Source organism: Dama dama, chromosome 25 (assembly GCF_033118175.1).
Source record: "Dama dama isolate Ldn47 chromosome 25, ASM3311817v1, whole genome shotgun sequence".
In the NCBI taxonomy this organism is placed as follows: Eukaryota; Metazoa; Chordata; class Mammalia; order Artiodactyla; family Cervidae; genus Dama; species Dama dama.
The window spans coordinates 8,872,281-8,944,369 of record NC_083705.1 but is presented as its reverse complement, the minus strand read 5'-3'; the positions used below and the strand labels follow the sequence as shown (position 1 = coordinate 8,944,369).

General features: G+C 42.9%; 1 long non-coding RNA gene and 1 pseudogene across 1 annotated transcript; both read left to right on the top strand.

The window, feature by feature from the left end:
• Positions 1-23,080: 23,080 nt before the first annotated feature.
• On the top strand, positions 23,081-39,690 carry LOC133046550 (uncharacterized). Its single transcript, XR_009690530.1, has 4 exons — positions 23,081-23,243; positions 27,502-27,712; positions 28,420-28,600; positions 39,657-39,690. It is a non-coding gene; the product is annotated as an uncharacterized LOC133046550 (long non-coding RNA).
• Positions 39,691-44,901: 5,211 nt separating this feature from the next.
• On the top strand, positions 44,902-61,117 carry LOC133046462 (neuroendocrine convertase 2-like; annotated as a pseudogene).
• The last annotated feature ends 10,972 nt before the right edge of the window (positions 61,118-72,089 follow it).

Here is a 72,089-nt window from a genome sequence, read left to right as displayed (position 1 = left end):
TCCCAGGTGCACATTTTAGCTGAGCCAGGTTATCACTGACATTTAGCTCTGGGCTTTTGGGATGTCACTGTAAGATAAATGAATTGAACTCAATGATCATGAGGGCTGCTTTTACATTTGCCTGTCTATGGCTATCCTGTGATCATGGGTTAGTGACCAGAGTGAAGTAACAGTTAGAAACTTGAAAAAAGTTTCATTGCTCTTCTGGGATGACATGACTTGAGAGAGACTGCTTCCTTGGGATGAATGAATCTTATCATACTCCCAAGACCCAGATAAGGAGCCTAACATGTTGCTGGTTTCACATCAAAGTCAGAGCTGCTTCTGGCTTGTAAGGATACAGATGTTGACTGCAATATGCATGAGCACTGAAGGTCTTAGGATGAGTCCATTTTTCCATTAAGGAAATTTCCTTTTATTTCTAGTCTGTCATGAATGAGAACTGACCTTTATCAAATGAGTTTTCTGCATCCACAGAAAGATCATGTGGCTTTCTTCTTAAATCTGATAATTTGGTGAACTACATTGATAGATCTTCTAATATTTAACCATCCTTGTACTATTTTGGAATCGTTCTTTTTAAATACACTATTGGACTGGATTTGCTTATATTTAATTTAGAATATTTCCATCTATGTTTATAAATAATGTTTTAAGCACAAAAGAGAAATTTTAGTCCATTTAACTGGAAATTACAATGGTCATTCCACCTATGTTTATAAGCAAGAGTGATTTTTGAATTTCTCTTTTTGTGCTGACCTTGTCTGGTTTTGGTGTCACGATTAAACAAGTCTTGTAAAATAATTGTGTAACTTTGCTTCTTTTCTGTTCTCTGAAATGGTTTATATAAGATGAAGATTAACTGTCCTTTGAAGTTTTATTAAACAAACTTCTGAAAATATCAGAGTGAACTCTCACTTGGGCAAGATGGTGTCTGGATTGCCTGGACAAACTTTCTAGTAAAACAACTATGCATGCTAGAGTACATTTTTAAAAAAATTATGTAACTGCATTGCTGAGGTGGCAGAAAAAGAAAAAAAAATCAAAAGAGTGAGGAAAGCGGGAATTTAGAAAAAGCAAAAACCATATTTTTCCCTCAGGGCATCTCACAAATTTAAATTTCAGTTTTGATACTTGACTGTAATGCAGGAGGATAGGTGACAAACCATCACAGAGTTTAGTAGGAGACCTCTCTGTGAAGCTGAGCCTGCAAAATGCTAAGCCCTTGTGTCAGGGTAAAGCAGTCAGGGTAAAGCAGAAATAAATGCACATCACACAAGTGGCCAGTAAGGAAACTTGCTTCATCTTGACCTTGTTTCTGAATGGAGAGAGGGCGGAAATGACTTCATCGAGAATTTAAAACCAGTTTTTAATGGGGCACAACACTGCCTGGAGTAAAGAATATATTTTCTAGTCTTCTTTGCAACTTGACATGTATGTTCTGTCCAGTGAAAAGTAAGTGAAAGCGATGCATGTGTTTCATTCAGGACTTTTCCATGTTTGCTCACAAATGAGATTAATTTTTGATGTTCCTTTCTTAGGCTGACCTTATCTGGTTTGAGAGTTCTCAGAAAGTAAGAAAGGTATTGGAGTAGACAGCTAGCATTCTCTGCTGCCCTGATACAAGAAGTGATTGAGACATGGGATGTCACAGAAACAGAACTTTCACATGAACAGGAAGGATTATCCTTCTTTAAAGAAGATCCCAGCCCTGGGAGGCTTCCCAGGTGGCTCTAGTGGAAAAGAACCTGCCTGTCAGTGCAGAAGATGTAAGAGATGGGAATTCAATTTTGGGTCGGGAAGATCCCCTGGAGGAGGGCATGGCAACCCACTCCAGTATTCTTGCCTGGAGAATCCCAGGGACAGAGGAATCTAGTGGGCTACAGTCCAGGAGGTCATACAGAGGGTGCCTCACATAACCTGGCATGCCATCACACAACATTGCACACTCTTGCACGTCCTCCCATACACTTGCACACTCTCACATGGACTCATATGCTCTTTATGCCCTCACACTTGCTCACCCACTCTTGCACATCATCGCACACCCTCACATGGGGTTGCACATCCTCACACTTCCTTGCACACCCTTACAAGCCCTCACATGCCCTTGAACGTCCTCACATGCTCTCACATGCCCTCACACCCTTGCACACCCTCACACATCCTCTCAAGCCCTCAGATGCCCTTGAATGCTCTCTCACTCACACATGTATCTCACACAGCCACACACCTCACATGCACTAGCACACCCTAGCATGTCCTCCCATGACCTAACATGTCCTCAAGCACCCTCGCACACCCCTTCATGCCCTTGCATTCTCTCACATATTGTTGAACACTCTCTCACATCCTCGCACACCCTCACATGCCCTCACATACTCTCGCAGGCCCTCGCATGACCTACATGCCCTTGCATACCCTTGCAGGCACTCCCACACCCTCATACGTCCTCATACGCCATCGAATGCTTTCACATGCACATGCATACTCTTGCACAGCCACACACTTCCTTGCATGCCCTTGCACACACTTGCACACCTTAGCAACTTTCCCCATGCCCTATAACATCCTCAAACATACACACACACCCCTGCGCACCCTTGCACTCTCTTGCACATTGTCAAATGCTCTCGCACATCCTCACACACCGTTGCACGACCTCGCATGCTATTGCATGGCATTGCATGCCCTCGCATGTCCTTGCACCCTCTTGTAAGTCCTTGCATCCTTGCATGTTCTCACACACTATCGCAAGCTCTCTCATGCCCTCGTCCGCTGTCACACATCCTCACATGCCCTTGCATACTTTCACACGTCCTCGCACACACTCGCACTCCTTCATATTCTCTTGCACGTATTCGCACACACTCACACACCCTCGCACTCTCTTGGATGACCTGACTCACTCTCACATGCCCGTGTATACCCTAGCAAGAGGGTAACAGGCAGGAAGGCCAGGGGTCTCCAAACGGAGGAAATAGGCTGCAAGTGCCAGACATTTTTATCTCTCTTAAGCGGCAGGAGGAAACAAACCAGCGATATGTTTTTCCTTCTCTATATACATTTAAAAGGAGGTTTCTCTTAAAATGCTGTGTTGCCATGACACCTGGTTTCACTTGAAGCTAACTGCTCTCAAACCTTGAGTTAACCAATACATTTCTTTTTCTTATGGAAATGTTGTCTTACGCTATGTTAATGTACCCCAGACTCTATCTTCAAGTTGGTTCCGCCAAATGGCCCAACCTACTGACTCAGGTATTGTTCCCCTAATCTATGTAAATGAAACTATTTGTTGGTAATCTGCCCTTCTACAAGATTCAAGTCAATTGTTTTATGGCCAGGGATGAATTATCTGGTGCCATTCTAAATTCTAAGGCATTCCTTTCTTTTTAACAGACTGTGAGTGACTATATAACTTACCTCTAAAGACTAGGAGGGGGGTACTCTTTTGTTCACATTAGTCTATGTGCACTTCAATGTTTTATAAAGCCATTGAAAACGTAATGTTACTTTAGAAATCTTAACTGCATGTTTTGGTGAACCTGTATTTCTATTTTTTTCTTCACTATCTTTAGTGGATTCATATGTCTGTCTTACCAGTGTGCTAAGATCCCCCTAAAAACAAGACACTAAAGCTGAATGCACTCAGTGCCAAGGGAGAGCGCGAGGACTCTGCTTGGGACTGACTCTGCATGAATGTGCAGCTGGCTTTCATGTTTACATGTGATTAACTCCAGGTCCCTTTTTCATTTTAGGTTCTCCTGGGAAATACCCTAACGTGAAGGTAAAAACATTTATGATTTTATCTTGAATTATCAACTGTAGATTGTCTCATATGTACATTATTTAGTAATCAACTTGTTTCCAAACCCCATTCAGCCAGCAGTCAGAATGAAAGATTCTGTTCCTAATAAAACAGTCAGAATGAAGGATTTACAAACATCCAGTTCAGGTAAATTTTGCAGTACGCAGTTAACTCTGGAAAGAGGGACACTGAAATATTTGAAATGCTTAGTCTTCACACTTCTAACATTTTCTTTGTAAATCTAATTGAAGAATTGGACATGCACTCAATATGCCAGCAAATTTGGAAAACTCAGCAGTGGTCACAGGACTGGAAGAGGTCAGTTTTCATTCCAATCCCTAAGAAAGGGAATCCCAAAGAATGCTCAAGCTACCGCACAATTGCACTCATCTCACACACTAGTAAAGTAATGCTCAAAATTCTCTAAGCCAGGCTTCATCAATATGTGAACCGTGAACTTCCCGATGTCCAAGCTGGTTTTAGAAAAGGCAGAGGAACCATAGATCAAATTGCCAATATCCGCTGGATCATCAAAAAAGCAAGAGGGTTCCAGAAAAAAAAAAAATCTATTTCTGCTTTAATGACTACGCCAAAGCCTTTGACTATGTGGATCACAATAAACTGTGGAAAATTCCAAAAGAGATGGGAATACCAGACCACCTGACCTGTCTCTTGAGAAACCAGTATGCAGGTCAAGAAGCAACAGTCAGAACTGGACATGGACCAACAGACTGGTTCCAAATAGGAAAAGGAGTACGTCAAGGCTGTATATTGTCACCCTGCTTATTTAACTTATATGCAGAGTACATCATGAGAAACGCTGGGCTGGAAGAAGCACAAGCTGGAATCAAGATTGCCAGGAGAAATATCAGTCATCAGATATGCAGATGACACCACCCTTACGGCAGAAAATGAAGAGGAACTAAAAAGCCTCTTGATGAAAGTGAAAGAGGAGAGTGAAAAAGTTGGCTTAAAGCTCAACATTCAGAAAACTAAGATCATGGCATCTGGTCCCATCACTTCATGGGAAATAGATGCGGAGACAGTGGAAACAGTGTCAAACTTTATTTTTGGGGGCTCCAAAATCACTGCAGATGGTGACTGCAGCCATGAAATTAAAAGATGCTTGCTCCTTGGAAGGAAAGTTATGGCCAACCTAGATAGCATATTAAAAAGCAGAGACATTACTTTGCCAACAAAGGTCCGTCTAGTCAAGGCTATGGTTTTTCCAGTTGTCATGTATGGATGTCAGAGTTGGACTGTGAGGAAAGCTGAGTGCCAAAAAAATTGATGCTTTTGAATTATGGTGTTGGAGAAGACTCTTGAGAGTCCCTTGGACTGCAAGGAGATCCAACCAGTCCATCCTAAAGGAGATCAGTCCTGGGTGTTCATTGGAAGGACAGATGCTGAAGCTGAAATTCCAATACTTTGGCCACCTCATGTGAAGAGCTGACTCATTGGAAAAGACCCTGATGCTGGGAGGGATTGAGGGCAGGAGGAGAAGGGGATGACAGAGGATGAGATGGCTGGATGGCATCACCGACTCGAAGGGCATGAGTTTGAGTAAACTTTGGGTGTTGGTGATGGACAGGGAGGCCTGGCGTGCTGCGATTCATGGGGTCGCAAAGAGTTGGACATGACTGAGCGACTGAACTGAACTGAATTGAAGGCAAATATTATTGTTGATACCTGTGTTTTGAAACAAAACATATTTACAAGCATAAGAACAAGAAAATTTTAAATTGTTAGCTTCAACTCAAGATGTTTCTATATATGTTTCAGTACCGTGAATTTCTTAGTTTGGAATCTCTTTACTTCTCAGGAACTCTCAGAGATTAAATTTTAGACTCTAAATTTTTTCCAGTGTCCAAAAATGCTTGTTTGAACTTTAACCTTTCCCTCAAGTAAAACTTCACGTGGTAATATGTCAGTTGTATTTCAGCTTATAATTATTTCATTATAGTGTTGTTACACAGATGAATGTAGGCCAATCAGATGTTTTGATTAGCAGACTGTGTGTGTGTGTTTGTGCGTGTGTTTGTGTGTGTGTGTGAGTTTGTGGTGTCTTTGATTATTATAAGTAGGGGAAGTAATCATACTTTAATGACTATTTGATAGACATAATCTTTTGAAACAGTGATTCTGAAGGTTGTTGGCTTTAGGATCCTATTATACTTCTAAAAATTATTGAGAATTACTAGAAACTTTTGTTTATGTCTATTGATATTTACTATGTGGGAGTTCAGTTGAGTTCAGTCACTCAACCGTGTCCAACTCTTTGCGACCCCATGGACTGCAGCACACCAGGCTTTGCTGCCCATCAGAACTCCTGGAGTTTACTCAGACTCACGTCCATCGAGTTGGTGATGCCATCCAACCATCTCATCCTCTGTCTTCCCCTTCCCCTCCTGTCTTCAGTTTTTGCCAGCATCAGGGTTTTTTCCCAGTGAGTCAGTTCTTCACATCAGGTGCCCAAAGTATTGGAGTTTCAGCTTCAGCATCAGTCCTTTCAATGAATATTCAAGACTGAATTCCCTTCGGATGGACTGGTTGGATCTCCTTGCAGTCTAAGGGACTCTCAACAGTCTCCTCCAACACTGCAGTTCAAAAGCATCACTTCCTCGGTGTGCAGCTTTCTGTACAGTCCAACTCTCACATCCATACATGACCACTGGAAAAACCATAGCTTTGACGAAATAGACTGATGTTGGCAAAGTAATGTCTCTGCTTTTTAATATGCTGTCAAGGTTGGTCATAGCTTTTCTTCCAAGGAGCAAGCGTCTTTTAATTTCATGGATGCAGTCACCGTCTGCAGTGATTTTGGAGCCCCCGCAAAATAAAGTCTGTTACTATTTCCATTCTTTCCCCACCTATTTGCATGAAGAGATGGGACCGGATGCCATGATCTTAGTTTTTTTTTGAATGTTGAGTTTTTAAAGAAATGTTTTCACTCTCCTCTTTCACTTTCATCCAAGGGCTCTTTAGTTCTTCTTCGATTTCCACTATAAGGGTGGTGTCATCTGCACATCTGTGGTTATTGATATTTCTCCCGGCTATCTTGACTTCAGCTTGTGCTTCATCCAGCCTGGCATTTTGCATGATGTACTCTGCATATAAGTTAAATAAGCAGGGTGACAATATACAGCCTTGATGTACTCCTTTTCCTATTTGGAACCAGTCTGTTGTTCCATGTCCAGTTCTGACTGTTGCTTCTTGACCTGCATACAGATTTCTCAGGAGGCAGGTCAGGTGGTCTGGTATTGCCATCTCTTTAAGAATTTTCCAGTTTGTTGTGATCCACACAGTTAAAAGCTTTGGAGTGGTCAATAGAGCAGAAGTAGATATTTTTCTGGAACTCTGTTGTTGTTTTGATGATCCAGTGGATGTTGGCAATTTGATCCCTGGTTTCTCTGCTTTTTCTAAATCCAGCTTGAATATCTGGAAGTTCTCGTTTCATGTGCTGTTGATGCCTAGCCTGGACAATTTTAAGTATTACTTTGCTAGCGTGTGAAATGAGTGCAATTGTGCGGTAGTTTGAACATTCTTTGGTATTGTCTTTCATTGGGATTGGAATGGAAACTGACCATTTTCAGGCCTGTGACCACTGCTGAAATTTCCAGATTTGCTGGCATATTGAGTGCAGCACTTTCATAGCATCATCTGTTAGGATTTGAAATAGCTCAGCTGCAATTCCATCACCTCCACTAGCTTTGTTCATAGTGATGCTTCCTAAGGCCCACTTCACATTCCAGGATATCTGGCTCTAAGTAAAGGATCACACCATCATGCTTACCTGGATTATGAAGATCTTTTCTGTATAGTTTTTGTGTGTGTATTCTTACCACCTCTTCTTAATATCTTCTGCAACTGTTAGGTCCCTACCATTTCTGTCCTTTATTGTGCCCATTTTTGCATGAAATTGTCCCTTGGTATCTCTTACTTTCTTGAGGAGATCTCTAGTCTTTCTCTTTCTATTGTTTTTCTCTATTTCTTTGTATTGGTCACTGAGAAAGGCTTTCTTATCTCTCCTTGATATTCTTTGGAACTCTGCATTCAAATGGGTATATCTTTCCTATTCTCCCTTGCCTTTAGCTTCTCTTCTTTTCTCAGCTATTTGTAAGGCCTCCTCAGACAACCATTTTGCCTTTTTGCATTTCTTTTTCTCTGAGATGTTCTTGATTAATGCCTCCTGGACAATATCACAAATCTCCATCCATAGTTCTTCAGGCACTCTGTCTATCAAAATTAATCCCTTGAATCTGTTTGTCACATCTACTGTATAATCCTAAGGGATTTGATTTAGGTCATACCTGAATGGTCTAGTGGTTTCCCCTACTTTCTTCAATTTAAGTCTGAATTTGGCAATAAGGAGTTCATGATCTGAGCCATAGCCAGCTCCCAGTCTTGTTTTTGCTGACTGTATAGAGTGTCTCCATCTTTGGCTGCAAAGAATAGAATAAGTCTGATTTCATCATTGACCATCTGGTGATGTCCGTGTGTAGAGTCTTCTCTTGTATTGCTGGGAGAGAGTGTTTGCTATGACCAGTGCATTCTCTTGGCAAAGCTCTGTTTGCCTTTGTCCTGCCTCATTCTGTACTCCAAGGCCAAATTTACCTGTTACTCCAGGTATCTTGTGAATTTCTACTTGTACATTCCAGTCCCCTATGATGAAAACAGCATCTTTTTTTGGTGTTAGTTCTAGAAGGTCTTGTAGGTCATCATAGAACCGTTCAACATCAGCTTGTTCAGTGTTACTGGTCAGAGCATAGACTTGCATTACTGTGATATTGAATGGTTTGCCTTGGAGACAAACAGAGATCATTCTTTCATTTTTGAGATGGCATTCAAGTACTGCATTTGGGACTCTTGTTGACTGTAATGGCTATGCCATTTCCTCTAAGGGATTCTTGCTCACAGTAGTAGACATAATGGTCATCTGAATTAAATCCACCCATTCCAGTCCATTTGGGGACTTCCCTGGTAGCTCAGTTGGTAAAGAATCTGCCTGCAGTGCAGGAGACCAGAGTTTGATGCCCAGGAAGATCTCCTGGGAAACGAAATTGCAACCCATTCCAACATTCTTGTTTGGAAAATCCTACTGCCAGAGGAGTCGGACGAGCTAGTCCGTGGGGTCATAATCATCGGACCCAACTTACAGACTAAACCACAAACCAGTCCGTTTTAGTTCACTGATTCCTAAAATGTTGATGTTCACTCTTGCCATCTCTTGTTTGACCACTTCCAATTTGCTTGATTCATGGACCTAACATTCCAGGTTCCTATACAGTATTGCTCTTTACAGCCTTGGACTTGACTCCCATCACCAGTCACATCCCCAGCTAGGTGTTGTTTTTTACTTTGGCTCTGTCTCTTCATTCTTTCTGGAGTTACTTCTCCACCAATCTCTAGTTGCATATTGGACACCTACTGACCTGGGGGATTAATCTTTCAGTGTCCTATGTTTTTGTCTTTTCATACTGTTAATGGGGTTCTCAAGGCAAGAATATGGAAGTGGTTTGCCATTCCCTTCTCCAGTGGACCATGTTTTGTCAGAATGTTCCAGCATGACCCGTCTGTCTTGGGTGGCCCTTCATGGCATGGCTCACTCATAATTTCATTGAGTTAGGCAAGGCTGTGGTCCATGTGATCAGTTTGGTTTGTCTTCTGTGATTGTGGTTTTCAGTCTGTCTGCCCTCTGATGGAGAAGGATAAGAGGCTTATGGAAACTTCCTGATGGAAGAGACTGATTGAGGGGGAAACTGGGTCTTGTTCTGATGGGCGTGGCCATGCTCAGTAAATCTTTCATCCAATTTTCTGTTGATGGGTGAGGCTGTGTTCCCTCCTTGTTGTTTGACCTGAGGCCAAACTATGGTGGAGGTAATGAAGATAATGGCATCTCCTTCAACAGGTCGCATGCATGCACTGCTGCAGTCAGTGCCCCTGACCCTGCAGCAGGCCACCTCCAACCCTCACCTCCACTGGAGACTCCTGGAAAATAAAACTAAAAAATGTAAAAATACAGTCACACACAATCATAATGGATAATTCCATTAGTCATTAGAGTTCTGATATCACATATCCTGTCTCTGGAGAAGTCCTGTGTGCACTCAGAACATAACTGAGCATGGAAGTAACGTTTAGAGTTACTGTGAAAATAGTTTTGACGTCTTGGACCCCCTGGCCCAGTGGGTCTCTGGACTTCAGGAATCCTCAGGACACACTACAGAACCACCATTTTATACCATTGGCATGGTTGGATGTGAAATGATAGAGGGGCCCTTGTGTTGACACAGGGTTTAAAGCTTCACTTTTACATTTCTTGCTTGACAGTTCCTTTTTTTAAAAGCAAGTATTTCTGTGTTGTATTCATTCTTGCCTCATGGTGCTCTGTGCTCTTTGGATTCAGTGTGGTCCTAGACTTATCCTATTTTCACGTGGAAACAGTTAGTCACCCACAAGACTATCATGTCTCATATCAGTTTATGATGTCTATCCAGAGCTTAAAAAATCAGTTCTGAAGATATTGATAATTTGAGGAAAGATCATCTCATTGTAATTAAAGAAGTTTTCATTGGTGATGGTGTTCAGTCACTAAGTTGGGTCCAACTCTTTGTGAACCCGTGGACTGCAGCACACTAGGCCTCCCTGTGCCTCACTGTCTCCCGGAGTTTGCCCGAGTTCATAACCGTTGTATCAGCGATGCTATCCCATCATCTCATCCTCTGCCATCCCCTTCTATCTTTCCCAGCATCAGGGTCTTTTCCAGTGAGTCGGCTCTTCACATCAGGTTCCCAAAGTATTGGAGCTTTAATTTCAGCATCAGTCCTTCCAGTGATTATTCAAGGTTGATTTCTCTTAGGATTGACTGGTTTGATTTCTTTGCTGCCCAAGGGACTCTCAGATGTCTTCTCCAGCACCACTCTTTGAAAGCATCAATTCTTTGGTGTTCAGCCTTCTTTATGGTCCAACTCTCACATCTGTACATGACTACTGAAAAAGACATGGCTTTGGCTGTACATACCTTTGTCAGCAAAGTGATGAATTTGCTTTTTAATGTTGTCTAGATTTGTAACATGAATTAAAGTAGTTGCATTCATTAAAAGTGTTTTCAAAACCATGGTCTCTAGAGCACACAGTATTATAAGGCATCAGTTCAATTCAGTCGCTCAGCCGTGTCCGACTCTTTGTGACCCCACAAATCGCATCACGCCAGGCCTCCCTGTCCATCACCAACTCCCAGAGTTTACTCAAACTCATGCCCATCGAGTCGGTGATGCCATCCAGCCATCTCATCCTCTGTCGTCCCCTTCTCCTCCTGCCCCCAAACTCTCCCAGCATCAGGGTCTTTTCCAATGAGTCAACTCTTCACATGAGGTGGCCAAAGTATTGGAATTTCAGCTTCAGTATCAGTCCTTCCAATGAACACCCAGGACTGATAGCCTTTAGGATGGACTGGTTGGCATAATTAAGTGTAAAATAGATGTAAGAGTTGGACTATAAAGAAAGCTGAACGCAAAATTGACGCTTTGGAACTGTAGCGTTGGAGAAGACTCTTGAGAGTCCCTTGGACTGCAAGGAGATCCAACCAGTCCATCCTAAAGGAGATCAGTTCTCGGTGTTCATTGCAAGGACTGATGTTGAAGCTGAAACTCCAATATTTTGGCCACCTGACGCAAACAGCTGACTCATTTGGAAAGACCCTGATGTTGGGAAAGATTAAAGTCAGGAGGAGAAGGGGACGACAGAGGAGGATAAGATGGTTAGATGGCATAACCGACTCAATGGAGATGAGTTTGGGTAAACTCCAGGAGTTGGTGATGGACAGGGAGGCCTGGCATGCTGCGGTTCATGAGGTCACAAAGAGTCGGACATGACTGAGCGACTGAACTGAACTGAACTGATGTTGAAAAAATAATTATTGGCAAAGTTCTTATGGAATACAGAATATGTAATAGAAATTGAGTGCATCAAAATCAGTAATACTAGGCAATTAAAAAGTAGAAGAAATTAGATACACTAGTTAACATCTCTTCATGAATGATGGTGGAATGTGAGATACAGTAAGCTGTGAAGGACTAGTGAGTTTCAGGGGAGAGGAGGACATGGAACTGATTCTCTGAAGAAAGACTTTATACAGGTTAGTCAGAGTTGTATTCTTACTCACATTCTAGTAAATGGAGATTTTGTTTTCACATTTTTCAGATTGGGCTTCTACTGCTTTGAGCCTCAGTAATGATACTTATCAAAGAGCCAGGCATTTGAAAGTTGATGATCAGTGTGCATTGGTGTCCCATTCAGTGGCCAAAAATCAGTCATCATCCACAGAATTTGGACAGAAGACTGTAATAGATAAAATAAAGATGAAGACTGCAGCGGTGTTCCTGGTAGGGAATTACTTGCTCCATCAGCTATGCAAGTCCGAGCTGCCAGGAAACAGAGGAAGCAAAGAAGGTAATGCAGAAACCCAGAGCACTCAGCTATAGGCCACCTGGGCATGGCCTTGCCGTCCTTCTGATGGTTCCAAATTAGATTTTGTGCCAAAATCTACCTTGTGCTGACTCCTTTTATGCAACCTTCAGACAATCAATACCTCTTAGCAAGGTGTTTGCATTCTCCCCTTGACCATAGTAATACAATAAATAACAAAGAGAGGAAAAAGTAAGTTCCTTTAGGCTAGTATTTAGCATACACCTGAGAGTGGGCAGCAGGCTTATGTTTAGAACTCTGGGACTAGTTGGGAGACTAGGTAGCCATCTAGAGATTGCCTTCTCAAAACGTGACTTCATAGCAATGTTTTCATATAGCTGTCAATTCATAAGTATTAGTTATGATTATATTCAGTATAACTGCAAAAGCAACTCTGATAACAAATACTAAAATTTTTCTTGTGTTTTCTGTGACTTTGTGTTTTTTAGAATTGGCTTTCCCAGTGGGAATGGGAGTCATGGGAAATTTGCTACATAGTACCTCCTACTCAGCTGTGTCCACATAGTATATTGATTTGTTTTGGTATTTGTAATGAATTAAGAGTTCACAAGGGTTGTTGGTGTAAAAGAGTGCTGTATCATTTAAAAACAGTATATAGAAAGTCAATTCTGATTCTACTAGGATGCCCAGTCTTATTGAGTAACAACATCTAATAATGTGTTGTCCATAAATACTAATTAATTTAGCGCCTTTAATCAGTCATACAGTCAGGGCTATGGTAAGAAATCATCCATTGTTTCTTTTTTCACTCCTATACTTTTTTTTTAAATTTTCTATCCTCACCTTCACATTTACAGAAGATTCTCAGTTATCTCCTAGAATAGAGACTACAAGCTCTAAACTCAACATGTTTATCTTTTTTTTCCTTTTAATCCATACAGCTGAGTCGTTTGCTCTTGTTTCTCTGTGAGCTTGGTAGGTCCAGGGAAAACAAATTCAAATAAAATGCCTACACGAGTCCCTTCAACACTAGACAATGTGAGATAGGAAAACTACAAAATAGATAGAAGCCCCTTCAGTCAGTTCATGTTGATCATTTTCTTCTCAGTCAATACATTTTATAAAATAATGAGCAGAACCTACTCCTTCAGGGTCCCTGGACTTGTACATTTATTGGTTTCTTAAAGATTTATTCTATACGTACCCTGAAAGTTTTATATCCTAAATATTTCTGTAAACACTCCCTCAGTTCAGGCCTGCATCACCTTTTTATTCCCAGTATTAACGCCTTCAGATTCATCTTCCTCCGGTTATTCTTACGCCCTTCAGATCCCTCCCTCCCGTGGTGTTTAGAGTCACCAATCTCAAAAGCACGTGTGACCATGAGGCACTCTGAATCACATTAATGTCTAGACCTCGTAAAGCACCATTGATGCTTTGATAATCTGACTTCTGCTTGACCCTCCATCTCTAGCCCTTTCTGCCCTTTGCACTAGAATTCTGATCTGCTGCTGACGCCCTCGTCACTTGTCCTTGTTGTTGTTTTCAGTTGCTCAGTTGTGTCTGATTCTATGCGGCCCCATGGACTGCAGCACACCAGGCTTCCCTGTCCTTCACCATCTCCCAGCGCTTGCTCAACTCACGTTCATGGAGTCGGTGATGCCATCCAACCATCTCACCCTCTGTCATTCCCTTCTCCTCCTGACTTCAATTTCCCAGCATCAGGGTCTTTTCTAATGAGTCAGCTCTTCAAATCCCGTGGCCAAAGTACTGGAGCTTCAGCGCCAGTGCCAGTCCTTCCAATGAATGTTCAGAACTGATTTTGTTTAGGATTGACTGGTTGGATCTCCTTGCAGTCCAAGGGACTCTCAAGAGTCTTTTCCAACACCACAGTTGAAAAGCATCAGTTCTTTGGTGCTCAGTCTTCTTTTTGGTCCAACTCTCACATCCATACATGACTACTGGAAAAGCCTTAGCTTTGACTAGATGGACCTTTGTCGGCAAAGTAGTGTCTCTGCTTTTTAATATGCTAAGTTTGTCATCTCTTTTCTTCCAAGGAGCAGGCGTCCTTTAATTTCATGACTGCAGTCACCATCTGCATTGACTTTGGAGCCCAAGACAATAAAGTCTGTCTCTGTTCCCATTGTTTCCCCATCTCTTTGCCAGGAAGTGATGGGACCAGGGGCCATGGTCTGCGTCAGCCCCTGTCCCTGAACTTTGGACAAATCTCTGCCCTGTGGGGTGTGTGCTTCTCTCCCCGTCCTGCTCCAGCCTTCAGTGCTCTCCCTCTCCTGCCCTCAGTGCCCTTGAGCTGTGTAAGTCTGTGCTCAGGCATTATCTCTAGAAAAGCCATCCCTGACACCTTTTATCTACATTTTCCCTTAAACTCCAGTGTCTAGTACTGAGCAGAAACCCGAGAAATAATTACTGAATAAGAGACACTGGGGCTCTGAATCAACCTAGCAGGGTGGGATGGGGAGGGAGATGAGAAGGAGGTTCAAAAGGGAGGATATATGTATATCTATGGCTGATTCATGTTGAGGTTTGACAGAAAACAACAAAATTCCATAAAGCAGTTATCTTCAATAAAAAAATAAATTTTAAAAAATGTTATTTATACCAAGGTGACTTTTAAGAGCTTGTCCTCTACAGTCTAGGTGCCAAGAGGATAGACATGTAAAGAAATAATTTGCAGTTTAGATTTATATCTATCACTAGGAAAATCTAGAAAGATACACTAGAAAAATCTTTACAGTACTAAGGTAGCTACAAGGAAAGGCATACCTCTTTATCACGGGAAAGATGGCAGTAATCAAAGACAACTTCACAAAGCAGGTTGAGCCTTAAAAGATGAAAAGTATTCTGTCAGAAGAATAGAGGGAAGCATTTCAGATGAAGGAACTGGTAAAAGCTAATAAGTAAGAGGCATTTTGTAAACCACGAATATTGTTGCAATTGATGCTTGGCATGCTGTTAAAAAGGTCCTGTTATGAAGTAGAGAAGAGAATATATGGTGACTTAAATGTCTGTCCTGTATTTTGTTTGGTTTCTGATTGTTTTGTTTACTGATGTTTGGATCAATCTGTGACTGAATCTCTGAGCTGTTTGTGTGCCTGTAACCTGGTGACACCTAGTATTTCCCAAATGGTTTGTTAAAGTTTTTAGGTCACTGAAAGTAGTTCTTAAAGAAGTGAATATTCAGCTGAAGATTAAGATTGATTTAATCTGTCATTTCATACAATGTTTTAGATCTATGTTTTAAATGAGGATTATGTCTTTTATCTAAACATTCTAACTAAACATGCCGATCTGTCAAGAAAACTAGACTTGGAAATGATAACAGAGGAAGAACAAGAAAAACTTGAAGATGAAAATAACCATTCAGGTGTATGTAAAACTGTAAATTTCAATTTCTGGTGTAGTACTGCATGAGAAAATGTGTATCAAACAAGGCAAATTAGAATGGAAAGATAAGTTAAAACCCATCACAAATGAGTTAAAGTGGAAGTTCAGTGAAATTTTATGAGGAATACTAAATTACAGTTTGTCCTGAGGAAGATCCACTACGTGATAACCCTAAAGAAGGAGCAAACCAAAAGGAAATATCTCCTAATCTCACAAATGACATACCTGATTGTGAGGAAAAAGATGCATTTGACGTATCTGTCTCTCTAGTATTCCAAGCATTTCCTGAACAAAAATAACCCAGTCTCAAAAATGTTTTTCTGTGGTCTGTAAACTCTGGGTCCCTTGGATAGACTTGGTCATCTTCAAAGCTTTGTTTCCCTGAAGATAAAGTAGACTTTGAAAATTATCAACTAGATATTGAACATATGTTTATGAAAATTGAGGAGAGTTTTTATAATGATACAGAAAATAAGTAGGGGAGCCGGTAGTTACATTCGAAGTGAAAGACCAAGAGATTGATATGCAAATGTCACAAAATATGAGGCAAGATCCCACTAATTGGAAATTAGACATGGGACAGGCATGTCATTCTAGTCTGTGGCTTGTCTACTCTGGTAAGATGAAATATAATTCAAATAAAAATTCACGTTCCCTTGCTGTTGTTAAAACACTGATCTGAAAAATAAAGCAATACAGGACTGGTTCCAGAAGCCACTGCATGCAGATAATTGTAGTGCTAGTGACAATAAAAGCATGGAATCTGAATTAGAAAATGGGAATTCTTTTCCACCTAATAGTCACAGCACATCTGAAGTGTATGTAAATGAAGAATTAGAGAAGGATATGCAGAGGTTTAAGAATGAAATAGACATGTTACAAGTAGAGCTGCTAGCTCTGGAAAAAGAGAAAATTCAACTTCCAAAAGAGGTGGAGGTTCATTGTCTCTTGCTTTGGTTTATCTCTTTCTTGATGATGTGGTCCATTTTGATTTCCCACTTATGAATAAAACAGGGTCATCCAAAGAGGTAATTGTGTAGAAATCAATTATTATCTCAATAATAGGAATTCAAGAAACTATTTTCATGGCTTTTGTCCTTCAGTCAATTCTAATATCTAATTCTTCTCTGTCAGTCTTTCACATGGACTGGGAAATTCGTTAAGCTATGTACCATGTGGTCTTCTGAGCCAGAATAAGCACCAAGGAAATTGCTTAAGAAGTATAATCACCTAGGGTTTTGTGTGTTTTTTTTTTCTCTTTAAATTTAGGTATAAGTTGTATTTCCATAGAATGGGAAGAAAGCACTGACTGAGAGATGGACATGAACACGTGTTCCCTCCAATCTCGTCATTGTGGTTGAATATGTGTGACCTTCTCTGCTTTCTGCAGTCGCTGGACACTTAGATTTCCAGCATGGCTGCTTCAGGATCTTTTTAATAACAAATACATGTGCTCCCACATATGCTTTAATCACCACTCTCAGATGTTTCTTTTGAGACAGACCTTTCCATTATGTTGTTTACTAAAACGTAGAAAGTTTTGACATGTGTGATTTTCTTACATAGATAGTGTGTGTGTGTGTGTGTGTGTGTGTGTGCAAGTTGCTCAGTCATGTCCAACTCTTTGTGAACCCTTGGATGTAGCCTGCCAGGCTCTTCTGTTCATGGAATTCCCCAGGCCAGAAAGAATACCAGAGTGGGTAGCTGTTCCCTTCCCGGGGATCTTCCTAACCCAGGGATGGAACCCAGGTCTCCCGCATGGAAGGTGGATTCTTTAACATTTGAGCCACCAGGGAAGCCAATAGGTAGTGTAAACCCTGAGCAAAAAAGAAAAAAAAAAAAAGTGTTTATCTACAAAGGAGAAGACTGAGTTTTGAGATGCTGTGAGATTTTTCTTTCTTCAGTAATAGGTTTTTTAAATTGTTTGTTTGCTCTTTTTTGTAAGAGGTGCTTTGACTGAGTTTGAACAACAGACACACACAAAAAAAAGAAACAACAAAAAAAACCTCTATGTATTCTCCTGTAAAAAAAAAAAAAAAAAAAAAGTAGATGAGCCCTACCCCCAGCTAAGTCATTGAGTTACCGTGCCAAAGTTACACTTTTAACTTATCTGATTAATCTGATAAATTCATTTGGTAATATATCACATTCAATGTTCCATAATTGTATTATCTCTTTTGGTGCCATAAAATGCTAGGAAGGGCCAGTTTAGGGGCCTTAAACAAAACCTTGAACATTTTTTGATTTTATTGCTGTTTTTGGTAAATAGTGGGGCAATAGTAGGTAATTATTTCTATACCCTCTAGCTGTAAGGTTTGATGGTTATTGAATGTGGAATTGGGAAGCATTACTTATATCCCAGATTTCTACACTAACTAACAACTCCTCAGTTTCATTCTGCTCCTTGTGTTTTGGTAAACTCTGGTTCATTTAATTTAGTGAACACCATCACTTTTTTGCTATCTCCTGGATCCAAGTGAAAGAAGAATTGTAAAAGGCAGAGGGGAAAGAATAGCTTCATGCCTTTCTGAGGCACGAAGGTGTCACATCCCCTACGTCTGGCTGCTCAGTGGAAAATGCAGGTGGTAAAGACCACAAGGACAGGTTTTGTGTCTTTGTCTTTTTATTTCTCTGTCTCTGCCAGTCAGATGGGGAAGACTGAATATGAATAATTGCATCTTATTAAGAAAGCCGTTTTTGAAATTTTGGGAATTTTGTTTCCTTTCCTCAAACAGAAAGGAGCAGATTTTACAAAAATTTCAGTGACTTGTAAGTGATAAAATTAAAATAAACACAAAAATATTTTTATCACTTAAATTCAGGGCAAACACTGAGTCAAATAATAAAATTGAAAACAAAGATCTTCATAATAGATATATAGCAATTATTCTTAGTGTCAAACTTTCATTCAAAGTTGAAGAAGAAAAGAAGCACACAAGTAGTGAAGTGGAAGTATCAGACAACGTATGCAATGCTGCTGATGAGAGTGGATTAATTCAGCAGAGAAAGAGTGGAGGAAACAGCTATCAGGAGTTTCCTGCTATGCAGAATGAAGGTTCTGATAGGTAAGCCTGTATCAATATTTAACAGCAGGTCACTTGTTATTTTCCTATAAAATAATTTCTAACTTGAGTTAATGTTTGTGATGTACAGATTTTATATTTTATTAGAGATATAGTGATTTTAAAACTCCTGTCTTTTAGCCTGATTACTAGAGTTCCTTTGTTAACATACCACCATGTTACGTATTAGAGTATTCTGGATTTGACTACATGCCGTAATCAGTGTGTTGTATATTTAACTTTGTTTTGTCACTAATGAACATCCTTTCATTTCAGTTTGAGGACTTCTTTCAGCGTTTCTTATGAGGCGGGACTAGTGGTGATGAACTCCCTCAGGTTTGCTTTGTCTGGGAGTTTTTATTTCTCCTTCATTTCTGAAAGACAACTTTTCTGGATAGAGTCCTCCCGTTTGGCACGTTTCTCCTAGCACTTTGAGTATGTCCATGGATGGAGGCCAAGTCACTGTTGGTGGAGGGAGAGCCGATGCGGCATCGGCCTTTCAGCCATGCTGCTGCTGTCACCGCATCGTGCGGGTGATTTAGAAGTGAACCCTCCTCCCCTGGCCTAATATTTCCTTGATTTCTTCTTTCATGGTGTATCTGCCTCATGTCATTTGAAATACCACCTAAATGAAGTGTTACTTTTTTCTTTGAATTCTCTTTTTAATTTATTTCTGGCCGCGCTGGGTCTTTGCCACTGCAGTGCTTGGGCTTCTCAGTTTGGTGGCTTCTCTTGATCCTGAGCGTGGGCTCTAGGTTGCTGGCTTCAGTAGCTGTGGAGCATGGTTTAGTTGCACCATGGCATGCGGGATCTTCCCTGACCAGGAACCAAACCCCTGCCCCCTGTATTGGCAGGTGGACTCCTAAGCACTGGACCAGCAGGGAAGTCCCTAAATTCACCATTATTACATTTAGTAGCAAAATAACAAATGTAGTGTAAGTCTACTTTGGTTCCCATGTCTGAGAGTCAAGGCGCTTAGCCAGTGGACTCCAGGTTTTCAGTGTAGCCCTTGAGATTCTTCTCAATGTCTTTCCAGATGCATCTGCATACTTTCTTCCATGTATTTTGTACTCTTCCTTCCAGGTTCCTAGGAAGCAACCTAGATGCCCTGTGCCTGATGTTTGTGCTCACATTCAAATCTCCAAGTAGAAGGATTTTCTCCCTTTTCTGTTTCTCATGACCTCCTCTCTTCACTTCTTCTGCAAATCCTTCCTTATTTCACTGGTCATTTTCATATGTCAACTTTTATATATCATATTGTATCATAATTTGTATATCTGTGTTTGAAGGAAGAATTTGTTTTCTTGCATGTGGTTGGTACTTCATAAATGTTTTGTAGGTTAATCAAAGACTTAAGATGGTAAGAGTTGACATTTTACAAGAATTATTTTTTTATTCTTTATCAGTTGAATGATTAGAAAAGATTGGCTTTTTTGTGGACTTTTTAAAGTAGCAATCCTGGCATGCATAGGAAGGACATAAAGAAAAAGAACAGTGACAAATGGAAGAATGTGTGATTGCAACAATATTTGAAAAGACCGATTCACTGACAGGTGGTCTGTTGCATGTGAATGATGACAGCATTTTAAGGGAAGTGCATCAGGGTGAAGACAGGTACATTCTACAGATGCCTTGTTTGTAGGTGAAGAAATATTAGCACTGAATACTTCTGGAAATAGAGCAGCATTATACAGTGCTCAGGCCAAGACAAGAGATTGCTTAACTCTAGTGGATGAACACTGCTGAAAGGTTAAGGTGAGGACCAGTACCTCTGGCCGGAAGTCATTTCAGTAAATAGTCCCCTTGGAAGCTGGACTGTAGTGAATACATGTAAACATTCCATAGGGAATGTTATTGGGACAGGCAATGAAGAACTGGATGGTAAATGAGGAGGAATGTGGCGTTCACAGGTGTTTCTTGTTTTATGTTAAGAAGGGAGCTTTTAGAGTTCGTATGCTATTGGAAATGAGCCAGCAGAGGACGTGTTTATTTAGTTTAGTCTTGTTTGCATTTCCATACTAGAAAGCTTATTGATTGTATGACATTATCTTTAAAGTATGACAGTAAACTAATTGTACATAATACTTCTGTTCATGTATAGTTTTATGGTAAGGGCTTGTTCATTCATTCTGAAGTGTAATATTCCTGTGTAATGGAATATGCAGATGATTACTTAAGTTAATTCTATCATATATAGATTTTCAAAAATTACATAATTGTGAATTTACAAACACTTAGGCTATACTGAATAGGATATGGCCACTCCTTGATGATTCTACTTGATAGTAACATGGTGAATAGATATGATTTTGTAAGGTACTCTGAAACATCACATCATGTTAACTTCATAGTTGTTTATAGATTCCAAAGCAAAGGGGAAGATTTTGTTTATATTTGATAGAAAAAAGTTATTAACAGTCTTTCACAGATTATTCCTTTTGGATGATAAAGATCTAAATGACAAAAACTGTGCTTCCTGTACTGAGTGTCATTAACGCATATTGTGTGCTCAATACATGTATGTCAGATGCATGAAGAAACAGCAGAATGGTTGAATGAATGTGTATTGATGAATTTATTTACAAAAGACAAAACTTTATTGACAGTAGATTTCCAGTCTTGCCTACCTCTGAAGTCTTTTTAATTTTTGAGAAATATGTTTTAAGATTCAGAAATCATTATTTATAGCTATAGCTAGACCTGACATAATACTATAGATTCATTTGCTATCATATTACTTCAAAGGCTTTTCAGTCTTACTTTCTCAGCACATTTAGGAAGAGCAGTGTGGAAGCCGACTTCCTGGTTGAATTCTGGGAGGTTGGTGATGTGCTGAGGGGCTTGGGCACGCTCCTCAGCCTCTGTGTGCTCCATCTCTCCCTGTGCCCATCTCCTAGAATGACTGTGAGGCTTAAATGTCTGTAAGACACGTCAGCTGTTTCTAACAATGCATGGATGATGCATAGGATGTCCTCAGAAAGCTAATATCTTGGTTATTCAAATGGGTTTCTTTCTTAGAAGGACAGAAGGAATACCTCCCAGATAGGTCTTATTGCCATAAAAGTTAGTTCCTATTGAAAAGGACAGGTGCAAAAACACTGGTATACTGTTTCCTATCACACAACACAAGTTATGTTTTTCCTTTTCCTTGGATCTAACTTTAATACTTTATTAATATTACTGATATATTTCCTGTGTCCTTTAATGATGCTCTTATTTATTTCTGCATCCTTTATAGACAATTACTTGCCAATGCAAGGAGTTTATATAAAAAAGAAAAGTTTAGATATTGTTTGTATTTCTGAATATTTAATATTAGCCTGAAAATAATCATTTGTTCTTTTAGGCCTGCAAGGAAAACACCATATGGAAAGAAGAAGGTATAGTTAAAAAAATGAACTTTCAAAAATATTATCCTTGTCGAAAATACTTTGTAAAAGGAATAGTGGTAAAATAGAAAATCTTCCTTTGTTGTAGATAAGTTTACTTTGCACTCATCATTTAGAAACACTGTTGATAAAATTATCCTTTTGACACATTTCTTCTTTTAAGAAATGTCTGTTTTTGTTTTGATACAGAGATTTGTCACCTCTGTACACTTAGTGTATTTTATACATATTTTAAGGACATTGTGAAACAGTATTATTTATGTGTAGGTCAAAGAACAAATTAATTACGTGAACAACCTGGATGACTTAACTCAGTTGTCTGAGACTGTTTCTGAGGACGGTGACGTGCTTTACTCCATGAATTCCACATTGCAAGTAGAACCTCTTGACGTGGGGTGTAAAGGTAGGACCACAGTGTAAATGTTAACAGAAAGCCTGTGCATAGAGTAGTGATATGTGCACACCTTGTCAGTTCTGCTCTAGAGCCAGGGATATGTTACAGTGCCGTGCATCTCAGAAGTATGACATGAAGGTGAGTGTATACTCTGAGCCACAGGCCTATGATCCTCCTCACTCACTGCACCTTCTGTTGACTCTTCTTTCCTGTGCCTTCACCCAGGGTCAGGTCAGCTTCATTTTCCTCCTAGAGGAACTGAAATAATCTCAGGACTTCTTCCCCTTCCACTCCCCCTGGCAGAACCTCGGTCTGTACAGGCAACTGTAATTATTGCCTATTTTTAAACATTTAGGTCTCCTCATGCTACCCCCTTGCTTAAAGCCCAACAGTTGCCTCTCTTGGCTGCATGGTTAAAGGTCATAATTGTGTAGTTCCATCTGGTTTTAATTTTTACCCTTCTTTCTACTGAATTTTAGAATCAGCTTGTCAGTTCCTTAAAATGTCTGCTGGTCTCAGCATTTTCATTTTCCTTCAGTTCAAAATACTTTGTCCTTTCTCTTTTCATTACCTCTTTGATCCAAGAATGATTTAGATCCGTGTGATTTAGTTTCCAAATATTGAGAGTTTTCCAGAGATCCTTCTGTGCTCTTGCTTCTCATGATTTGTTAGGTGCATCCAGAGGGGCCCTGGGGCCAGGGCTGATTATTTCCTGCCTTGGAGGCAAGACCTTGCTGACGACCCTGTTCATTCTGTGGGTAAGTAGGAGTTTTTCCAGGCTGGTTCAGGAGAATAGGTAGAGTTCCTGGGAGTGAGCGAGCACCAGGCACGGCTTCCTGTAGTCTTTTCACATGGTCTCTCCCTGGTCTCAGGTGTTTTCTCACGCATGTGCACTGTTCGTTCCTCTGCTTAATACCCGAGGGGCTCCTCCTCAGATCTCCAGGGTCCTTATTCTGTGTTTCATTTTCTCCTCTCCACGGTTCTGACCTGTGATCTCTGCCTGCGTTGGTTTCCCCAGACTCTCAGCTTCATCACCTCCACTTGGGGAGTCCAGTGGACTCAGCTTCCATTCCTTCTCCCCATGTCGGGACATGGAAATTCTCTCCAGGCAGTGAGCTGGGGCATTCCTTAGGCTAACCTCATGTGTTTCTAGAATCATTGTCCTTCATTCCCTGAAGTCCTTTGTCATGAAAGTAATTGTTTCATGTATTTTGTCAGTGTTGTTTTTGCTTGCTCCACTCAGGAAGGTAAATCGGTAGCTGTTTACTCTGTCTAGGTTAGAGACACATGGCAGCTGGAGACTGCCCACAGGGTTGTTCCTCCTACTCTGCTTACTACTTCCTGCTCATCCTTCATGTCTCAGTGTGACATCTCTTCCCCAGGGAAATGTTTCCTGGACCCAATCTGTGTCAAGTTCTGTTATGTTATCATAGAGCTCTCTTTTCTTATAGTATCTATCTGAGCGCATAATTATTTGATTTCTCTTTCTCTTGTACTAGAATTCAAGCTAAACAAAAGCCAGTGGTGTCTGTTTTATCTTCAGAGCTTAGAATAATGTCTTCCATGTTATTCAGTTCAGTTCAGTTCAGTTGCTCAGTCGTGTCTGACTTTTTGTGACCCCATGAACCCCAGCACGCCAGGCTTCCCTGTCCATCACCAACTTCTGGAGTCCACCCAAACCCATGTCCATCGAGTAGATGATGCCATCCAGCCATCTCACCCTCTGTCGTCCTCTTCTCCTCCTGCCCCCAATCCCTCCCAGCATCAGGGTCTTTTCCAATGAGTCAACTCTTCACATCAGGTGGCCAAAGTATTGGAGTTTCAGCTTCAACATCAGTCCTCCCAGTGAACACCCAGGACTGATCTCCTTTAGGATGGACTGGTTGGATCTCCAAGACTCTTCTCAAGAGTCTTGTCCAACACCACAGTTCAAAAGCATCAATTCTTCGTTGCTCAGCCTTCTTATAGTTCAGCTCTCATATCCATACATCACCACTGGAAAAACCATAGCCTTGACTAGACGGACCTTTGTTGACAAAGTAATGTCTCTGCTCTTTAATATGCTGTCTAGGTTGGTCATAACTTTCCTTCCAAGAGTGTCTTTTAATTTCATGGCTGCAACACCATCTGCAGTGATTTTGGAGCCCAGAAAAATAAAGTCAGCCACTGTTTTCACTGTTTCCCTATCTATCTGCCACAAAGTGATGGGACCAGATCTTAGTTTTCTGAATATTGAGCTTTAAGCCAACATTTTCACGCTCCTCTTTCACTTTCATCAAGAGGATTCTTATTCTTAGTTGTTCTTCACTATATGCCATAAGGGTGGTGTCATCTGCATATCTGAGGTTATTGATATTTCTCCCAGCAATCTTGATTCCAGCTTGTGCTTCTTCCAGCCCAGCGTTTCTCATGATGTACTCTGCATATAAGTTAAATAAGCAGGGTGACAATATACAGCCTGACGTACTCCTTTCCCTATTTAGAACCAGTCTGTTGGTCCATTGTCCAGTTCGAACTGTTGCTTCCTGACCTGCATACAGATTTCACAAGTGGCAGGTCAGGTGGTCTGGTATGCCCATCTCTTTCAGAATTTTCCACAGTTTATTGTGATCCACACAGTCAAAGGCTTTGGCGTAGTCAATAGAGCAGAAATAGATGTTTTTCTGGAACTCTTTTGCTTTTTTGATGATCCAGTGGATGTTGGCAATTTGATCTCTGGTTCCTCTGCCTTTTCTAAGACCAGCTTGAACATCTGGAAGTTCACGGTTCATGTATTGCTGAAGCCTGGCTTGGAGAATTTTGAGCATTACTTTACTAGCGTGTGAGATGAGTGAAATTGTGTGGTAGTTTGAGCATTCTTTGGGATTGCCTTTCTTAGGGATTAGAATGAAAACTGACCTTTTCCAGTCCTGTGGCTGCTGCTGAGTTTTCCATATTTGCTGGCATAATGAGTGCAGCACTTTCACAGCATCATCTTTCAGGATTTGAAATAGCTCAACTGGAATTCCATCACATCCACTAACTTTGTTCCTAGTGATGCTTCCTAAGGCCCACTTGACTTCACATTCCAGGATGTCTGGCTCTAGGTGAGTGATCACACCATCGTGATATCTGGGTTGTGAAGATCTTTTTTGTATAGTTCATCTGTGTATTCTTGCCACCTCTTCTTAATATCTTCTGCTTCTCTTAGGTCCCTACCATTTCTGTCCTGTATTGAGCCCATCTTTGCATGAAATGTTCCCTTGGTATCTCTAATTTTCTTGAAGAGATCTCTAGTCTTTCCTATTTTATTGTTTTCCTCTATTTGTTTGCACTGATCACTGAGGAAGGCTTTCTTATCTCTCCTTGCTATACTTTGGAACTATGCATTCAAATGGGTATATCTTTCCTTTCCGCCTTTGCTTTTCACTTCCTGTCTTTTCACAGCTATTTGTAAGGCCTCCTCAGACAACCATTTTGCTTTTTTGCATTTCTTTTTCTTGGGGATCGTCTTGATTCCTGTCTCCTGTATGTTGTCATGAACCTCCACCCATAGTTCATCAGGCACTCTGTTTATCAGATCTAGTCCCTTAGATCTATTTCACACTTCCACTGTGTAGTCATAAGGGATTTGATTTAGGTCATACCTGAATGGTCTAGTGGTTTTCTCCACTTTCTTCGTTTTAAGTCTGAATTTGGCAATAAGGAGTTCATGATCCAAGCCACAGTCAGCTCCCAGTCTTGTTTTTCTGACTGTATAGAGCTTCTCCATCTTTGGCTGTAAAGAATATAGTCAATCTGATTTCTGTGTCAATAATCTGGTGATGTACATGTGTAGAGCCTTTCCTTGTGTTGTTGGAAGAGGGTGTTTGCTGTGACCAATGCCTTCTCTTGGCAAAACTCTATTAGCCTTTGCCCTGCTTCATTCCATACTCCAAGGCCAAATTTGCCTGTTACTCCAGGTCTTTCTTGACTTCATACTTTTGCATTCCAGTCCCCTATAATGAAAAGAACATCTTTTTGGGGTGTTAGTTCTAGAGGGTCTTGTAGGTCTTTATAGAACTGTTCAACTTCAGCTTCTTTGGCATTACTGGTCGGGGCATAGACTTGAATTACCGTGATATTGCATGGTTTGCCTTGGAAATGAACAGAGATTATTCTGTTGTTTTTTAGATTGCATCCAACTACTGCATTTCAGATTCTTTTGTTGACCATGATGGCTACTCCATTTCTTCTAAGGGATTCCTGCCCACAGTAGTAGACATAATGGTTATCTGAGTTAAATTCACCCATTCCAGTCCATCTTAGTTCACTGATTCCTAGAATCTCGATGTTCACTCTTGTCATCTCCTGTTTGACCACTTCCAATTTGTCTTGATTCATGGACCTAACATTCCAGGTTCCTATGCAATATTGCTCTTTAAAGCATTGAATCTTGCTTCTATCACCAGTCCCATTCACAACTGGGTTATTTTTGTTTTGGCTGCATCCCTTCATTCTTTCTGGAGTTATTTCTCCAGTGATCTCCAGTAGCATTTTGGGCACCTACTGACCTGGGGAGTTCACCTTTCAGTGTCCTATCTTTTTGCCTTTTCGTATTGTTCATGGGGTTCTCATGGCAAGAATACCGAAGTGATTTGCCATTCCCTTCTCCAGTGGACCACATTCTTTCACACCTCTCCACCATGACCCTTCCATCTTGGGTGGCCCCACACAGCATGGCTTAGTTTCATTGAGTTAGACAAGGCTGTGGTCCATGTGATCAGATTGGCTAGTTGTCCATGACTGTAGTTTCAGTCTGTCTGCCCCCTGATCCCCTCTTTCAGTGCCTACTGTCTTACCTGGGTTTCTCTTACCTTGGACGTGGGCTCTCTCTTCACGGCTTCTCCAGCAAAGTGTCTATTCCACATTATAGACACTTAATATTTGTTCAGTGCCTGGATATGTGACTCTGAAAGGCACAGTCCTTTATATTCAAAAATTACTCACATAAATTTTTGTTTGTTTGTTCCTATCTTTGTTTTCTTTGTCATGCAGATTCTGGTTGCTTGTTGAAAATTCTGGATGCAATTTTTTCACATGAAAGATTAGTAGATTTTTCAAAGAAGCCACTGTGAATTACTTAGAGGAGAAGTTCACAAAATGAAAAGTAACGTTCATGGGCTACAAAAAGAGCTGTCAGAAAGCAAAGAAGTGAAATCACAGAGCATCGGAAAGTGGAGTGGGAATGAGAGCTCAGCAGCTTGAGGTACCATACATCTCAGTTTTAAAGAAATATTTGAACTGTTGTTTTGTTTAATATTGCAGAGATGTAGGCATGTTATAAGGACTAATTTATCCTCTTGGATTTTACAGGGGAGAAACGTATTGTGAACTGTGAAATTCTTGGAAATAATACAGCAGGTTCTTAACAGTGAATGCTTCTAATAACTTAATGTATATTTTTCCAAATCATCATTTCCATGACCATATAGGAGTCCACCATAATGGAAACCCCATTAGTTATTTACCAAATTGACTTTCGGTAGTTTTTCACTTTTCTGTATTCTATTTAATACTGCAAGGAACATCTTTTCTGTAAATTCATTTCTAGCTTTTGAAATTATTTTGAATACATTTTTCTTTAATAATATTGTCTTACTTGGTTAAAGTATGAGAAGTTTTAAAAAGGTCTGTGATCTATATTTCTAAACTATTCTTCAGAAAGTTTATATGACTTTACATTCCCACTCACAGATGTATGAAGTAGCCATTTTTCTCAAGACAAAATAAAAGCAAAATTTTATGCAATTTTATTCTTAACTCTCTGTATGAAAACAGTGATCATTATTAAGTGTTTTTCATTGTATTCCCCCATTTTTATTATTTTAAAGATTGTGAAGAGGGAACACAAGTTATTGCAGCAGCAGCGAATAATCCCATGATTTTCTAAGAAGAGCTCTCTAAATTTTTCAGATTCACCTTAAAGCAAGAAGAAGAGAATAGAAGAAATGCTAATATGTCATATGAAAAAATTAGGGAGCAGTTAAGACAAGAAGACGAATATAGTGAAGAAATTGAAATGAAATAACAACTAGAACTCACTCTCTGAGCACTCAAAATGGAACTGCAGACTATGAGAAATACTTGGAATCAGGTACAGTAATCTTTGGTGAAAATTTCAAATTTCTAACACTATTTCATCAATATTATTTATAATATCTCCTTTGTTTGGAGAAGTACCACTTTATTTAGTATTGTACCATTTATTTAGTGTCATTTTATTTAGTGTTATAGGAAATTTTAGGTTACTTCTTAAAAACAAAAACAAAGAAATTCAAAATTCCCCAAGTAACAAGGCTGGAAATAAGAATTCTATAATCCTGAAATGCTGGGTGCAGTTTTTCGATCAGAGGGAGGAAGAGGTCACGTCAATAGCTCATGCAATAGTTACTGAGAAACTACAGGGTTGAGATTGTTGTAGAAACTGGAGGGTAAGCTCTCCACTTGCCTCAGGTGACAGATCCTTCTGCCTTGAGGGGCCATTGGTGAGTGAATAAGTCTAGAAGAGACGGGGCTTGGGGAGGGAAGATTGTGCCTAGTTTTACATCAAGTTACCTCTGGCCTTCAATCTGGCAGGTGGATGAAGGTCATGGACCCCCTCACTCTGTGCCGTTCAGCCCTCCAGTCCACCTGCCCCGAGAACAGCTCAGAGCTGGCTCCAGCTTTCCCAGCTGGGTTCTCCCTCACAGTAGAGTCCTCAAGGACAGGTGTTAACTGGCGTCCTCGAGAGGTACAGGAATGCTTCCCATGGAATTTTTTCCAGCAGTTGGTAGAAACCAAACACTCTTGAAGTTGATTGTCCTTCATTCTGCAGAGTTCTCAAGTGGCATCTTAGAGCAGAGGAATTCACTCCCCCAGCCGATGTCCCTCTCAGACATGGACCGGGTCCGATCCCCGAGGTCCTAGCAGCAGATCTCCCACAACGAAAACCTCTCGGGGAGAGCTCAGGAATGCACTATTTGTAGTTCAAATCCATTTGTCTACATCAGTCACGTAGGGACGTACAGTGGCCTCATCCAAGGAGAGTCCTTTAATATTTTCCGTAGGAGTTGATTTCAGATCTTTTGTGGCTGTCTCAAAGGAGCCGGGACCCTGATTGCGCTTTAGGCCAGGCAGACCACGTGTGGCCCCCATCGACTGCACTACCCGACCAAGCCCCTCTGCACTGGGGTGAGCGTGTCTGTCACTGCACGCACGTCCTCGGCCTTCAGTGTCTCAGTCAGAGTCGCTCCTGGCTCCAGTGGCATTTCTGTAACCAGTGCCCTGTCAGTGGCCTTTTCACATCATTTATAGTTTTTCAGTTTGTAAAACCTGCAACATCAGTTGTAAAAACACTTTTGAACACTTTAACAAGGTGTTTTCTTAGAATAAACTTATAGAAGTCCCCCTCCCAACAAGGGAATAACAATAAAAACTCTTGCTACTAATAGTAGATATTCTGGTATTTGGTAGTGATTTCCCTTCCTTGACAGATGATTAGGTTAGTTTATCACTTCCACTGAAGGTAAGGAGGAAAACTATAGGCAGTTCAGAGACCATACTTTGGAAGTCATTCTTGTACTTGTGAGAAAATGAATCCTCTGCTCTGAGTAGTGTCCTGTTTCAGTACAAGGAACTTTTGAAAACAGTGATAGATATGCCATAGTATACATTTAGTGATAATTATGTTTCTCATTGTATTTCCCCCCCTTACTATTTTAAGCAGTATGAAGAGATAATGAAAGTTATTGCAGCAGAAAATAATCTCATGATTCTCTAAGAAGACCTCTCTAAATTTTACCTTATTTACCATTAGTGTATATACCATGAATGAAACAGGAGGATTATTTTGTATTAATATGTTTGTACTAGAGAAGAAACTGTAGTTTGATGTAAGAGTCAGAAGACATGGTGAAAAGTCTGCAGCTTACTTATATAGTTTTAACTTCTTCCTTTCCAGAATTATTATAGCTAATGAGTTAATTGATGTTTGTAGAAGTGCTTAGTACAGTTGTCAGTAGGTATAAGTCTGTAATTGCCTACTAAAATGTTAGAAAGGTAGCATATTCTCAAGAAAACAATTTCTGTACAAAATATAATCTATTTAACTATGTATAGAGCTAAGGCTCTTGCTGTGAAGTAGCTGTGTAGGAGGTATCAGATGCAGTGTTTTTAAAGGTAGCTGGTGGTGTTGTTTATCGAATCACAGTTGATTTACAGTATTGTGTTAGTTTCAGGTATACAGCACAGTGATTCAGATGTATATGCATATGTCTGTGTATATTGTATAAATGGGTCTTCCCTGCTGGCTCAGATAGTAAAGAATCCACATGCAAAGCAAGAGACCTGGGTTTGATCCTTAGGTTGGGAAGATCCCCTGGAGAAGGAAATGGCTGCCCTCTCCAGTATTCTTGCTTGGGGAATTCTAATTCCCTACTACTTCTACTTCCTTCTACTTCCTGAACCTTTCCCTTTCAGACATTCTCATGGTTCTTCCTCTTGGAATGTTTGTGTTCCCCAGAGTCCTGAGCTGGATTTTGTCTCCTCTGTCTCTCTACATATCTCTCCTGGAATAGTTCCTACACTTGTGTGACTTCAGTTACCATCTGTACTCAGATTACTTCTAAACAGCTTTCCTGGTAATTTCTATGTGATCCAGTGGTTAAGACTCTGTGGCTCACTGCCAAGGCCCAGAGTTCAATCCCTGGTCCCCACAGGCTACCCGCTGTAGCTTAACAAATAAACAAAATTATCAGCTTTCCCTAGTTCAGCCATAGATTCTGACTTGTAGATCTGTGTATCCCATTGTGTACTCTAGGTGCCTAAATTCACTAAATCTGAACTAGAGTTCTCAGGTGTCCAACAAATCTTCCTTCTCCAGCATCTTCTGTCTCAGGTAGAGGGGCCATCATCCATTCAGTCACCAAGCTCTGCCGGGAGCCAACACAAGATCCTACCCATGACAAGGTCATGGGGAGAAAACCTGACAAGCAAGGTGGATCAGGTTATCAGGGATTCCGAAAAGCTGCCCCCGGCACTCACCTTAAAGATGACATCTGGTCTTTTTGATGCTTGCTTCTATAGACTACTCCCTAATTTCTGTGACATAGGCAGAAGGCCTTTCCCGATCCCTTTCCAAATAAGAATTAACTTAGAACTTTAATCAATAAGTTTCCAGGGTGGTGGTATTTTATGAGATTATCTAGGGTGAAAGGGATGTTTTAAAATAAACTCCTTTGCTGGCATTTTAGTTTGTTTGGCAAATGCATTTATGCCCTTGGTACTAATATGCATGACTGCTCATAATACCCTAATCATAAAACAGCATAAAGAACCTGATCACATAAAGGCCCTAATGTGAGGCTGTCACGGCTAACGCCATGGCAGGCAGCCTAGATTAGGAGTAGGCCTGGTTTCCCAGGGTAACATAATAATCAGGCCTCCTGGAGCCAGCCAATCAACATATGCCTAGCCAGAGAAAAGGGAACCTATCAGGGGAAAGCTGAAAGCCCCATGTTGGGCCAACAAAAATTACCTTGCAACTGTGTAACCAATCCACTTACGCCAACTACCCACTGTGTAACCAATCCGATTGCGCCAACTACCTGCTGCTTATTTTGACCTAATAAATACCCGAGAGAACTGGGGCTCAGGGCCTTTCATCCTCACACACCTGGTGAGGGCGGGAGGCCCTGGCTTGAGTCAGTAATAAATTCCCCTATTGCGAGTTGCATTGTTTCGAGGAGTCTTCTTTCCCGACTGGGGACTCGGACTACGGGCAGAACACTAATAGGCACAGAGCCCTTCCGGGGGTGAGGAAGCTCTATTAGAGAACACAAAAATATTATTCTAAAAGTGGTTATAGTTAAAGATTTAGAAAAATAAGAGTTTAGAATTGTTAATTTTAACCAGGAATGCTAAACAGGGGTGCCTCACTGGAGCTACAGAGTCTTTGTGTGGTAAACCTTTTAGATAAATTTAACTGATAACTTCTGCAAAAGGACTGACCTTTGTGTTCAATAAAGAATAGATTAAGGGAAACAGCTTTGCATTCACCTCGGTCATAAAATGTCAATAGGCCCCAAGGCCAGAAGATAATGTACAAGACCCTCAGAAACAAAGAAGTATGCAGAAAACACTCTGGTTTTGTGAAAGGCAAGCTCATGTAATGTTAAACTATCTTCCCCTTAGAAATGTACTAACTTAGAATATAAAAGCTACGGTAAAAAATAAAACATGGCCAGACTCAGCTTCACACCCCCAGTCTGGTTTCTCTCTTTCTTTCTCTCTTGCTGAAGCTGTTCATCCTGAGGGTTCCCCTGGATCCTGCTGAGGCTGGACCCTGGCAAAGCTCAAAATCTTTCTCTCTCACATCCCCCACCTAACCTCCTCTACAATCTACCAGATCTGTCCTATTGACTCTGTCTCTTAACTATCTTGACTTATTCATTTCTCTTTGTTTCCTGGCTACCACCCTCATCCAAGTTGCCATTATCTCTGGCTTGCAATAGCCTCTGAACTGGTCTCCCCAGTCTCTACTTGTTCAGTCCACTTTCCATACTGAAATCAGTCTGATGAAGTTTCAGTGATTCCTCATTGGCTCAGGGTGGCCTTTCAGACTTTCCATCTTCTGGTTCCCAATCTCAGGTGTGAATGTGCTTAGGAGAGCCTTAGCGCTCACTCTCTGCTCCAACAATGTGTGGCTACCTGGAGCTTCCCCTCTCCTGCTTAGGCTGTCTTTTCTCCTCTCCTGTATTAATTTCTTGGGACAAAAATAGCCAGATGAGAGACATTGGAGGCTTGAACTAGGGTGGTGACATGGATGTGGTAAGAACTGATGAGATTCTGAAGAAAAAGTGAGGGGGTTACAAATGAATTCATTTCAAAACAGAAATAGAGTCACAGATGTACAAACCAAACTCATGGTTACTAGGGAATGAGGGGAGGGGTAAAGAGGGAGATTGGGAATGACATAGACACTGTGCTAAGTCGCTTCGGTCATGTCAGACTTTGCGACCCATGGACTGTAGCTCACCAGGCTCCTCTGTTCATGGGATTTTCCATGCAAGAATACTGGAGTGGGTTGCCATTTCCTTCTCCAAGGGATCTTCTTGGCCCAGGGATGGAACCTGCATCTCTTATGTCCCCTGTGTTGGCAGGCAGGTTCTACCACTAGCACCATAACATAGATAACTAATAAGAACTTTCTGTATTGTACAGTGAACTCTACCCAACACTCTGTAATGGCCTATATGGGAAAATGATTTTTTTTTAAAAGTGGATATATGTAAAAAAAAAAAAAAGAAAGAAATTGATGAGATTCTGGGCATATTTTGAAGGGAAATACAATAGGACTTGTTGGATTTGGAAATGTGGAAAGATAAAAAGAAAGGAGTCAAGGGTAACTTTCCAGTTTTGTTATTTGTGTATTTATTTTTGCCTGAGCAGCTAGAAAAAATGAACTCCACTAACAGAATGGGGGAGACTGAGAATACTGGGTTTGGATGGGAAGAGAAGGAGTTCAGTTTTGGATATGTCACTGGAAATTACTATTAGAAACACAGTTAGGTATATGAGTCTGGTTCAGGGGACTGATCTGAGTTGGAGCTGTAAATTTATGAGTCATCAGTGGAAAGGCAAAATTTAAAGCCACAAGACTGAGAGCACTGAGGGTAATGGTTTCATAAAAAGTTGAAGAGGCCCAGGAGCCTTCAGCATTAAAAGTTTGCAGAGATGAGCCTCAGGAGAGAAGAATCAGGAGGGAAAGCAGGGAAATGTAGCACCCTGAAAGCCTAGTGGCAAAGGGATTTGCTGGAGGAGGAAGTGATCAACTGTGTCAAAGGTTAAGTAAGCTGAGGGCTGAGAATTGACCATGAGATTTAATAACAGGAAGATCATTGATGATGCAGATGAGAACAGTCCAGGAAATGATGTGGCAAAAGCTTGTGGGATTACATCTAAGAGAAAAAGGAGAGAGAGGGGTTGGAGTTGAAGAGTTGTTCAAAATTTTTTTGCTGTAAAAAGGGTACAGTAAAGTGAATGCCCACTAGAGTGTTAATTAAGATCGTGAGAGTGTTTTTGTTTATTTGTTTTTTAAATATGGGATAAATAACAGCAGATAGGTTATTTCTGTATATTTATGGGATTGATCCAGCAGAGAGGAAAAGACTGATGAAACAAGAGGGAAGAAATATTAGAAGAGCAAAATTCTTGAGAAATTGAGAGATGGAAGGACCTACTCCCCGAGCAGGGAGGTTGACTTTAGACAGAAACTCTTCTGAGCTATTTTCGTGGCTTCCTCTGTCCCTTTACTCTGCTCCAGTGTCTGTTCTTTCAGAAATCTTTCCTGTCCAGTCTTCTAGAATGGTTCTACCCATCACTCTCTATCCTTTCATCCTGCTTTACTATTTTTTAAAAATATTTATTTATTTGGCTGTGCTGTTTCTTAGTTGCACCACTGCAGCATGAGAGAGTTTTAGTTGCAGCATGCGGGACTTAGTTTCCTGGTCAGGGATTGAACCCAGACCCACTGCATAAGGAGCATGGTGTCTTGGTCACTGGACTACCAGGGAAGGTCCCCTGCTTTACTTTCATTTGTCAGCACATGCTCAGTTGTTCAGTCATGTCCGAGGCTTTGCAATCCCGTGGACTATAGCCCGCCAGGCTCCTCTGTCCATGGGATTCTCCAGGCAAGAATACTGGAGTGGTTTGCTATTTCCTCCTCAAGGGGATCTTCGAGACTCGGGGATCAATCCTGTGTGTCCTGCATTGGCAGGCAGATTCTTTATCACTAAGCCACCTGGGGAGCCCTATTTGTAGCATTTGTCATAATAATATTACAGAATAAATATGTTTATTGTCTGTGTTTGTCATTAAAATATAAATTCCACAAGGGCAGAGACTTGGTCTTATTCACCCTATATTGCCAACACTCACTATTAGTGTCTCACATAGTAGTTGCCCAATAAATATTTGAGAATGAAGGGAGAAGTGAATCTTTCCCTCGTGCCCATGGCAACATGCTCAGTTCTCATTCCATTCTTGTTTTGATTTCCTTCTTCTGTAATCCACATCTCCTCTCATTTTCCATCCCCATTCACCCAAGAAAGCATTCTAACCTATCTCCACTGCCATCCCCATCATTCTCCTACCACCTTCCCCCCATACTACCCTTATCCTGAGAGTAGCCACCCTCATCTGTGTCTCATCTCCTCCATCCCGCAACTTAATTCCCCTGCTAACCCCAGTCTCAGCTCTCAGACATCCTGTCTGCTCATCCTGATCGCATCATCACAGTTTCCCGTTGTCATTGCCAGCATAGTCTTTATTCTGCTCTTCTCCCATTCTATTCTCTTGCCATCAACATGCAGTCTCCATCTCCATCACCATTACTTGCCCATTCCCTTTTGCCATACCTAATCTGCCTCAGCATCCTGGGGAAGAAACATAGCTTTGCACTATGTATTGGTTAGAAATTGCCAGAGCCATGGTTAATACAAGCAGCTATGGGAAGAAAGAGATGGAACTTCTTTTTTTCAGTGACTTAAGTAAATATTAATAAGCCTATTTTATGAACTAGCACTATTCCCTACAATAGACATAATAAATGACTTCCTGAAATTTTCTAAAATATATTTTACATACGTTGGCATTATCACAAGCCTTGAGCCTGGAGGTTCCAAGCCTGTGAGATGAAGACAGTCTCTGTGGTAAAATAATCTGCCTTCTCAGAGAGCTCTCTTTTCTTAATTTCCAGTGTCAGAAACCCTGGGAAAGCATCTATAAGCTATGATTAAAAAAAGATGAAGCAATTCAAATTGAATCTCACTTGGAACTCCAGTTTTTGTTTCAGACTGACTAGTCAACTAACAAGGATTTGGGGCTTATAAGTACTCTGGATCCTTCTTTATCTTATCTTCAAGAGAAATTATCAGCCCAGAACCTGAATAAGTAAAACATTTCTCATCCCCTTGAGATTTTTATCTTCTCTTTATAAATTTTTCCCCACATGCCAATCTGTGACCTAGAATTCCCTTCTAGTAAAGGGGAGACAAAAATATGTATATGTTCTAATTAATGGATCAATTATACAATTTATAGATACTATACTAATTATATTTTCATATACTTAATATATAATTAGTTACTGATACATATTAATGAAATTATCTCCAATGTAACCATGAATTCTTATGTAATTTTATTTTATTCTTAGCTGTCTTAGTAAGATGCCAACCCAAGATCATAGGGCTTAGTGCTCACTCTGGTGTTTGACAACTTTTATTTGGAATTTTCTGGAATCTATAGTAGTATTCTTTACCAATATGGCACAAACTTCTTTTTTTTTTGTTGTTAGAATAAAGCTAAGAGACATGTGATTTTGTAAAAAACCATGGTTGAATTTGCTACTGTTCATGTTGTATATAAATTTGACTTGTAAGAATGTTTATTTGAATCAGGATCTAATAAAGGTTTCTCAAGTGGGGATATATTATCATTGAGACCAGGCATATAGCAACCTTGGCCCAAGTCACTTTGTCTTCTATGCAACATTTGGGTGAGCATCGTCAATTTAACAATCACCTCTGAGAATCCTATCTTGTTCAAGGTCCATACTAATGAAGATCCTTCAAATTGACAGCTTTTACAGTATTTTCTTATGAATTAAAAAACAATTTGTTTGGGGGGATGTGGCTGTGTTGGGTCTTCATTGCTGCGTGGGCTTTTCTCCAGTTGCAGAGAGTGGAGGCTACTCTCCAGTTGCTGTGTGTGGCTTCTCCTTGCAGTGGCTTCTCTTGATGCAGAGCTGGGCTTTAATAGTTGCGGCATGTGGACTCGGTACTTACAGTTCCTCCAGTTCTAGGGCACAGGCTCAGTAGTTGTGGCACATGGGCTTAGCCACTCTACAGCACGTGGTATCTCCCCCAACCAGGGATCAATCTGTGTCTCCTGCATTAGCAGGCAAATTCTTCACTGTTGAGCCTCCAGGGAAGCCCCTCACTGTGCTTTAAGTTTACATCTTACTGATTACTAATGAAGTTGATCAATTTTTAAACATAATTTATTTTTGGCTGTGCTGGGTCTTATTTGTTGCAAGGGCTTTTGTCTAGTTGCAGCGAGTAGGAGCCACTCTCTAGTTGAGGTGCACAGGTGTCTCATTGCGGTGGCCTCTCCTGCTGGGAAGCGTGGGCTCTAGGATGCGTGTGCTCAGTACTGTGGCTCCTGACCTCCAGAGTGCATGCTCAATGGTGGTTCAATAAACTTAAAACTGTTAAGATAGCAAGACTACCCAAACTGATCTATATACTCAATATAATTCCTGCCAAAATCTCAGCTAGCTTTTTTGCAGAAACTGACAATCTGATCTTAATCTACATATGGAAATTTAACGAATCCAGACTAACAAAAACAATCTTGAAAGAATAGAACAATGCCAAAATTCATATGTTGCAATTTCAAAATGTAGTAGAAAATGATAATAATCAAGATAGTATGTGATGCAGGAGTAAGGATAGACATATAGATCATTGGAAGAGCTAAGATCTCAGAAGTAATCTCTTACATTTACATACAATTGAACTTTGATAAAATGTCAAGACAATTTGGTGCAGGAAAGATCTTCTTAAAAATTAGTACTAGGAAAACTGAATGTAAGCAAGAGAACGAAGTTGAACTCCTTTTTTCCCAGGGATCAAACCTAGGTCTCCTGCATCACAGGTGGATTCTTTATCAACTGAGCCACCAGGGAAGCCCTTTTTTTTTCCACACATCATACACAAAATTAACTCAAAATGAACTATATTCTTAAATGTAAAAACTGAACTATAAAACTCTTACAACATATACCTCCATGTCTCAATTATCATATTTTGTAATAAGTTTTATTATCTAGTAAAGCATGCTTCCTTTCACTGTTTTCATTTTCTTCAAAAATGTGTCTAATTTTAATCAAATGCTTTTTGCTACTTTTTATGAGATGATCTTATAGATCTTACGTTTTCTTCTTTCATCTGGTGAACCACATTGATTGCTTTATAAATGTTAAACTAAATCTTGTTGTTATTGATTCTATCTCACTTCCTCGTGTGGCAGACTTTCTTTTTTATTGCTTGGCTATCTCTGGTTAAACAATCCATAAAATTAAGATTATAAAAAATTGAACCCCAGACTCATGAGAGGGCAAGTTCATAGTTTAAATTTCTCTGGTGAAGCTATTATTTTCATTCAACTTGTACCAAAGACAGGCAGGTTTTTCTTGGTATTTCTGTGTAGGCCCAATACTTACCTTCCATTTCCCATAATGTCTATTTACCTCCAGAGCTCTAGGTTTCTGGTATTGGCACTTCCCCCTGATGGCAGCTTAGTTTCCATGTTAGCATGTCACTAATTCCAGAAAGTTGTATCCACTTTAGGTCCCTGGAGATTTTCCCTAGGGTTTTGAAGTCCTAACAAAGTGTATGAATATATATTTGTTGAAATTTATCCAGTATCAATATATTTTTAAGCAGGAGGGCTTTTTCTAGTGAGCCATACTGCTGGTGGACAAGTCTTTTTGTTGCAGTATCTTCTAGTGTTTTAGGATATGTAACATTACTCACTTATTCTAAAATGTTAGAAGGCTAACTTTCAGTCTCTGTGTGTGTATTTTGCCATGAAATGAGTCTTGTGTAAGCAGAATACTGTATATTGGGGGAGTTCATGTCCAGAGCCTTTCTATTTCAGTTATTTCTCTGAGATCTTATAATTGTGCTTAGGGGAGAGACTGGAAATAGGGAGTAACCAGGATAATTTTCCCATAATTACATAGGCCAGACAAATGCCTGAGCCAACAGTAAGCTCAAGTACCACAGATGGAACATGTCCTAAGAAATGATCACCAGCAATCTAATTGGGCAACTGAACAACTGAAGATTAAGATTCAGAGATGTATTGAATTCAAGGAAATGTCATAAGGAATAATACAACATTTATTATAATTTACATTGGCTCTGGGTCACAGGAATGAATCCATTTTGAATGAAACATTAAAACCTTTTAGTGGTGATGGCTATTTGTAGAAAGAGTATGGAAGTATTGGAAAGTACCCTGGGCACAGGGTGCATTTGGAGAGTTTTATTGGTCCTATTCTAGCAGCAACCAGAGCAACTTTTTTTTTTGTTTTCCATCCTCAGACTTCAAAACTCTTCCTAGAGGAGGAACACAGGCATCATGGGTGTCCCAGGAGAATTGATCCAACCACTTCAAGATATAAAGTTTCTTCATGAACAGAAGGAATAGTTTAAGAGGAGAGTTGTATTTTTATACCTGGATTTTTGATACTCAACAGTTATATATACACAACAGTTATATATAATTCTCCAAACCAGGCTTCAGCAATACATGAACTGTGAACTTCCAGATGTTCAAGTTGGTTTAAGAAAAGGCAGAGGAACCAGAGATCTAATTGTCAGCATCTGCTGGATCATCGAAAAAGCAAGAGAGTTCCAGAAAAAAAACATCTATTTCTGCTTTATTGACTATGCCAAAGCCTTTGACTGTGTGGATCACAATAAGCTGTGGAAAATTCCGAAAGAGATGGGAATACCAGACCACCTGACCTGTATGCAGGTCAGGAAGCAACAGTTAGAACTGGACATGGAACAATAGACTGGTTCCAAATAAGAAAAGGAGTATGTCAAGGCTGTATATTGTTACCCTGCTTATTGAACTTACATGCAGAGTACATCATGAGACATGCTGGGCTGGAAGAAGCACAAGCTGGAATCGAGATTGCCAGGAGAAATATCAATAACCTCAGATATACAGATGATACCACCCTTATGGCAGAAAGTGAAGAGGAACTAAAAAGCCTCTTGATGAAAGTGAAAGAGGAGAGTGAAAAAGTTGGCTTAAAGCTCAACATTCAGAAAACTAAGATCATGGCATCTGGTCCCATCACTTCATGGGAAATAAATGGGGAAACAGTGGAAACTGTGTCAGACTTTATTTTAGGGAGGCTCCAGAATCACTGCAGATGGTGACTGCAGCCATGAAATTAAAAGAAGCTTACTCCTTGGAAGGAAAGTTATGACTAACCTAGATAGCATATTAAAAAACAGAGACATTACTTTGTCATCAAAGATCCATCTAGTCAAGACTATGATTTTCCTAGTAGTCATGTATGGATGTGAGAGTTGGACTATAAAGAAAGCTGAGTGCTGAAGAATTGGTGCTTTTGAACTGTGGTGTTGGAGAAGACTCTTGAGAGTCCCTTGGACTTCAGGGAGATCCAACCAGACCATCCTAAAGGAGATCAGTCCTGGGTACTCACTGGCAGGACTGATGTTGAAGTTGAAACTCTGATACTTTGGCCACCTGATGTTGGAAGGGCTGACTCATTTGTAAAGACCCTAATGCTGGGCAAGATTGAGGGCAGGGGGAGAAGGGGATGACAAAGGATGAGATGGTTGGATGGCATCACCTATGGACATGAGTTTGAGTAAACTCCGGGAGTTGGTGATGGACAGGAAGGCCTGGCCTGTTGTGGTTCATGGGGTCTAAAAGAGTCAGACACGACTGAGTGACTGAACTGACTGATTGACTGACAAATGAGCAGTAGATGTAGAGAAAGATAAATTCAACTGATGTTGAAAAAAATAACTCAAAGCAATGAGTTTTGTTTTTGTTTGCCACATTGGCAAAATTATTTTTTTAATGATTCTAAATCTTGACCCAGATGGGCTGAATACTGAGCTCTTGTGCAGTACTGGTGAAAATATAGATTATTATTAAGCCTTATAAAACAAATAATATGGCACTATGGGTTAAGAATCTTCAAGTGTTCATTCCTTTTCACCCCACATTCCCTATTTTAAAAATTCTGCTTGAAGAAATAAATAGAAATACAAAGACATATATAGAATCATTTTCACATCAGCACTTTAAAACCTAGAAACAGCCTTCTATGTACATCTAAGAAAAAAGAGTAAATAGATTATGGAATGGCTATCTAAGAAGACTAATAAAAACTTACAGTGTAGATGAGCATTTGATTATGTGAGGAAATGTTAATGTAATGGTAAGTGAGAAATACATTTTAAGCAGGGCCACAAAGGTAGATAGATTTTATGATCTCATTTTCATTCTTAAACCTGTGCTTATGCTTGGCATATATATCTATATATATATATATATATATATCTATATATCTATATATCTATATATATATATATAAAACAGCAGGAATCCACCAAATACTACCAGTGGTTTTCTATTGATGGAAGATTACATAGGATTCTTATTTTCTTCTTCATAGTCTAGATTCCAGTCATTCTACAAAGAATATGATTTTCATAATAAAAATACAATGACTTTTTAAAGTATATAAGTGTTCTATTAAGATGTCAAGGTGACTGGAAAATAAAAATTAGTGTAATTCACTATCTAGAAAAAGGCAAACTATATCAGGCTGGCTTCATTGATATCTACAAGCAGATACCACCACTGGGTCGGGGGCGGGTGGTGTGGATAGTCATTAGTCCAGGTCACGAGGCATCTGGTAGGATGACGGGACCAACTCACTTCAGCCCAAGCCTCTCAAAGCAGGATCTCCACCTCCTGTCCCAGTATATGGAGAGAGTATATGTGCTGAGAGTATACAGAGCCAATGTACCAGCTTTGAGCTGGAACTTTACATTAGCCAATGGTAAGCAATTTGTGCTGTTATTTTTATATTAAAAGTGTAAGGTTGTTGCTGAACTGTGAAAGACGCCTGGATTTTTGGCCTCCAGAGTAGGGGAATTCAATCTGGGGCCAGTGATGAGGCTTGATCGCTCAGAGCTTTTGGGTGATAAAGTTTTAATAAAGTATAAAAGAGACAGAAAACTTCTGACATAGACATCAGAAGGGGGCAGAGAGAGTGCCCCCTGCTAGTCTTTAGTGGGATGTTATATAACTACTAGTAGGCCGATAATTTGAGAAAGGAAATGTCTCAAAACTCAGAGGGGCACCAGGCCCCTCACCCACAACATGCATTTTGAGATAACATTGAAACAAGGTGAGTCGTCCTGGGCCATAAAATGATTTCATGACTCTTGAAAGGCAGGTTTCCAAGTAAACATATAGTTTTATTAACATAGATTAGGAGAACAATGTATGAGTAAAACAGACTGGTTTGTTGAGCCCTTATCCATTCTGAGTCTTAAGCAGAACCAACTTGAAGAAAGACAGAGTCTAGGGTAAATACCTAGTTCATTAACATAGTTTAAGAAAAACATCTCCATAAGAGAAACGCATTGGTTAGCTCAAGGTTTGAGAAAAGTTAAGTTCAGGTGGAACCAGGTGTAGTCATGGCAACACAAAATTTTAATAGAAACCTACTTTTAGTTTTGTATAGATAAGGGAAAAAAATTTGACACTTCTAGTTTGTTTCCTCCTGCCGCTTAAGAGAGAGATAAAAAATGTCTGACACTTGCAGCCTATTTCCTCCGTTTGGAGACCCCTAGCCTTCCTGCCTGTTATTCTCTCAAAAGCAAACTACAAAATCCATTTGAACTTTTAAGAAACTTGGGGTCTGTGAAAGGCTGCTTTAGGCTATGCTCTTAAAATCACTGCCTTTACCAATAGGTTAGAGGAGAGACTCAGCGTCTGCACTGCTGACACTTAATCCAGCTCACTCTTAGTTGTGACTGGTAGGGGCAGGGGGCAGAGGGCTGTCCTCTGCGTTAAAAGTTTAGCATCCTCGGCCTCCACCCACCAGATGCTGGTAGTGAGCACCAAAATGCCTCCAACTGTGCCAAACGCCCCTGGGGCACAAAATCATCCCTGGCTGAGAACATCGGTGGCTAAATACCGTCAATAGTGCTTCGTTGGCAAATTCTCATTTAGTGAAATCTTTTAAGAGAAATTAATCCTGCTAAACTGCAAAGACTAATAAAAAGAGAGAATTCAAAGTGGAGTTGCACCACATATTAAATTTCATCTAAATTCACTTGCCTTAAAAAAAATGAGGGGGGAAAAAAAAGAGCAGAAGCATAGGAGAGGCAGAGAAGGTAATTCCAGCTTAAACCAGATAAACATGGAGGCAGGTAGACAGCCAGTCTTCTCCAAGCTCATGCTGTAGAGTAAGGATGGGGGACCCCAGCAGGCAGCCCACCCTGAGCAGGGCAGGCTCCTGGACCATCTCCTCCCTAATCTCTGGATGACCTCCACATCCCAGTTGGGGTTTTGGTTCTTCTTTACTACTTTCTTCCTGGATAAAATTCCCTGTAGTGAACTGCCCAGCATGGCAGAATCTGCCTGATTGAATCCCAAACGACACAGTGCATCTGTTGGGACCACGTTGAATTTGTAAGTTAACTTGGGGAAAATTGACAACCCTGAGATGCTGTCTTTCTCTTCAGTGGTCATATTTTCATCTGTGTCCCCCCCAGAATTTCAAAGTCCTACTTAGCTCTTGTGTTTGTTTGTTGTGCTTCTTCGTATGTATATTGTCTTCCGTGTGACTGGTATGAATGGTACTGCTGCACAGGACGGCTGTAAGGATGCAGTGAGTGACCATGTAAGGTGTTCAGGGTGGTCCCTGCCTCACACTAAGTGCCCTATAAGTGTGTGCTGTGATTATCATCTAATTTCTCCCTGTACCCTCCAAATGATTGTTTGAATGTGAGTCACAGTTGCTCTGTTTCAGTTTCATCTCAGCTGCAGTTCAGGTGAAGCTGGGGAGCAGGACTGGATCTTGGGGTGTTGTTTTAACAGGAAAGTGTGGTGTGCTAGTAACAGACCCATCCCACAGTCAGCTCTCAGCCCCCTTATAGAGGCCCCTTCCCCACTTGTCTGCCCCCAGAACTAGGGTCTTCTCTTTAGTGGCCCATCTTGCCCAGAAGTCAGGGACTGTTTGTTACTGATATCCAATCACTAGAAGCAAGCATATAATTATTATCACTCTCATAAACACACACAAACAGCTTAGGAAAACTAAATTTAAAATTCCTAGCAATCAAAATATTCCTGTGGGTTAAGTCTTACAGTCCAAAACAAAACTAATGTTTGCTGCTAACTTTTCCAAAACATGCTGATACTGCTCTCTGTGTATCAGTGAGCAAAGCCATGTAACAAACTTCCCCAAAACTCGGTAGTTTAAAATAACAACCACTTAACTCTAATTGTGGGTCTACAGGTCAGCTGAGTTGCTCTGCTAACCTGGGCCATCCTTGGCGAATCTCAGGTGGCCTCACTCATGCATCTGTGGTCAGCTGGAAGGTGAGCCACAGACTGGCTGGTTTGGGGTGGCCTCCCATGTCGGGTCACTGTTAGCTGTGGCCAGTGAACCTGACCAGGCTGTCTGTTATCACCTGCAGGCTAACTCAGGTTGGTTCCCATGGGAAAGCGGACATGGATTGGCTCCTTGAGACTCATGCTTAGAATCGACCCAGCACGATGGTCCACCTCATCGTGTTTGCTGAAGCAAGGCAGGAAGCCGACCCAGACTCAAGGGTGGGAAACAGGCTCCCCCCCCCCTTGGTGGGCAGGGCTACAAACTATAATATAAAGGGGTCAGAATACAGAGGAACCTGACAGGTTAGAGTCACAGCCAGTCTCCCTACACCAAGGTGAGGATGTTTTCAGCATTGGTTTCCTTTTAGCAGAGGTTGCCTGTGTCACTAGCAGCCAACCTGTGGGCTGGTTCAGGGGAAGGTTCCCCAGCGGGTAGCCTCACTCTCTGATGCTGATTCACGTCTGTTTCACTTTCCAAGGGCCCCATCCTTGACACTGAGCCCAAATCTGAGCCGACTTGAGAGGGTGAGCCTTGCACCCTCTCAGTTGTAAAGATGCTATAGTTCCCTCTGGGTCTTGGTTTCTGCGGGCAGTTGCCGGTTTGGATGGAGTTTTCCAAGACAGATTTACCAAGACACTGAGGACACTTCTCAGCTAGTGGCTGAATAAATCTTTGTTGATGTTTTGACTCAGTCAGTCACAGGCTAATTAACTCCAAGTCCTATTAGAAGCAATCAAAATGTCACTTCTCATTCTCAGGAGGCAGGAGACCTTGGAGGTAATTCAGACATGTGTGCATGCTCAACTGCTAAGACTATCTAACTCTTTCCAACCCCATGGACTGTAGACCTCCTGGTTCCTCTGTCCATGGAATTCTCCAGGCAAGAATACTGGAGTGGGTTACCATGCCCTCCTCCAGAGGATCTTCCCAACCCAGGGATCTATATATATATATATATTTAATATATATATATAAAATCAGTAAGTAAATGTGTATTTTAATACTTACAATATCTACATATATATATAAACTTATATAAAATATACATGATATGTGTAAAACAGAAGCTAGATATAAATATCTTTTATATCTTACATAGCTAAGTATAAATTTACAGGTACATTTGCATTTTTGCTGAAAAATGCCTGAAAGAATATGTAAGAACATGTAGAGGGATTTTTTTGTTTTCATTTTCCTTTCCATATACTTTGACTTTTTACCATGAGGATGTTCTATGTTTAAAAGCAGTTCATTTGTCAGTTTTAAAGAGATTCTTCCAGTCTTTCCCACCTCGTTATTCCCAGATTAAATTGTAAATTGAGATGACTTTATATTGTATCCTTCCTGAAAAGAAAAATTCTCAGGGTGCCTGTCCAGAAGGACAGTGGTTTTTAAGGGCAGATAGAAATGAAGTCAGCCCTTGGGTTCAACTGCTTAAGAGGCCAGGTGGACCCCCCTGCAGCCCGCGCATCCTTCTCTGTCCCCCAGGGCCGCAGGGGCAAAGGCAGCATCTATGAGTGGGCCTCGGTTGACAGCGGCAGCAACGACGACTGCAACTGCAATGGCTACGCATCGACCATCTCCATCAACTCGTCCATCAATGATGGCAGGATTAAGCTCTACGACAAGAGCTGGGCATCTGCACTTATACCACATGGATGTTGCCTAAAGCCACAGGTTCATTGCTCAAACCAAAAGCCAGTCTCTGGTTTGCACTAAGACAGGGGAGCAGATAGGCAGGGACCTCTGCTGGTGCTCAAACCCAAGGTGGGTCCAGCAGTGGTGACGTGTGGCCTCTCCGTGGGATGGTGAGAACAGAGAGGGTGGGCTCCTCTCACCGGTAGCTGGAAGGTAGCAGCAGAGCCCATTTCTTGGGCTACACTGTGTGACTCTGCCCACATTGTCTCAGTATTAAACTGAGTTCATCATATAAGTTAACAAATCTGGAGCAAGAGCATCCTGTTTCCACCACATGTTCTGAAAACCTTGCTAGATAACCAGCTTGGCAATGATCTTCTTTCATTTAGCTGATTGGGAGTATTATTAGAGTGAAACAGCCATGAAATCCACAGATGAAAGAAAATATCTATGTACCCCCATGTGTGGTTGGGTGTTGGGCTCTTGTGCTCTCTCAGGGATGTAATTTTGTGGGATGTGTGTGTGCTGCTCCTCCACACTGGCCTCCACCTTCAACAGCGGGTGCAAGCGGAACCCCAAGGCCGGCGTGGTGAGTGCGGGCCAGGGATGCATGTAGACATTCGTGACGTCATACCCAGACATGGTGACATCATGGAAGGAGGGCCCTTCTTCAAAGAGTCAGCCCCCATTCCGAGGGGAGATGCACCCCTCTTCTAGGCTGGTGATGCTTTATTATCAAGGTCAAGTCTTCACGAAAAACAAGAACACCATGACCTCCTTCCCGCTCATGGTCCATAGATTTTCCTGTTCATTGTTCTGGCTTACAAATAATGATGAACTCTAGTTTACCAAGATGTTGCCCCAGCACGTTGCTCATAAGGTAAGTAATATTAAGAACTGGAGCATCACACCTGCACCCCATCTGAGCCAAGAACACATCCATTTATTAGAGTAATTTAGAAATGGCATACACAGATGGACTTTTCCCGGTCCCTAGACCTCCCCAGAAGTGGGCACATGTGTGTTTTTGCAAAGGAAGAGTGGTGTGTTTCATAATATTTTTAAACCAGGTCCACAATTGAGAAAACCAAAAGATTAAGAATCACAGACATTTATTGCACTCTTCCGAGCAACTCTTCCTTCCTGAGCACCTAGGTTTAATAGTGAATTTTCCAAGTCTGCTAGACATACAGCATTTTCTCAGTCCTCCAAGCCAGGAATTTAGTGGGTAGCTCAATATTCCTGCTGGGCTACATCCTGCCTGGTCACCACCTTCTCCAGGGTTGGGAGTAAGGCAGGAACAAGAGTGCAGTCATCAGTACCAGCTAGCCTTTCAGTCACAAGGTCCTGCCTGGGCTTCACCTGCCCAGCTGTCCAGGTTCTCACATGTGCTAGCAGAAGTCCCTTGCCTGCAAGAGACCCAGACTGAGTCCCTTGCCTGGCTCCCCCATGAACCTCCCTGATTTCTCCCATGAGCCCCCTTGGCTCCCCTTAGTCTTGGGGAGGATGGAAAATGTGTCAGCTCCTCCCAAGTGGAAGGATGCTTCACTCTCTCATCTTCTGAGCTGTGTGGGCAGAAAGGGACAAGTGAAGGTGGCCCCAAACTCATTCTGCTTGTAAGCCTTTTCCCATACACCATCCCCCCACCCAGAAACTCCCCTCCCTGCCCCAAGGGCCTTCCAGTGGGATCACTCTGTCCTCAGCCCCTGTCTGTGACTCTTTCTACTACAGCTGGGGAGAGGCACTGAATTATCTTTGAATATTGTCACTTTCCCCAGGAGATGACTTTAAACCTCCCTGATGCTTTGTCCCCAAAATTAACAGACCCACTCTAGGAGCCTACAGACAAACAGGAGAAAAGAGTATTCTCATGATTTATAAACAATCTTAATGAAAACCCTGTCTCTCACAAACATTGAAGATGAGGATTTTTCTCTCTGTAAAATCCTTTAAAACTCAGCTGATCAGCCTCCCCACTTAAGAAGAGTCCTGGGGTGACCACTGATGTAGCAGTTGTCTTGTTCACTGTGTTCCAGAATCTCTTGGTGGATTTTAGATATAGAGCATGTAACATTTTCTCTTTAAAGGCTGTCCCTCTAGGCAAACTTTAGCTGAACTTGTTTCATTTTTCCTCTTTGGGAATGCCACCCATTTTTCCTGAAGGGAAAAGAGACTGTTAATGAAGTGGCCCTGAGCCTTCTGGGCTAATCTCAGTGTAACAAACCCCACCGTTGCATTGGCTATGGTGGTGGTATTGGCTTGTCACTCTCCACTTATAGTGTTTCCTTGTAGGGTCCAGAAAATAAATATCTGTTTATTAGAATAGCTGCCGAGTTGCCTATCTAAACAGTTGAGTTTCTTGTATCATATGGACACTGTAATTATAACTGATTGTGTTTCCCTTTTTGATAAGCTACTAGGAAGCTCAGATAAAATGGCAAAACAGATACATGCATGCTAAGCTTATTCTTACCTCCATCTAAATAGTCTTCAGAACAAGGCAGACTTTAAGTAAAAGAAACAGAAGATCCTCTGCTCTGTGCTGTTTTGGGTTTAAAGCAGCTGGGTTTCTTCACTTATTCCTCACTCTCTTCCCCTCCAGGTAACCCCAGATTTATATGGCAACTGCACCCTGAGGCCTTCTGGGACATCCGCGGCTGCTCCCGAAGCAGGAGTGTTCGCACTGGCTTTAGAGGCTAAGTATGTTTGCAGCTCGGGACCAAGAGCCAGCTCTGCAGGGTGAACTAACACAAGTCTCCCAACCCAACACCAAGTGTCCATGGAGGCAAAAGTGGGTGTGAGAGTCAGTAAAAAGTCAGGGCCAATGAACCCTGGCAGGCATTGCTAGTGATACACACACACGCACACACACACACACCACAAAATTACATCCCTGAGAGAGCATAAGAGCCCAACACCCAACCACACATGGGGGTACATAGATATTTTCTTTCATCTGTGGATTTCATGGCTGTTTCACTCTAATAATACTCCCAATCAGCTAAATGAAAGAAGATCATTGCCAAGCTGGTTATCTAGCAAGGTTTTCAGAACATGTGGTGGAAACAGGATGCTCTTGCTCCAGATTTGTTAACTTATATGATGAACTCAGTTTAATACTGAGACAATGTGGGCAGAGTCACACAGTGTAGCCCAAGAAATGGGCTCTGCTGCTACCTTCCAGCTACCGGTGAGAGGAGCCCACCCTCTCTGTTCTCACCATCCCACGGAGAGGCCACACGTCACCACTGCTGGACCCACCTTGGGTTTGAGCACCAGCAGAGGTCCCTGCCTATCTGCTCCCCTGTCTTAGTGCAAACCAGAGACTGGCTTTTGGTTTGAGCAATGAACCTGTGGCTTTAGGCAACATCCATGTGGTATAAGTGCAGATGCCCACTATGCAAGGAATTCTCCAAGAATACAGAACCAGCAACTTGTAAGAAGTTGGATTATGGCTCCTGGGGAGGGGAAGTTGAGTTCCCATCCCTGTCAGCTGTTGCTGGGCAACCAGAGATTCTGGCATCAATCTTCAGGCATCCCTGCTTGACTCTCCACAGATGCAGTGCATTTTCTGACTTGCAAAGGAGGTAAGAGCCGATTCCCTGAATAGGAAAGGACTTCAAAAGATTATCTAGCCCAACCCCTATGCATTCAAGCAGAAAAATGCATCGTTATCCTCCTTTCACAGATAAAGCCCCAAATCGGGAATGACTTCTGTCTTTGGGCCAAGCCAAACTTTGGTTCTGTTAACAAAACTCAGGTGCAAAATTTAAGAAAGAAGAGATGGACACTCTCTTCTTGTTAAGCACCAAGACAAAAAACAAAAAACAAAACAAAAAACCAAAAAACTAACATATTATGTGCATTTCCTAAAAATGAAACTGTTCTGCTCAGGGCCTGTTGGGTCCTAGAGTCTGAGTTGGTCTTGTTCACTCTAGTTGGGAGCAGACAAACAGAGGGAGGCTGCTCTTGCCATAGAGTCTCACAAAGGACAGGGAACAAGAAGGAGTTTCTGGTTTCCCCTTAAATGAAAGAGGGAAGAACTCGACTCAAAGTCTCCCTGGATTCTGGCAAGCAAAAAGTCACTTACCCAGGTGTGTATGCCAGCAACTTAGCCCACCAGGCTCCTCTGTCCCTGGAATTCTTCAAGTAAGAATACAGGAGTGGGCCACCATGCCCTCCTCCAGGGGATCTTCCCAACCCAGGGATCAAACCCACATCTCTTATGTCTCCTGCATTGGTAGGTGAGTTATTTACCACTAAGCTACCTGGGAATCCTATGTGCCAACAATGTGACATCTAGATCAATCAAAGTGCTAGAACAGGCTCCTGGAACTTTCAACAGATTCGTGGGCTCTGCACCAATTATTCCTTATTCTTTACCACACTCGCAGCTTTCCTTACAGAAAAGAATGTAGTCACTGTTTAGGTATGCTTCATTTTGGAGCAGCAGTGACCAACTGAGCACTCTCTTGCCATAAACACGGGGGGAACTGATACCTGGTAGGAGGTGGTTCAAGCCCATCTTGGAAGCCAGTCCTCAAATTTCTTGGAACACCAGCCACCTGGGTTGGAAACACACCCTGAGATTAGAGTTTGGTGTGATTCATTAAGCAAGTGCTTCAAGCGAAACCACTGGGAAAGAGGAAGCAGGTTAGAGGTGGGAAAGGATCTGAGCAAGGATGTGATTCCAGAGGTTCTGACCTCAGCCTGACCCCAGGGGGAGTTCTGAAGTGTAAATCATGCCTCAGAGTTCCAAATCAAGGCAAGGGAGCCGGGCTGCATAAACCCTTCCAGGGGTGGTAAAGTTCAAGGTTTTTCAGTGGGTAAAAGTGCTCCAGTGTTCATTGGGAGGGTGAAGCTGAAGCTCCAATACTTTGGCCACCTGATTCGAAGAGCTGACTCATTGAAAAAGATCCTGATGCTGGGAAAGATTGAGGGAGGGAGGAGAAGGGGGCGACAGAGGATGAGATGGTTGGATGGCATCACTGACTCAATGGACATGAGTTTGAGCAAACTCCCAGAGATGGTGAAGGACAGGGCAGCCTGGCATGCTGCAGTCCACGGGGTCACAAAGAGTCAGACACAACTGAGTGACTGAACAACAACAAAGCCAGGAGTTAAAACCTCTGATCAGCATGAAATAGCCCCGGGAGAGAGCCCAGAGGGAGGAGGTTCTCTTTGTGAACACTTCCTGCAGCTCACCTCTCTTTGTGTTCAGATGAGGCACCTGCGGATATATGTGGCAGCAATCAGGTCTGTTTCCCACTCAGAAGGCCAACCAGAAAGCTTTTCGAAAGCAACCTGAATGCAGTAAACAAATTACCTGTCTAAAATGTCTGCCCATCAGGACCATGAAAGAGGGAGAAGGACCATTCCTGTGGCTCCAGGGGACAAAGGGAACCGATTCTTCTGTCCTGACCAGTCATCACCTTGTTGTTTAATCTCATAAAATGCTGCTGCTTCTGCTGCTGCTGCTGTCGCTAAGTCACTTTAGTCGTGTCTGACTCCGTGTGATCCCATAAACAGCAGCCCACCAGGCTCCCCCGTCCCTGGGATTCTCCAGGCAAGAGTACTGGAATGGGGTGCCATTGCCTTCTCTGTATAAAATGCTTTCCTGCCAAATGCTTGAAAACACCTTCTTGATTCCCCAGGGATCATTACTCACATTTCCCAGGGAGTCCACTATAGAGAAGTTTCACAGGATATCCCTAGCGGGGGTTAGGTGATGCTAGTGATAAAGAACCCGCCTGCCAACGCAGGAGATGTAAGAGACACAGGTTCAATCCTGGGGTCAGGAAGATCCCTGGAGAAGGAAATGGCAACCCACTCCAATATTCTTGCCTGGAGAACCCCTTGGATAGAGGAGTCTGGAGGGCTGCAGTCCACAGGGTCACGAAAAGTTGGACACGACTGAAGCGACTTAGCACACACACACACACACACACACACACACACACACACACACACAGCTACCTTCCCATATGTGGGGTTCTCTCCATGACCCCAGACTTTCTGTGGGGTTCTAGAGGGCCAAGCCAGGTCTGAGGGGGTCACAAGGAGGCAAACTTCTGGCCCAGGAGAACCATCCACAGTAAAGCGGCCCACGTTCTAGGCTAGAACAGTGTTTCCAAAGGTGACCTTCCAAGGGTGGATTTTGTCATGTGAGCCCCATCAGAATATGATAGACACAGAGATAAGCATACACGTCAGGGACAGCTCAGCGACTCCTTATAAAGTGAACACAGCCATGAAGAATCGATGTCAGTCACTCAGTCTCGTCTGACTCTTTGAGATCCCACGGACTGTAGCCCATCAGGCTCCCCTGTCTATGGGATTCTCCAGGCAAGAATACTGGAGTGGGTAGCCATTTCCTTCTCCAGGGGATCTTGCCCACCCAGGCATTGAACTCAGATCTCCTGCATTACAGGCAGATTCTTTACCATCTGAGCCACCACAGAAGCCTTACACATCAAAGTAACCAGCACCCAAATCAGGAAACAGACCATCACCTAAGTATCAGTATGGGCATTTTGGTTCAACATTATGTCTGAGAGATTCCTCCATACTGTTGTTATATATTACTGCCTTCCAATCCCACCGGTCCTAATTCCTTCTCTGGATGATGTTTCTAAAGGTCAGCTCAAGCACCTCTGCCTTCGTGTCTTTTCCTCAGATAAAGTTCCGATGTCCTAACATGTGGTTCTCTCCTGCCTCAGTCCCTGGCTCTCCCTCCCTGACACCCAGGGCTCTGGACCGCCTGTGCTTTTTAAAGTTTATCACCTCCGTAATACTTGCCTTCTCCCGCCTCTGGATTCTTCAAGCCTTTGGCAGAGGTATGGACAGATCCGTGGAAGCAACAATTCTGGGTCCTGTCTGACATAATCATTGTGTTCATGCTGTCCACACGTGCAGCTGAGGCTGTGAACCACCATCTCAGACCTGTGTTCTCAAACCCCATGTACAGAAGCATCACCTGGGTACAGTCCTAAGTGTGCATCCTCAGGCCCACAGCCTCCAGGAGGTCCGATGCCAGAGACCTGAGGTTGAGACCAGGAATCCATGTTTGTCATGGGTTCCCACGTGGTTCTGGTGCTGGTCCACATTCTGTGAGATGCTCTCCTTGGGATAACTCCAGGGCCCCATTGCTGGCTCCCTCGGCATGACAGGGAGGGAGCTCGGCTCCCCCCTGTTTAAATATTGAGCTGTCTGTCTGTCTGCCCCCCAGACTATAGGCTCTGAGACCTTTCCACAGCCTGCTTAGAACTAGTGCAAAGCCTGGACATGACACACACTCAATAGATGATCATAGAATCACTTCACTGTGTAGTGCTTTTCCGTAGATTCGTCTTACTTTTCCAACTCTTATATAAACTATTTAAAAGCATAACCTATTCCTTGCCTATAACACTGAACACAGTGACTTCCATACTGTAGATATTCTGTACATTTATTTTGTATTAGTTAATAGGTGTCACCTACAACCCTTGAGCTGCCGTAGTAGGATTAAAGCTTGAAGCAGGTTGTGAGATCCCTGCTTTACACAATGGGGCTTCCCTGATGGCTCAGACAGGAAAGGGTCTGCCTGCAATGCAGGAGACCCAGGTTCGATCCTTGGGTCGGGAAGATCGCCTGGAGAAGGGAGTAGAAGACCACTCCAGTATTCTTGCCTGAAGAATTCCATGGACAGAGGAGCCTGGCAAGCTTCAGGCCATGGGGTCGCAAAGAGCTAGACAGAACTGAACTACTAACACTAACACACTGTCTTCTGTCAGGCCTTCCCAGGTGGTGCTAGTGATAAAGAACCCACCTGCCAATGCAGGAATCATAAGAGATGTGGGTTCTATCCCTGGGTTGGGAAGATACCCTGGAGAAGGGCATGGCAACCCACTCCTGTATTTTTGCCTGGAGAATCCCTCTGTCCAGAGGAGCCTGAGGTCATAAAGAGTCAGACACGACTGAAGTGACTTAGCACATATGCATGCCTTCAGTCAGTTCAGAAGTTGCTCAGAATGTAAAACTAGGAGGGACTCAGTGTTACTTTTCAGGCATAAGCAAATGGTTGTTCAACCAGTGTCACAAATTCTGATGCTGGCATATAGACCTTGCTCCAATTTAGTTTAGAAATGAGAACATCCTCATTCTGACACATTCTTTCTCTCTCATGGGCCCCATAAGAGTAAATCCATGTAGAAAGGTCTAATGGGGTCCTTCAGGAAGCATAGCGTATTATTGTGGCAGAACCCCTTGCAAAGGTGAGAGCTACTTCACCTGCCAGCTAGCCTTCTGATCACCCTGAAGTTAGCAGATCTTCGTTTATCAACACTTTTGGGTTAAATGATTCAGAATCCTGTTCCACCAAAGCACTGAACTTTCAGCCACAGTCACTGTCAGGCAATTTCACACTGTTCACCTAGTCTGTATGTTCAGGGGACCATATGTCCAAAATAAATATGTTCTTAAATTTCTCAAATAAGCACTGACTTTCCTTGAAACTTTCTCCTTAAAAACTGAAAGTCTATATTTCAAGAGCATGTGAATCACTAGCATCTTCTGACTCTCATTCAAAGCTTTGAACCAATGAAACCTGCCCGTGATGAGATTTTATCAAGCGAGTGATATTCTTTGAATCATTTGATTCTGAGGAGAACTGTAGTGCAAGGTTTTTCCAACTCTTTTGACCATGACTGTCAGTGAGAAATACATTTTGCATTCCAACCCAACACATAACACACACATACTTTCCCCATATTACAGTCACACTGGTATTCTTTTCTGTTCTCTTCCACTCGTGACAGCTTCATTCATAAAGAACCTGCTTCTCAACCTCAGCTGTCTCCTGGAATGACCTGAGAAGTATTAACAATTTCCCAAGCCTGGGTCCCCCTCCCAGAGATTCTGATTTACTTAGTCTGAGATGTGGCTGGAGCAGTTTGGTCTTAAATGTTCCACAAATGATTTTACTGTGCAACCCATATACATAGCCCACGCACTCAGTCGACTTTCTAGCCCACAAACGGGTCATGGCTGGTACTTTGAAAAACACAGACATTGAGTAATAGAATATTAGACATTAACTTCCAGAGACACCTCTGCAAGCCAAGTTGTTTATTTGCTGAATGAAGAGAGTGCCGAGGAGGGCCATCCTGGGCCCCGGGGAGACAGCTATTTTGGCTGTTGTCTCTGCTCTTGAAGAACTGACAGCCCGTGTTCCCAAACGGAACGGTTCCACGCGGCCAATACTCAGACCCGGAAACAGAGCTCAGCGCACGCCCAGCAGCCTCCGTGTCCCTCCAGCACCGCCTGCCCGAGACCCACCACTCGCCTGACTTCCGACAGCACGCAGTGGCTGTGCCCTGTTCCCAAACGGAACGGTTCCACGCAGCCAACACTCAGACCCAGAAACAGAGCTCAGCGCACGCCCAGCAGCCTCCGTGTCCCTCCAGCACCGCCTGCCCGAGACCCACCACCAGCCTGGCTTCCGACAGCACGCAGTGGCTGTGCCCTGTTCCCAAACGGAACGGTTCCACGCGGCCAACACTCAGACCCGGAAACAGAGCTCAGCGCACGCCCAGCAGCTTCCGTGTCCCTCCAGCACCGCCTGCCCGAGACCCACCACCAGCCTGGCTTCCGACAGCACGCAGTGGCTGTGCCCTGTTCCCAAACGGAACGGTTCCACGCGGCCAACACTCAGACCCGGAAACAGAGCTCAGCGCACGCCCAGCAGCTTCCGTGTCCCTCCAGCACCGCCTGCCCGAGACCCACCACCAGCCTGGCTTCCGACAGCATACAGTGGCTGTTCCTGTGTTTCCACGTTAAGTGACTGGAATCAGTTTGTTCCCCTCTGTTGTCTGACTTCTTTGGGTCAGCATTCTCTTCATCCCAGCTATTCTGAGTAGGTATATTTCATTCTCACTGCAGTGCAGTGTTCCACGTCCAATAAATACATCTCATTTGGCTTATTCACTTTACTGCGGATGGGCATTTGGGGGCTTCATAGTTTGGGCTTATGGACAGTCCAGTACATGTATGTCTGGTGAATATATACACACATTTTTGTTCGCTACATGCCTAGAAATGGAACTTCTGTGCCACAGCTTAAGCACTTGGGCTACATTAGAAGATAAGAGCCAAACTGTTTTCCAAAGTGTTTGTGGTCATTTATACTCCCATCTGCAAAGTACTCACTTGTCCCTCATCTTTGTCAACATTTGGTATTGTCAGCCTTTTTCATTTTAGCCATCCCAGTGTGTGTCAGTTTTTGCATTTGAAATATATTTAAGTAAGAAAGGCAAGACTTTTAATTGATGTACAGCTATACCTATATTATAAATAATGCACAGATAATCCTCCTTTGACTCGGGGGTTCATAGATGTTCCAAAATCTTACTGGAGGTCTACGTGCTATCTTAGTCATTGTGCCTCTTTTTCCTTCCCTTCACCCCTGTCCCATGCCCTTGTCCTCAAATGCCCTGCCTCTGGCCCACAGCCTGGGTCTGACCTGGAGAGACATGCAGCATCTGACTGTGCTCACCCCCAAACAGAACCAGCTTCACGACAAGGTCCATCAGTGGCGGAGGACTGGGTTGGCCTGGAGTTTGATCACCTCTTTGGCTACCGGGTCCTAGATGCAGGTGCCATTGTGAAGATGGCCAAAGACTCGAAGACGGTGCCTGAGAGGTTCCACTGTGTGGGTGGCTCCATGCAGGACTCAGAGTAAGTGGGGCTAGTAAGCTCTGCCGCTAGTCATGGAAAATACCCTGGAGATGCCACCACTGCACTGGCAACCGTATCAGATGCCCTCTCTGTGTCCTCCTGAGATGCACTGGATTTGATTCGGGGATAACCAGCTTCCAGGCAGAGCTGTAGCATTAGGCAGTTGCAGAGTATCCAGTGTCCAGAGCCCTGGGGCCTGGAACTTCCATCCCTTATTGACAAGAGGGAAAGATTTACAAAGAGGAACTTTGCTAGGGGAAGCCCTACAGCATCTGTGCCTTTGTAGGCTCTGGGCCACAGCAGGTGGGGGCCATGGGCAGTGTGACAAGGGCAGGGTGTAGTTAGCTGCGTCTTGGCTTACGTTCCCAATTAGCAGAAAGGTGGTACAACTGCAGTATTGAGGAGAAGGAGCACTGGGACTCTGCTTAGTCATGGTTTGTGTTGACATCAGACCTTGTTCTCTGCAATGGCCCTGGACAGGAAGACTGGGTTTCTGTTGATCTTCATGCTCTGTGCTTGTGGAGGGAGGGGGGAGGGAGATGGAGAACGTATGCTGGGATGAATGACCATTTCCCTCCCAGTTCCAAGTGCACTGAGCACTCTGTGCTAATCCAGATACTTGCTGGAATTTGGAGCCAAAGGCAACACTGGAAATAGGTCGTCTGATGCCCTCATGTTAGTTAATGAATCTGGGGCCCTGAAATATACCATCGCAGTGGTTCACAACCAGCTGGGAGCTTACCCAGTGTTAGCAGCATTATATATATTTTTTAATCTGGAAAAGTCTTTTATTATGTTTCAGTTGATCAGGTTAAATTCATTTCACTATATATATATAGATGTTTTGGCTTATATGTTTCTTACAGGGTTTTACACAAATTCATCAAGAATTTACATTTCCCAAATGATCTTCTGTTGCAACAGTTTTATTCTCAGAACAATATACATGTACACATATACTATGACAGCAATGTTAAACTTTAAAATATATAGGCATTTCGTAAGAAAAAAAAAAGGGATTTCTCTGGTGATCCAGTGGTTAGAACTTGGTGCTTCCACTGCAGGGAACCCAGTTTTGATCCCTGGCTGGGGAACTGAGATCCCACAAGCCACACAGTGTGACCAAATAATAGAAAAACAAAGTATATAGAAATGTGTCAGTTTGTGTTCTCAAGGCCCCACTCCTCAAAGGTTCTGATTTATGAGATTTTGGATAAGATCCAGAAGACTAAATTTTGAGAGTGGTCTCAGAAGCATTATTTTAATGAAAGGAAAGATGAGAGCTCTTTTTAAAAAAATTATTTAATTGGAGAATATATCCTATACAACATCATGTAGGGTTCTGCCATACAACAAGGCAAGTCAGTCATGAAAAGTGAAAGTGTTAGTCACTCAGTCGAGTCTGACTCTTTGAGATCCCACGGACTGTAGCCTGCCAGGCTCCTCTGTCCATGGAATTCTCCAGGCAAGAACACTAGAGTGGGTTGCCATCCCCTTCTCCAAGGGATCAAACCCACGTTTCCTGCATTGCAGGCATGTTCTTTACCATCTGAGCCAGCAGGGAAGCCCTGAGGCAGTCATAACTATACGTATATAGCCCCTCCCTCGAGAGCACTTTCAGAACTAACTCAGCTGGGCTCCCTGAGGACAGGAACCTAGCCTGTCTCATCTGCTCGTGTGTCCTCGAGGCTAGAGCTTAGCAGTCATGGGATCAATATTTGTGGAATGAATTGAATGAATGAATGAATGAATGACTATTCAGCCAGTTTCACCTGGGCACAAGGAAGGCATCTAAACAGTGGCGACAGGTGATAGGGTGGTCAGACCAGTCAGGGAAATTTGGGGTGGGGGAGGTCAGGCTTTGTTGGAAGGGCTCTGGTCTCCTGGGTGCCCTCTGCCCCCTTGCCCACCGCCCACCTGAACTTGATCTCAGGTGCTGATGAGCAAGGTCTGGGGCAGATGCCATGCTGGAAGAACTCAGAGGCTGGACAGGGAGGCTCCAAGGGCAGTGCCCAGGCCGGCTGGGCCTCTGGCAGAAGCAGCCCTCACTGCCAGGAATCCAGCTTCTTGCGGGCAGGCCGCAGGGCTCCATGGCCCCCTGGCAGCGGCCAAGTCTATGCTGGGCTGCACAGAAATGGGCTGGGAGCCGCTGAGTGGTGACTGTCAGGTGTATGAGTTTCCTCAGTGCTCATCTTCCCAGAGAAGCAGGCAGCTCGAAAAGCAATTCTCTAAAGAGACTTTATCAGGAGAGTCCGTGAAGGGTGCTTGACTATAATAAAAGGGAAGAATAGAACTGGCTGTGAGGCATCTGCGCTGGACCATCCAAGTCAGTGAGCAGAGGCAGCCTGGCCCACCCCGCCGCCAGTGTTTCCCAGAGCACCCTGTCTGGCTCAGCCCCCACCCTCCCCTGCCCACTCAGCTCCTTGAGCAAAGTGTTAGTTGCTCAGTCATGTTGGACTCTTTGCAACCCCATGGACTGTAGCCCGCCAGGTTCCTCTGTCCATGGGGATTCTCCAGGCAAGACTACTGGAGTGGGTTGCCATTCTCTGCTCCAAAGGGTCTTCCCCACCCAGGGATAAAACCCAGGTCTCCCGCATTGCAGGAAGATTCTTTATCATCTGAACCACCAGGGAAGCCCCCAAGGCTGTGGCAAGCTCTGAATTTTAAGTGAATTTGGAAATCAGTGTTAACACTTGACCTGAATAGCAGAAGCTCAGTAGAGAGCGGACGGTGTGCTCAACCGCATACCGGTCAGGTGTGGCCATGACCAGTCACTTCTGAGCTGCAGTCATATTGTTACGATAGTCATAACAATCATTTCAGCAATAATTTCTCTTTATCAAAGTACTGAGTGCTGTAAAAGAAAGACATCTGAGCTCCTGTTCCACTCTCAGTTGCCCTAGTGGGACTTGGGTGCTGACAGTTGTTTTTTTCCTGAAAGATTATCTCAGGAGACACAGGTGAGGAGGAGGCAATGTAGACAGGGAGAGAGAGCAACCCAATAGAGAAGACACAGAGGATGCGCTGACTGGCACCTCGCTGCCCTGGGCAACTAGGCTGAACCCCACCAGGGACACTGAGTTGTCCCCACCAGCAGTGAGGAACGCAGGCTGTATTGACTCACCTCCTCCTGTCAATCACTGGTTAGGGTTTTTCCTTCCGGATCAAATCCCTGACATTCTGCCATCAGGGTCCACAGGGGCCTCAGGTGCAAGAGAACCCAGCAGGACCTAGGAGAAGTGGGAAGGGGGTCAACTGTATTGGCTGCATCCCCCGTCCAAACAGATCAGAGACTGCAGGTGACTTGCTCAGGGTCACATAGCTGGTATAATAATAAACCCCGAGTCCATGCTCTCCCCACTCCACAGAATGGCCTTCAAAACCCCTGGGATAGGAATCCCCCAGCAGTCCTGTGATCAATGTAGGGGGCATGAGTTCTATCCTTGGTGGGGGAACTAAGGTCCCACATGCCCCTGGATGCAGCCAAAAATTAAAAAAAACAAAAAACCCTGGGATAGTGTCCCCACCCCTCACTGTGTCTACTCGCTACTCTACCCTCAGGAAAATTCCGACCACTGGCAAGCTGGTGCTGACATTCACGACTGACGCATGTGAGGGGAAGGAAAACTTTGTCCCCTACCTGGAGCACGTCCAAGTGGTCATCACGGTCAACGTGACCAGGAGAGGGGACCTGGACATCAGTCCATCCTGTTGAGCCACCGCACCCGAGACTACGATGCCAAGGTGGGCTTTGACAAGTGGCCTTTCATGACCACCCACACTTGGGGGGAGGACGCCCAGGGCACCTGGACCCTGGAGCTGGGCTTTGTAGGAAGCGCGCCCCAGAAGGGGGTGCTGAAGGAATGGATGCTGATGCTGTATGGCACACAGAGTGCCCCCTACATTGACCAGGTGGTGCGGGATCACCAGTTCAAGCTGGCCATGTCCAAGAAGGAAGAGCTGGAGGAAGAGCTGGACAAGGCCATGCAGAGAAGCCTGAAAAGCATCCTGGGCAAGGACTAGCATCCGGCCCCCTCCCTCATCCCCGCCGCCTCCTCCAGGAGTGTAGCAGTGACCCTCCCCCCACACCAGCAATGCCCACGTCTAGATCTGAAGCTTCGCTCACTGTCAGTGATTCTTTTCATTCCTATGGAAGCAACCTTTTCTATTCTGTGCCCCAAATACAGTGCTCCCACCCACACCTCTGTCCTGTTTGTGACTCCAAGCTCTTCATTTCTGTCCTTCAGATAGGTGATATCATGCCAACCCCTCCATTTCTTTCATAGAAGAGCTATGAATTTCATAAAAGAGCTATGCATTCTCTTAAGAGAATACATTTAAATAAGTCAGGCCTGGGGACTCCAAGGATGTTTTATTCACGATCTCAAGGGAGGACCCGTTATGTAAAAGGAGGAGCCAGGTTTATGACAGAGGTGAGCTCTGAGTCTCTTCAAGCCCAGATGCTGTAAATCCTTTGGGAAAAGATGTGTTGACTTTTAGGAAGCTTTTCCAGGGATGTAAATGAAGGTGGCACTAATCGAAAGGTCCCCTAGTTACCAGATGGGTAGGAGAGAATCCAAAAGCATGAACGCAGGATATCTTACCACCATGGTCAGCGTTGTAGCTTGTCTGGCTCGCCAGTGTAATAGACGTAAGATCTCAGTGGCCTGGCTGCTTTTTCATCAGCCGCTGCTCTGAGTTATGATAAACTCTGGGAGATGCCCCTGTCACTCTCTGTGTGCCTAGGCTTTCTCCAACCCCATTTTTCTGGGGCTCCTCCTATAGTTACGCAAAGGAAAAAAAAAAAAGGAAGGCAGGATGGAGACACATCTAGGAAAGAGTAGCTGAGTAGTTCTTAGCACAGGGATGTTCCTTTCTGACGCTGCTCTGGGGCTGCTTAATCTGATGGAGGGGAGAGAAGGTGAGCATTTTGAGAGCTTTCCATACACGATTGGAGGAAAACAGCTTCTGCACTTGATGGGTTGGGGAAATGGCCTCTCTTCTGGAAGAGGTGTGTGAGGGTGAGGGGTCAGGTGGGCAGCCACTTCACAGGAACCCCCATTTGTATGGAGCCCTTCCCACTGAAGGGGGAAAAGCCAGCTCGTCTCCCTGTAACTTGAGACCCAAAGGAGGCAGAAGCCCTTCGCACAGAAAGCACTACAGTCAGCTACAGTTGTGGCAGCCAAGCAGTCCAGGAGGGGCTTTAACCTGCAACCCAAAGGTGACATGCCCCCTCCCCCCGGTCACCCCCAGAGACAGCATCTCATCACCAAGTAGAAAGGTGTTCCGAGAGGCTGTTACTTTGTTCTCTTACCCAAGGAATAGCTCACCAGTGCCCACCCAACCCCCCAAAACTGATGTGCTGGTTTGATTTGATTCCCAAGAACTGATCCACCCCTTCTGGCTACATTTCTCCCTTCCCATGGGAACAGCCTGGAGTTCCTTATCTCTAACTTGGCAACACAGAGCCAGAGGGCCCTTCCTTAAAGGCAGAAAAAACCATGTTCTTTCTCTTTTCTCCCATGATGGCATGGATTTCTACCTTCTCTAACTCCATATGATCTCTATAGAATGCTTTATGATGTCATATATTTATGATTTTTGAAAGAAATTTATTACATGTTTCAAAGGCCTTTTTAAACCAGTTTAGAATTAATGCAAAAATAAATAGAAATCATCAAAATTTCATTTTTCATTAACAGTCTGAAAATAAACCAAAAGACATTAAGTGTATATGTGTGTTTAAGTGCACGCAGAAATATATATACATATGTAGACTAATACACGTGTGTATATATGTGTATATATCTTTATATACACTTGTATAACTGTATATACACACATATACCTAAAATGTGTGTATGTGTATTTACTGAAGAAATAGATGCCACATTCATTTCTAAAAGCATATTCAGAGGATATCAAAATGATTCTGGCTGAAGAAAAAGGCCAGTGGAAATTCAGGTGAAATGTTCATGAGTTGTCATTACTTCATCTCTGTAATTTTGCACCTTTCTGTATAAACTTTAAGTATCTTATATAGCAGCACAGATACAAAATAGTTGTCCATATTTTCACAGTTGTAGTCTAATTTATGAAATTAGAGAGTAACTTTTCAGCTTCTTAATAGAAATAGCAAGTTTTGATATGAGTATACAGTACATAAAATATATATGGTGCTATTTAAAAATATTTGGTCTCTATTTCATTTTTTGCACCAGTATTAACACTAAAATATGTCCAGCTAGTGAGGTTTTTGTGATATCCTGATTCTAATGCAAGAGATAGTTATTTATAGACATTCATTTTTAAGAAAAGAAAATAAGTGAATAATAATCATGTTAACATTGTTATTCCCTGTGACAACATTTTATAAGTAAATTTAAAAATACATGATGTAAATTAGGAGATTCAACAATAAAACATTAACTTCCAGAAATTATGTGGGATGTGATATGTATTACATAAAAACACTTCCATCCATTCTGGGAGAGAAAATTAAAAGTTGCCAGAGAAAGAGCTAAAAAGCTTGTTTTCATAAATATGCATGGAAGATTTAGAATTAGCAAATAAATCATACACAAATTATGATCTACAGCAGCATTTTTCAGACTCAGGTCATACCCTATTGGCAGCTGTCATATAAATTTAGGAAGTTAAAACCAGCATTTTGGAGTAGGATAGGATAGCATAATAAGAAATCATGCACCGAGACACATGGCACAGACTCGAATTTAGGTCCTCTGAGCAGAACTGGAGGGTTCATGTCTTAGGAGATAAAGAGTTCCTGCAAGAGAGAGGTTTGAAAACACACTCTCTGTGGATGCCTTTCCTTCCTTGAAGAAATACAGGTTTCCCAGTATCCTGCGAACTGAGAGTCACACAGTGCTTGAAAAGTGCTCGCTTAGACATGAGTTTTCAATGGTAATTTCCTCTTGGGGCTGTAGCCAAACAGAGGGGTCCCACACCCCCTGGGAAAGGCAAAGCAATATCTAAATGTCTGTTCCATCCCGTTTTCTCTGTAGGAGAGCTCTAGTGAGCGTAAGTCTGTCTGGAAAATTCTTGGATCCTTTGGGGACACACCCTGTTTGTGAACCAGGATACCAGAATGAGGGGGCACAATTCGTGTTTCTCTCTGTGGGCCTTAAAGCAGTGTGGCCTAGCAACAGCTTGAAAATCCATCCAATTGCTCTTTTCTTGATTCTGAGAGAGCTAGATTTGCTCCATCCTTTTTGATTTCTGAAGCAAGTGGGTGAATTGCAACTCCCAGCTGTGGGCCTTTTTACAGTGGAATGCCACCTCGCAGAAGTGAGTATAGTGAGGGACCTAGCCCTCTTGGACACACTCTCGCAGCCTGCTTCCTCATGTGCAGTACCGGTATAACCTAGGAACGGCTTTGCAAGGCTTGGAAAGTGCAGGGAGACACATGGCCTTGACTCTGGAATTTAGTTCCTCTGAGCAGTACTGGAGGCCTCCCATCTGGGAAGCTAAACAGTTCCTGCAAGATAGAGGGTTGAAAATACACTCTCTTTTGATGCCTTTCTTTCTTTGAAGGAAGATATCTTTCCCTGCATTCTGTGAACTGAGAGTCACACACTGCTTGAAAAGTGCTTGCTTGGAGGTCATCTTTCAGGGGCACTTTCTCCTTGAGTCTGTGACAATAGGGAGGGGCAAACCAACTTCCAATGTCTGTTCCATCCCATTTTCCCAGCAGGAGAGGTCTAGTGAGCCTAGTTCTGTGGAAAATTCTTGGATCCTGCCGGGACACACCCTGTGTTTGAACCTGGATACCTGACCTACAGGGCACAATTCGCATTTTTCTCTCAGGGGGCCCTAAAGTGGTTCGGCCTAGCAACAGCTTGAAAATCCGTCCAATTGCTATTTTCTTACCTCTGACAGAGCTAGCTTTGCTCTACCTTTTGGGGTTTCTGAAGCAAGCGGATGGCTCACACCTTGTAGCTTTGAGCCTGTCACTGGAATGTCACCTCACACAGTTGACCACAGTAAGGCACTCAGCCCTTTCAGACACACCCCTGCTGCCAGCTTTCTCATGGTCAGTAGTGTTATGACCTAGGAATGTGTTTGCCAGACTCGGAAATTACAGGGAGACACACGGCCCTGACTCAGGAATTTAGGTCCTCTCAGCAGACCTGCTGGTCTCATGTTTTAGAAGCTCAAAATTTCCTGCAAGATAGAGGTTTGAAAATACACTCTCTGTGGATGTCTTTCCTTCCTCAAAGGAAGATAGCTTTCTTCACATTCTGCGACCTGAGAGTCACACTCTGCTTGAAAAGTGCTTGCTTGGAAGTCTATTTTCAGTGGCAACATCTCCTTGAGGCTGTGACCATAGGTAGGGGTCCCACACTCACAGGGAAAGGCAAAGCAACCTCCAAATGGCTGTTCCAACCAGTTTTCTCTGTAGAAGAACTCTAGGGAACAAAGGTCTGTCTGGAAATTTCTTGAATCACGAGGGGACACATCCCGTGTGTGAACCTGAATACCGGACCTAGGGTGCACAATTTGTATTTTTCTCTCTGGGTGCCATAAAGAGGTGTGGCCAGCAATTGCTTGAAAATCCATCCAATTACTTTTTTCTTACTTCTGACAGTGCAACCTTTGGTCCACCATTCAGGATTTCTGAAGCAAGCTGGTGGCTCACAACTCCTAGCCATGTGCCGATTTGCCATGGAAAGTTACCTCATCTAGGTAAGCACAGTATGGTACTCAGCACTCTCAGACACACACCTGAAGCTTGTTTTCTCATGAGCAGTCCTGGCATTACTCAGAAATGTGTTTACAAAGCTCAGAAAATGCTCAAAAACACACTGCCCTTGCTCTGAAATTTAGGTCCTCTGTACCAACCTAGAGGTCTCACATCTTAGTATCTAGACAGTTCCTGATATAGAGAGCCTGTTTCCTCATGAGCAGTCCTGGTATGACCAAGAAATGTGTTTACAAAGCTCAAAAAGTGCAGGAAAACACATTGCCCTGACTCTGGAAGTGAGGTCCTCTGGGCAAATATGGAGAATTCACATCTTTGAAGCTAGACAGTTCCTAATAGAGTCTTGAAAACACACTGTCTATGAATACATTTCCTTCCTCAATGGAATATAGGTTTCCAGCATTCCATGTCCATAGAGTCACATACTGCCTGAAAACACTTGTTGGAAGTCATTTTTCATTAGCAATTGCTCCTGATAGTGTGACCATAGGGAAGGCCACCAAACTCACAGGAAAAGGAAAAGCAACATCCAAAGGTCAGTTCCATCATGTTTTCTCTGTAGTGGAGATTCAGTGTGCCTAGGTCTGTCTGGAAAATTCTTGGATCCTGAGTGGACACATCCTGGGTGTGAACATGGACAGTGGACCTTGGTGGCCAAATTCACCTTTCTCTCTCAGTTGGCCAAAAACAGTACAGCATAACAACTACCTGGAAATGCATTTAGCTGCTGGTTTCTTACTTCTGGCAGTGATCGCTTGGTACACCCTTTGGGATTTCTGAAGCAAGTAAGCAGCTAGCAACTCGTAGCCGCTGGCCCATTTACAGTGGAATGCTACATCATCTTGATAAGTGCAGCATGGCACCCAGCAATCTCAGAAACCCTCCTGCAGCCTGTTTTTTCTTAAGGGCACTTCTGGTATGACCTAGGAATGTGTTTACAATGCTCAGAAAGTGTTCAGTTCCGTTCAGACGCTCAGTTGTATCTGACTCTTTGAGACCCCATGAATAGAAGCACACCAGGCCTCCCTGTCCATTACCAGCTCCTGGAGTTTACTCAAACTCATGCCCATCGAGTTGGTGATGCCATCCAGCCATCTCATCCTCTGTCATCCCCTTCTCCTCCTGCCCCCAAGCCCTCCCAGCATCAGGGTCTTTTCCAGTGAGTCAACTCTTCACATCAGGTGGCCAAAGTACTGGAGTTTCAGTTTCAGCATCAGTCTTTCCAATGAACACCCAGGACTGATCTCCTTTAGGATGGACTGGTTGGATCTCCTTGCAGTCCAAGGGACTCTCAAGAGTCTTCTCCAACACCACAGTTCAAAAGCATCAATTCTTCAGTGCTCAGCTTTCTTCATAGTCCAACTCATACATCCATACATGACCACTGGAAAAACCATAGCCTTGACAAGATGGACCTTTGTTGGCAAAGAAATGTCTCTGCTTTTTAATATGCTATCTAGGTTGGTCATAACTTTCCTTCCAAGAAATAAGCGTCTTCTAATTTCATGGCTGCAATCAACACCTGCAGTGATTTTGGAGCTCCCCAAAATAAAGTATGACACTGTTTCTACTGTTTCCCCATCTATTTTTCATGAAGTGATGGGACCAGATGCCATGATCTTAGTTTTATGAATGTTGAGCTGTAAGCCAACTTTTTCACTCTCCTCTTTCACTTTCATCAAGAGGCTTTTTAGTTCCTCTTCACTTTCTTCCATAAGGGTGGTGTCATCTGCATATCTGAGGTTATTGATGTTTCTCCTGGCAATCTTGATTCCAGCTTGTGCTTCTTCCAACCCAGTGTTTCTCATGATGTACTTGGCATATAAGTTAAATAAGCAGGGTGACAATATACAGCCTTGACGTACTCCTTTTCCTATTTGGAACCAATCTGTTGTTCCATGTCCAGTTCTAACTGTTGCTTCCTGACCTGCACACAGGTTTCTCAAGAGGCAGGTCAGGTGGTCTGGTAGTCCCATCTCTCAGAATTTTCCACAGTTTATTGTGATACACACAGTTAAAGGCTTTGGCGTAGTCAATAAAGCAGAAATAGATGTTTTTCTGGGACTCTATTGCTTTTTCAATGATCCAGCAGATGTTGGCAGTTTGATCTCTGGTTACTCTGCTTTTTCTAAAACCAGCTTGAACATCTGGAAGTTCACGGTTCATGTATTGCTGAAGCCTGGCTTGGAGAATTTTGAGCATTACTTTACTAGCGTGTGAGATGAGTGCAATTGTGCAGTAGTTTGAGCATTCTTTGCTCTTGCCTTTCTTTGGAATTGGAATGAAAACTGACGTTTTCCAGTCCTGTGGCCACTGCTGAGTTTTCCAAATTTGCTGACCTATTGAGTACAGCACTTTCACAACATCATCTTTTAGGATTTGAAATAGCTTAACTGGAATTCCATCACCTCCACTAGCTTTGTTCGTAGTTATGCTTTCTAAGGCCCACTTGACCTCACATTCCAGGATGTTTGGCTCTAGGTGAGTGATCACGCCATCGTAATTATCTGGGCCATGAAGATCTTTCTTGTACAGTTCTTCTGTGTATTCTTGCCACCTCTTCTTAATAGCTTCTGCTTCTGTTAGATCCATAGCATTTCTGTCCTTTATTGAACCCAATCTTCGCATGGAATGTTCCCTTGGTATCTCTAATTTTCTTGAAGAGATCTCTAGTCTTTCCCATTCTGTTGTTTTTCTCTATTTCTTTGCATTGATCAGAGTAAGGCTTTCTTATCTCTCCTTGCTATTCTTTGGAACTCTGCATTCAAATGGTGCAGGCTGTGACGGACCATGCAGAAGCATGGCCATGAGGAGCTACCTCTCGCCCAAGGTCAGAGGCAGTGGCTAAGGGGAGCCACCCCATGTCCGAGGCCAGGGGCAGCGGTCGAGAGGAGCTACCTCACGCCTGAGGTCAGGGGAGGTGGCTGAGATGAGCTACCCCATGCCCAAGGTCAGGGGCTGTGGCCAAGAGGAGCAATCCCATGTCCAAAGAGCAGCAGCTGCACGGGCGCAGGAGGACCGAGAGGAGCTACTCCACATTCAAGGTCAGGAGGGGCGGCCTGAGGAGATACCCATTGTCCAAGGTAAGGAGGAGGGGCTGCGCTTTGCTGGAGCAGCTGTAAAGAGATACCCCACGTCCAAGGTAAGAGAAACTCAAGTAAGATGGTAGGTGTTCTGAGAGGGCATCAAAGGGCAGACACTGAAATCATAATCACAGAAATCTAGCCAATCTGATCACATGGACCATAACCTTGTCTAACTCAATGAAACTGAGCCATGACGTGTGGGGCCACCCAAGACGGACGGGTCATGGTGGAGAGGTCTGACAGAATGTGGTCCACTGGAGAAGGGAATGGCAAACCACTTCAGTATTCTTGCCTTGAGAACCCCATGAACAGTATGAAAAGGCAAAATGATAGGATACTGAAAGAGGAACTCCCCAGGTCGGTAGGTGCCCAATATCCTACTGGAGCTCAGTGGAGAAATAACTCCAGAAAGAATGAAGGGATGGAGCCATAGCAAAAACAATACCCAGTTGTGGATGTGACTGGTGATAGAAGCAAGGTCCGATGCTGTAAAGAGCAATATCGCATAGGAACCTGGAATGTTAGGTCCATGAATCAAGGCAAATTGGAAGTGGTCAAACAGGATATAGCAAGAGTGAATGTCGACTTTCTAGGAATCAGCAAATTACAATGGACAGGAATGGGTGAATTTAACTCAGATGACCATTATATCTACTACTGTGGGCAGGAACCCCTTAAAAGAAATGGATAGCCATCATGGTCAACAATAGAGTCCAAAATATGGTACTTGGATGCAATCTCAGAAAGTGTAGGGAAATACAATGCTCTGACTCTGGAATTTGGGTCCTCAGGGCAAACCTGGAAGTCTCACATCTTTGAGTCTATACAGTTTGTGATACACAGAGGCCTGATAAAACACTCTCTGTTGATGCCTTACCTTCCTGGATGGAACATAATTTTCCCAGCTTTTTGTGTGCTCAGAGTTACACACTGCTTGAAAACACTTGTTGGAAGTAATTTTTCAGTAGCAACTTCCCCTGATGTTGTGACCTTAGGGAAGACCGCCACACTCACAGGAAAAGGCAAAGGATCATCCAGACGTCTGCTCAATCACGTTTTCTTGATAGGAGCGATCCATTCAACCTAACTGTCTAGAATACTCATGGATACTGTTCCTACACACCCTATGTTTGAACCTGGATACCGGACCTTGGCAGCAAAATTTGCATTTTTTTCTCAGTTGGCCCTAAAACGGTTAGACCTAGTTACTGCCTGAAAATGCATCTAATTGCTGTTTTCTTACTTCTGACAGTGATAGTGTTGGTACACCCTTTGGGGTTTATGAATCAAGCAGGAGGCTCTCCACTCCAAGCCACTGGCCCCTTTCCAGGGAGATGTCATCTCATCTAGGTTAGCACAATATGTCACCCAGCACTCTGAGACACACTCTTGCAGCCTGACTTTTCATGGTCAGATCTGGTATGATCTAGGAATGTGTTTACAAATCTCAGAAAGTGGTGGGAAACACACTGCCCTGACTTTGGTATTTAGGTCCTCTGGGAAACTTGGAGGACTCACATGTTTGAATCTAGACAGTTCATGACAGGTAGAGGCCTGATAACATATTCTCTCGAGATGCCTTTCCTTCCTCAAAGGAATATAGCTTTCTCAGCATTCTGTGTGCTGAGTGTCACACACTGCTTGGAAAAGCTTGTTGGAGGTCATTTTTCATTAGCAATTTCCCCTGGAGGTGTGACTGTAGGGAAGGCGCCACACTCACAGGTAAATTCAAAAGCACTTCCAAACATCTGTTCAATCACGTTTTCTTGGTAGGGGCCATCCATTCAACGTAAGTCTATCTAGAAAATTCGTGGACACTGTGGGGAAACACCTATGTTTGAATCTGGATACCAGACTTTGGTGTTAAAATATGCATTTTTCTCTCACTTGGCCCTAAAACAGTGCAGCCGAGCAACTGCTTGAAATTCCACCTGAATGCTGTTTTCTTCCTTCTGACAATGCTAGCTTTGGTTCACCCTTTGGGATTTCTGCAGCACGTGAATGACTTGCAACTCCTAGCTGCAGGCCCATTTCCAGTGGAATGACACCTCATCTATGTGACCACAGTATTTCACCCAGCACACTCTGATACACTCCCTCAGCATCCTTCCTTAGGAGCAGACCTGGTATGACTTAGGAATGCATTTAGAAGTCTCAGAAAGTGCAGCAAGACACACTGTCTTGACTCTGGAACTTAGGTCCTTTAAGCAGGCCTGAGCTCTCACATCTTAGAAGCTGAACAGTTCCTGCTATAAAAAACACACTCTCTGTTGATGCCTTTCCTTCATTGAAGGAACATAACTTTCCCAATGTACTGTGTGCTGAGAGTCACACACTGCTTGAAAACGTTTGCTTGGAGTTCATTTTTCAGTCGCAATTTCCCCTGAGACTGTGACAGTAGGGAAGCGCCCACAATCACAAGACAAGCAAGCAAGCATCCAAATGCCTGTTCTATCACGTTTTCTCTGTTAGAGAAGTCCAGTGAACCCAGGTCTATCTGGAAAAGTTTGGATCCTGTGGGGTCACATCCTGAGTGTGAACCTGAATACAGGACAAAATTCACCTTATTCTCTCAGTTGGCACTAAAACGGTTTGGCATAGCAACTGCTTGAATATCCATCCAGTACTTGTTTTCTTATTTCTGACAGTGACAGATTTGGTCCACCCATGTAATTTCTGATGCAAGCAGTCCGCTTGCCACTTCTATCTGGTGGTCCCTTTCCTGTGAAATGTCACATAATGTAGGTAGCACCACATGGCACCCAGATCTCTCAGACACACTCCGACAGCCTGTTTCCTCATTGGCAGTCCTGGTATGACCTAGGAATGTATTTACAAGGCTCAGAGATTGTATGGAAACACATGCCCTGACTCGGGATGTTAGGTCATCTGGGCAAGACTGGAAGTCTCACGTCTTACAATCTAGACAGTTCCTAATAGATAGAGGCCTGGAAACACACTCTCTGTTGATTCCTTTCCTTACTCAAGGGGCCATTGCTTTCCCAACATTTTAGGGCCAACCTAGAGGAAAATGTGAATTTTCCCACCAAGGTCCATTACCCAGGTTCACACGCAGGATGTGTCCCCACAGCACTGAAGAATTTTCAAGACAGACCTAGGCTAACCCTAACCCTAACCCTAACCCTAACCCTAACCCTAACCCTAGGATCTCTCCTACAGAGAAACA